Source organism: Macrosteles quadrilineatus, unplaced genomic scaffold (assembly GCF_028750875.1).
Source record: "Macrosteles quadrilineatus isolate MER2022 unplaced genomic scaffold, UCM_ALF_1.0 Scaffold_5__1_contigs__length_97177068, whole genome shotgun sequence".
In the NCBI taxonomy this organism is placed as follows: Eukaryota; Metazoa; Arthropoda; class Insecta; order Hemiptera; family Cicadellidae; genus Macrosteles; species Macrosteles quadrilineatus.
Genome location: NW_026542598.1, coordinates 14,839,508 through 14,911,596, shown reverse-complemented (window position 1 = coordinate 14,911,596; position 72,089 = coordinate 14,839,508). Strand labels below are relative to the sequence as shown.

At 34.6% G+C, this 72,089-nt stretch overlaps 5 protein-coding genes and 1 long non-coding RNA gene across 6 annotated transcripts; 1 reads left to right on the top strand and 5 right to left on the bottom strand.

The window, feature by feature from the left end:
• The first annotated feature begins 23,766 nt into the window (after positions 1-23,766).
• LOC128993773 (uncharacterized) lies at positions 23,767-29,857 on the top strand. The gene is made up of 4 exons (XR_008490822.1): positions 23,767-23,820; positions 26,263-26,339; positions 27,695-27,814; positions 29,677-29,857. It is a non-coding gene; the product is annotated as an uncharacterized LOC128993773 (long non-coding RNA).
• A 5,276-nt stretch (positions 29,858-35,133) lies between these two features.
• Positions 35,134-38,217, bottom strand: LOC128995441 (sarcoplasmic reticulum histidine-rich calcium-binding protein-like). The gene is made up of 2 exons (XM_054420460.1): positions 38,102-38,217; positions 35,134-37,621 (listed from the first exon to the last, which is right to left on the bottom strand). Exons 1-2 carry the CDS (start codon positions 38,215-38,217, stop codon positions 35,134-35,136), a joined length of 2,604 nt encoding a protein of 867 aa, XP_054276435.1.
• A 534-nt stretch (positions 38,218-38,751) lies between these two features.
• Positions 38,752-46,883, bottom strand: LOC128995440 (filaggrin-2-like). Its single transcript, XM_054420459.1, has 4 exons — positions 46,846-46,883; positions 41,631-41,714; positions 39,813-40,912; positions 38,752-39,602 (listed from the first exon to the last, which is right to left on the bottom strand). The coding sequence occupies exons 1-4, from the start codon at positions 46,881-46,883 to the stop codon at positions 38,752-38,754; spliced, it is 2,073 nt and encodes a 690-aa protein (XP_054276434.1).
• Positions 46,884-48,887: 2,004 nt separating this feature from the next.
• Positions 48,888-51,632, bottom strand: LOC128995439 (sarcoplasmic reticulum histidine-rich calcium-binding protein-like). Its single transcript, XM_054420458.1, has 3 exons — positions 51,622-51,632; positions 49,585-51,364; positions 48,888-49,520 (listed from the first exon to the last, which is right to left on the bottom strand). Exons 1-3 carry the CDS (start codon positions 51,630-51,632, stop codon positions 48,888-48,890), a joined length of 2,424 nt encoding a protein of 807 aa, XP_054276433.1.
• A 129-nt stretch (positions 51,633-51,761) lies between these two features.
• On the bottom strand, positions 51,762-56,977 carry LOC128995438 (histidine-rich glycoprotein-like). The gene is made up of 3 exons (XM_054420457.1): positions 56,921-56,977; positions 55,161-55,228; positions 51,762-52,668 (listed from the first exon to the last, which is right to left on the bottom strand). The coding sequence occupies exons 1-3, from the start codon at positions 56,975-56,977 to the stop codon at positions 51,762-51,764; spliced, it is 1,032 nt and encodes a 343-aa protein (XP_054276432.1).
• Positions 56,978-58,423: 1,446 nt separating this feature from the next.
• Positions 58,424-62,624, bottom strand: LOC128995437 (histidine-rich glycoprotein-like). The gene is made up of 3 exons (XM_054420455.1): positions 62,540-62,624; positions 60,477-60,550; positions 58,424-59,855 (listed from the first exon to the last, which is right to left on the bottom strand). The coding sequence occupies exons 1-3, from the start codon at positions 62,540-62,542 to the stop codon at positions 58,424-58,426; spliced, it is 1,509 nt and encodes a 502-aa protein (XP_054276430.1). The 5' UTR covers positions 62,543-62,624.
• Between the last annotated feature and the right edge of the window lie 9,465 nt (positions 62,625-72,089).

The window sequence follows — 72,089 nt, the reverse complement described above, 5'->3', positions numbered from 1 at the left end:
TAAAGCTTCATCAACACTAGTTTAATTCCAAAAATACTTGTTTTAGACTGTATACATAACTAAGGTTCAAAGTTAAGGTTATGTCACAGCTGATTAATTTGGCAGAAACATATTACACAAGAAATACCAGATATGAAGATGGGTATTAGTAAGATACAAACCTATAACCTCTGGGATCATAGTTCACACTACTCCCACTTCAATACTAAAACTCAAAGTATTAACCCAACCAGATCGGTGACTGATAGGATTCGAACCCACAACCTCTGAATTGAGGTAGTGCATAGATATAAAAATTCGGATGTTATGCCAGAAAGATGAAGTCATTCACTTATCAGATTTACAACACTCCACAAAAGTGATAGTATATTAGTTGGGTGTATTAAAATACATTACAAGTAATAGTAAAAAGTACAGTACTCATTTTTTAATATGTTGGTGTAATCTTTTGTAGTAAATCTTCAGTGCCGGTTCGTTAGTCTCATAGTAATAGTTAAATTAAATGTTACAGTGATACAGATAAGTCTGTAATGGTTACCATTAATAAATCATTTAAGTAAGGTTATCGTCATTAATATAGAACAAGCTTTATCAGGTATTCTGTAGATGCTTTGTTAGTCAATATATCATTAAATCAAATTACACTGGGCAAATTTCATCGAGACTAGCGCTCCAGTGTCACAAATATGAATGAATAGACTTGGTATAATACAGAAAGTGAGGTTATGTTACAGATACAATCTTGGCATGGAAATTCACAGCTGATTAATTTAGCAGGTACATGTTACAAAACCATAAGAAATACCGGTTATGAAACAATTAGATATACTAGTAGGGTTTAAGCCCTAGACTAAACCACTAAACTCTCTATACCATACTAAAACTCATTTTGACCAAGAATGAAACAATCAGTGGCTGGTAGGACTCAAACCCTCAGCCTCTGAGATTGAAGGTCTACACTACTACAGCTACAATACAACATCATACCAAAATCAACATATCACCCCGACCGGAAATAAACATTTAGTGACTAATAGGATTCGAACCCGCAAACCTCTGGGATCAAAAGCTCATACACAGACAGGAGACTACAATACAACACCGAAAATCAACATATCACCCCAACCGGAAATGAAACATTTAGTGACTAATAGGATTCGAACCCGCAAACCTCTGGGATCAAAAGCTCATACACAGACAGGAGACTACAATACAACACCGAAAATCAACATATCACCCCAACCGGAAATAAACATTTGGTGACTGGCAGGATTCAAACCAACAAACCTCTGAGACCAGAGGCTCATACACGGCCAACTACTAGATAGAAACATTATTCAGATTAAACATCATTCCAACAATACATAGCATATATGAAATGACCACGTTGGTATCACCATAGATAAAACATACTCCCTTAGTAGATTTCTCATCCTTATGGAACAGCTGAAGACAATTTTATTGTTAGTTCTGTACGGTTTATGTAGAGGTCGTCTTTTGTTTACAATTTTTTCCCGTTATTACAGCCATTTAAAACATCGTTTAACCAAATAATACGATCTAATCATAAACAATAACTTTTCCCCTAGTTATATAACCAAACAGCAAAGCACAAATCAAGAAAATAACCCTAAAATAATAGAAACAAAGTTTCGTCGACACTAGCGCCTTTGTGTCACGTACATGAACTAGACACGAAAAACGTGCTTCAAAATTTACAATGGGATGAGAAGTATACTTGTGTTAGTTAGTCTATGCCGTCTATGGTATCACTTAGCAAGAGTTGGCGGTATCACCTAATTACAGAGGTTATATAAGATGGCGGGAACCTACGTATGCAATACGTAAAGTGAGGCTTGGCGGGAAGATGAGGTTACGTTGTTTGGCGCGATAATAAAAGTGAGGTTATGTTACTTGGCGGTAAGGTGTTTTTTTTCATTTAGCGGGAAGGTAAGGTTTTTTTGTTTGACGTGAAAATAAAAGTTAGGTTATGTCACTTGGTGTGTAGATAAGGGTTTTTTTCGTTTGGCGGGAATTGGCTAGAAGGTAAGGTTTTTTTTCGTTTGGCGCGAAAATAAAAGTTAGTTATGTCACTAGGCGGGAAGGTGAAGTTTTTTTTTTCGTTTAGCGCGAAAGTGAGGCGGGAAGGTGATTTTTTCGTTTGGCGCGAAAATAAAAGTGAGGTTATGTAACTTGGCGGGAAAATAAAAGTTAGGTTAGACCACGTGGGTAAAAGTGTGGTTAGACCACGTGGGTAAAAGTATGGTTAGACCACGTGGGTAAAAGTGTGGTTAGACCACGTGGGACACCAGGGGGCATAGTTTAAGGGGAGGAGTGGGGATGAAATGCTGCTCTCTGATTGGTGCCCGCAAGAGCTGGGTATCCTACTCCCTGTATAAATGTTGAATAGATATTGTATACATTAGTTAAAAGACATAAACATTAGAAATTAGATTATAGCTTATACTACACATATTAAACAGTACAAATATAATACAGTGTCAGTATACAGTTATTAAATAAAAATTTACGCAGGTATAAAAATAGCAGTTTATTTACGTTAGATAGATATAAATCTATTCCCCATAAGAGCCCATGTTGGGCCCAAGGTATCGGCCCTAACTACTAATAGACCCTGTAGTTGGTTTGACGATGATTACACTTTGGTTTGTAGATATGTTAGGAAGGACAGTGCAATAGGCTTACATCATTGACTATCCTAATGGAAAAGAAAAAAAAATCAAAAGTTTATTTCTATGTACAGAATACAAAATAAACAAGTTAAAGTATAACAAATAATGTTATGCTGTAGTATTGGTTTGTTAAACTGCTTACTAATGCTAATGTATCTGCTCTTCTGATGTGTTAGGTAAGATATACAACTGTTTTACATGAAGCATAAAGAAAAACTACTCATTACCCTACGTTCATTTTTAAATCATTGATTTTCTTTACAAAACATTCACTAAACACATTTACAAACAGAAATAACTAATTTATACTAATATATTTATTAGTATTACGTGTACCTTCGTTCGTTCTATATAGAAGTAACATTTATCTAGATTGAAACTAAACAGCTTTCGCACTTCAGCTTGGCAATTTCATTATTTTAAAACGTTTTTATTAGCTCGCTTTCTTGTCCGGTACAAATTTTGCAATCGATTTTATACTAAGTTCCCGATGAGCTAGAGACTTGAAACTTGAAACATAGCTCACAAATGGATGACAATGCAATATTATATGATTTAATTTTCATATTTCCCTTGGGCTACGCCCCATGGGCTTGTTTTATTAGCTCGCTAGTTGCTTTCCTACAAATTTTTATATCAATCTTAAACGAAGTTCCCGATGAGCTAGAGACTTGTAATTTGAAACATAGCTCACAAATGGATGACAATGCAATATTATATCATTTGATTTTCATATTTCCCTTGGGATACGCCCCATGGGCTTCCACATTTTCATGTTTACATTTTGAAAGAATGTAAACATATCAATTAATTTAAGTCAGCTGTAAATACTTAAATTTGACAGTTCGAAGAGCAGATTTTATGAGGTACAAGTTCTGCTCCGGATATATTCTAAAAATATAAAACAAGCATTTTAAAGTCAAGATAAAACATCTGATTAGAGATAATAATCAGGTTTTGGTTATATATTAACAGGTCATATAAAATATATTTAACATATTTACACATTAAAGACTAAAAAGTTGAAAATAATTTATAAATAAAAAGTTTTCTTAAAACAAAACGTTTTTAAACGCACTAAAAAGTAGAAAATAATAGCTTTTTATTTATAAATTATTATACTTTTATACGAAAACATTGAAAGGTCAAAGCAGCATGGTCGATTTTAAGGACAGAAAAATACTTGCGTTAGCAGTTTTCATGTTCCAAGTACTGTATAACCATCGATTATAACTTTTTTGAAATTTTTGAAACCTTTTTGAAGTTTTTTTTTTAAACCACCAAGGAACAACCCGATTCATCGGCACATGGACACCCCACCTCTAGTTTTTAACACAGTATAAATAGGTCATAGTGAAATGTAACTCTGGTAATTTATAGCCCCAGATAATTACCTGAGCGTGTGCCTAGATTGTTGCAAGTGATTAGGTAATTGAAGCATCTAGGAATGCAGGTGACCGGCGCAAAGCCAATTACTTAACTATTACAACTCACGGCGTGTGAGCAGCGGACATTGTAGTGTGAGATGTTCTGCAATTACTAGGAAATCATTATTTCATTTGCAATGGGAACGGTCAGAATTATACAATTCGATTTATATCTCTGTTTGTTGGTTACTTGAGCTTATTAATTTACAGAATTTTTTAAGGTTTTTTTAACATTGATGCATCATTAAATTTGTATTATATTTGAAGTAGAATATATAAAAAATAAGAGTGAGAACACGGAGAGTGGGGCCATTGACTATATTTTGAATACCGAAACTACAACACAATTCTATACACTAAAATATAAAATATTACCGTACGGTATTCACTTAGTAAGAACTGAATGTAAATGGTGTTGGGAGACGAATTTTCTTTTTATTCGTATTCAGCACTAACCTGTCACAATACTAGGCAAAAAACTGTACAATTGTTTCAACACAACCTTTATAGTCGGTCGATATATTGCTAAGTCTAAATACTTAGCAAAATTATAAATTATAAATTATTTTATCATTACTGACTTGTACTGAATTTGAAATTTAATCAATATTTTTGTTGATTATTTGAGTAAAAGTGTTCCTAGTAACTTCCTAAAAGAGATCACATAGGCTACCCACACCAGGCATTTAGTTCAATAGACTGTATAAACGATTAGGCTATCAAAGAGTAACTAACCTACACTTCGTTTGTCACTTAAAGATTATATAAAATTAAAGACTTATATCTTAAATAGATAAGAATGTGTACAAACAAATACGATTCATGGAGATTACTAGAGCTACTAAATAGAGGGTGTTTACTGTATTAAAAAACTGTTCTATAATCCACTTATAACTCAACCGCTGGAGGTAGTCAATCCATAAATTCGTTTTCGACTTCTGGAATCGTGTGAACTGACACATAAATATGTATATGGCACATCACGCAACGTTTTACTTGAGGGCGTGCTGCGAGTGTGTGTTACGTTACTCTCATATCACACACACACTACACGCTTGTGTAACGGGCGAATTCAATTTGGAGTTGTGCTAGAGCTTTGTAGGGAATGAAATGCATTGCTAAACTTAATTTTCGCCATCACTTATTTTATACGAAAATGCGACATAAGTTGTAATTTCACCGTAAAATACTGTTGAATAGTGTCAGAGGCTAATTAATACAGCAAGTTTGTCTTCACATTGTAGGATAGGTTTCGATTCATAAAACCTATTTCTACAGTTTTTGTTTTTATTTGAAACATAATGTATATAGAAAAATGATAAGCGTTAACTCAAATACAGGTGAATTTTTAGATAGGATGTACTGTTAATTTTTAGATATATTAACATTTTCAAACTTTAAATTAAAATAAATGCAGACTATACAGGGTTACGCAAAAAACTGGAACACCCCAGTTAACTTTTTAACGCGTTGCAGTAGGAAAACCAAACTCAGCATTACAACATAAGAAATTGCACTTTTTCATCAAAGTTACAACTTTGCCCCAGCCCCCGAAATGGGGTATTTTTGGTGCATCCCCAAATTTTCAAACATAAACATCTATCATGTGACCCCTCATTTTAAACGGTTTCTCAAGACGAATTAAATGGCGCAAACTAGAGGTCACTATCACACCCCTAATCAAAATGGCAGCGATTTTAATTATTTAAGATGAGCAAGCAAGATAAAGTCTGGACACCCCCATACTTTAAAAATGATGAACCCTTTAAAATGAGGGGTCACATGATAGGTGTTTACATTCGAAAATTTGGGGCTGCCCTCAAAATACCCCATTTCGGGGGCTGGGGCAAAGTTGTAACTTAGATGAAAAAGTGCAATTTCTTATGTTGTCTATACGTGCCGAGTTTGGTTTTCCTACAGCAACGCGTTAAAAAGATAACAGAATTTTGCCTAACCACGACAAGATAAGTAGATCCCATGGCGAGGTCAATGTCAAGGTCGCGTTTTGTGATGAGTCACGTGATGAGTCTGCCAGTCATCGCAGCTGTGAACAAACGTTCTGAACCTGAACTGCACAGTCTGGCCAACCTACACCGCACATAACCGCATAAATACAAGGAAAACTAAATATACATTGATTATCTGTGATTAAATTCTCAGCCTATGTATTTTGTTGACAAATATATATGTGTGAAATCATCTTTCAAGATTCTCTACACACGTAGGGTAGTTTTACTATTTTCATTTTATTGTAGTTTGCTTGTTTATGGCCTTTTTTTAATTTGGAATTTAAATTTATAAAAATATTCCTAAAGTTTTTATTCTCACTTTAAATGAGACACTCTTGTCTAACACACTGTGTATAGACACATTTTTCAGACAAAAATAATAAGCCTAACCTCAAATAAACTGAAATGAGTTTTTACATAGGGTGTAAATTTTTAGATACTGTATATAGTAATTTTCCAATCTTTATATTAAAATAAATGCACACTGTAAACCACAGGTAAGAATATCTCATGGCCCGGTCAGTGTCAAGGTCGTGTGTAGTGATGAGTCTGCCATCATCGCAGCTGTAAAAGCAGACGTACTGAACATTACATGTATTCATTGACATTACTGAATAAACTGACCGACCTACACCTCACATAACTGATATATATAACTAATTTAGTGATTAATACTGTGCATAAAGCCATAGAAAGCTAAATATACATAACAATTAATCTGTGATAAAACACGATTACGAGTACAGCTTTGTAATTAAATTATCAGCCTGTGTATTTAGTTGAAAAATATACATGAAATCTTCTTTCTAGATTCTCTAAACACGTAGTCTTACTAATTTTATTTATTTTTTAATACGAATCTAGGGAAATTGCTTCTTTATTACTAGTTATTCTTGTATCATGAATGCATCAAACTAAATTTTTGAACTACTTTGCCAAGAAAATGTTTTTAAAAAGAAATTAATGCTGTATAAGCCTATAACTAAGATTATTATTTTTTGAGGTAATTATCAATTTAATGAGGACATATGGTTCTAGACGTAGTTTTAAAATCTAAGTGCCGAGGCCAAAGTTTATAGACTGTATCAAGGTATTGTAACTTTCACCAGCCAAAGTCCAAGTTTCCTAGAACCGATGTTGCAAGTCATTGTGTCACCTGTCCACCGCGTCCTCACAGTTACGAAATGTTTAAACCTTTTTAGCGATATTTGCTAAGAATTTCCCAGATATCTAAAAATCAGATAGTCAATAGAGAACCAGGAGCTCTCTAAAAGTGAATTTTTGATATATGCATAATTTCTTTTTTAATGTGAAGTAGTGCATTTTTTTAATTAATAAAACTACTAATGTAACCTTGTCCCATAAAAAGTTTGAAATATAATATATTTTGTTTCTGCATCAGTCCATGGGCATGTAAACAATATACCATGGTAGAGATGACTTTCAGGATATATTCTACTACTTCTCTAAACTTAATCCGTAGAGCTATTGTAAATCGTATTGTACATTTTATTCCATGATTTTATTCATAGCTAAAATTTAATCACCATCGAATTGTTTTATAAAACAAACCCATTTACTATGGCTCCTATCTCATGTAAACTATTACAGTTTCTCTCTACCAAGGTAATGAAAGTACACCACCAAATTTCTCAAGTAACAACCTTCAAGTGATGACTAATGCTCTTTCACGACGGTATCAGCTTTCAGCCTGAATCACTCAATTTTCAGGCGAGCTCATTCCGCAATACCAATCGCCCTGAGAGGGTTCCTTCAAACCGATCACGCTTCCTTGTTGCCGCAAACTGGAGAAAGTTACAACCAGATTGGTATGGTCCATGTAAGGGCACGGGAGGCGTCACCCTGTTGGATACACGTGCCCGGGGTGCTTGTACACTGCAACACTAACTTGCTGCTATCAGGTGTTGCACTCTCAAGAAGATGACAAACCACTTTGTCTGCTGGTAAAAATTAGATCACATTTGATTTATCCAATGGGTACGCCATTTATATTTTTTTGTGGTCAGACCCTCTAAATCGTCATATATTTTCCGGAGATCGGACACTTCTCTTTCGCCCCGTTATCTGTTATCTAGTATTGTTATCTCGAAAATAGGAAAAAGAACTAGCAAATCTTGCAACAGTTTATCGTCGTTAATGTCTAGTTTTGTATGGGCATTTTCTATGAAAGAATAACAATTGGTTTAGGAAAACTGGTTAAACCCCTAGATTTTGTGTATATGCCAATGATTGAACTCGTAGCTCTCTCACCAAAACCCAAGACTCTTAACACTCAGTTACTCTATGGTGTAAATGATATAAACCATATTGAGAGGTGAAGCAATGTTTTATCATATTTAAATTAAGTTATTGAGTTGTTTAAATAAGCTAGTCTCTTGACTATTGTTTGTAAAAAGAATTTTGTAACTTTATATTTACTACAGTTATTTATTTTTATTTTTGTACAATATTAGCCAATGACGTAAAACTACTGTATAGTCTTATTTTATTGGCGGTTTTTAAACATCCTATTGGTACTAATTTGAAATAACAACTTCGCCAATATTTCTGATTGATTGTATTATTGATTGATATTGTGTGGTCCGTTTCTAAGCAATTTTTTGCTATTGCTGATTTTTCAGGTCTGTTGTGTGTTATGTGAGAAGTGTGTTCTTTGAATCTAGTTTTAATATTTCTTTTTGTTTGTCCAACATACTTCATCTCACAACTGTCACACTGAATTTGATAAATGCCAATCATACTAAATTACTAAAAAATATAACAAAATCCGGTACTTCAGTATTAAACGGAGGCCACATTTTGTCAGCGCGCTGCGGCGGTTATGTTAGGTTGGGTTATCGTAAATATTATGTGTGTAGGACTTTCCTCGCTTCGTTATGAATCGAACGATACTTTCTATTATGATAACCCAACCTAACATAACCGCCGCAGCGCGCTGACAAAATGTGGCCTCCGTTTAATACTGAAGTACCCAAAATCCAATGAACTAAATGCATGGGAATCATTATTTATAAATAAAATGGACAATTTGGTAAATAATGATAACGGTCCAATTCAAAATTTTACATTACTAAATTCTAAATTTACAAAGTTATAAGTTAATTCTACTTGATATTTCATTTTTATACATATATGATTTATTTTTGTAACTTTAGCTAAATGTACTTAACAGAATAGTTTTCATTTTTAACTACCCATATGTTACATTCTTTAAAATTTATAATTGTATTTTTAAACATAAACATAACCTTCAGTTTTGTGATGTGTCTGATGATGGTCATAGCTGGCGAAAGGCCTCATAAAAATTAAAAATTCAGAAATATTGGCGAAGTTGTTATTTCAAATTAGTATTAATTCCAATATTAACAGTTCTTCTTGAAGATCCTATTGGTATTAGCAGGAATCAAATCATCGACTCGGCTCCGCACATCTTATCTAACATCGCACTTTCATTTTCAGAACCAATAAATAACCCAACTAGGGCAGAGGAAGCTCCAAGCGCTGTGACCCTTACTCAACTGCTAACTAACAGCTGATCCTCATTCTAACACAACAGCTGATCTTTCGTGAAGCCAACTGCCAATCTCAATCTATGGTTTTTGAAACTTAACAGCTTGTGTCAAATTAAAACGTCGACCATTAACCTAATCGAAACAGGGTTTTTTTTACTCTGTCTAATGATGGAACCTAACGACTAATGCTAAGCAGTTAATCAAAAAATGCTTATTCTTGCGCTTCTAATTCAAATCACAAAATCTTAGTCTAACTATTGACTATTGGATACTGAATAGAATCCATTATAGGCCTACTCGGATCAGCTTCAGCAAACTTCGAAAAGAAGAACATATGAGTAAGCCTCTCCATAAAGGGTGGTTACTCTACAATCATATTTCCCGTAGTTATTACAACTGTAATAGTTGATGTGATTTAAAGATGCTGTAGTTAACAAAAATATGACCCATAGGGGCTGATTCCCGACTTCTGATTCTCTGAACCCATAAAGGGTATTCTCAATCTCGCCTCAACATACTTGGAGTGCACATAACATTAAATTTTGTTTTCAGTCTACCCAGCAAGCAAAAGCCCAGTAACCTAACAGCTAGATACCGGGCCAATATGCTAGTTTGTTGTGCAACGCCTCGGCCGCCGGTCACGCATCTTTAATGTCGATTTTGGATCCGCCCCGCCCGTCCAGGGACCGGCCAACCATGATTTACCTCTACCTCTTAGGTAACACTGTGTGGCCTATCATGGGTATTGATGAGACCTGGAAATAGAATGGAAAAAGTAACGCAATAAGGAACTAGGATTGGAACTGTCTGGAACGCAGTTTCAGTTTCAGGTTTTTGACACAACGTTTCTGGATCTAGGGACAAACGCTGTCTGGATTATATTAGAAGGCAGTAAGACAGGCAGTGGCAGTAACAGTTAACATCTTAAAATGCATTTAACAATTTTTTGATGAGTTGAAAAACACTTTGATGTATTGTCATATTCTAGAGAATTTATGGATGTTTGATTTATTGCTTAGCTTCGCTAAATGCTAATAATAACATAAGGAGAATTGTTGATTCTTCTGAGATGCATAAGGGACTCAACCAAATGTCAACCAAATCTTGTTAGACAGCTAAGAATAAAGGAAATAGATGTCAATAAATACATCTATTAGGAAGATATTTTCGCGACCAATGTTATTGAATTATGTAAACAATCGTGATCAGTTGAAAGTACATTAACAGCGGGGAAACACAAATAAATGTGGAGTGGATTTAAAACAACCATAAGACAGTCAATAGAATTTAGACACTGTTAAAAATTAAAAAACCAAAAAAATTAACAAAGGCTATTTCCATGCCTTGTCCAATTAGTCGTGAATATGTTAGAACAAACTATAATTCACAATCTCATTGTTGAAATAATTTTACCTCATGACTTTACTAACCAAAAATGACGTAAATACACATTAAACTGTTGATTATATTATGAATTGATTACAAGCCCATAAGGGAGCATGTTAAATCGATGGTTCGCCAAGTCCATGCAACTGTTTTGCGTCAACAGCTCACATGTTGCATCCCGTCTCTCTCACATAACTCAGCCACTGAGCTGTTCATTAAGCCACTACACTGACCGTATCATTTAACATTAACAGCAGCGGACCCTTAACCTTATCTCACACCAGGCTATGGTGGTCGGTAGAAAATTGCAATTTGGCCAGCTTTCACTTACTACAAGCTTCTTGCCATACCTTAAGTTTAAAATAAGTGATGTAGTTTAGGCGTGACTTCAAAAACCGGGATTGTATTCAATTTTGGCAGAGACAGCATGAAATATCTTGAACAACTTTGTATGTTTACCCGGTACGGGTACACTCTAACTCAATGTTTTTATTTCAATGTTTTATTTAGAATTTTGGAGTTTTTGGACCCAATGGATTCTATTCTAACAACAACCCTTTTGTTGGTACACAGATATCTATCTATATAAAAGGCAAAGCCCTCACTGACTGACTGACTGACTCACTCACTCACTCACTCATCACTAATTCTCTCACTTCCCATTTACCTAGTAGGCTGAAATTTGGTACACTGATTCTTTAGGCATTAAATAGGAAAACTAAGTTGTTTTTATTCTGATCGGACTCTCGGGCTCCGCCCCAGTGGCTCTGGAATTTCCCATGTTAACCTTATGAATACTCATATTTAAATGGAATTAATGAATCTTAACAGCTGTTTCAATTAAACAAGTTGGTTCTGTTCTATGATGTGCAATAGCATTAAAGTTACAAGGATTACCAATAGGGTGCAGCACTATTTTTTTTTTAAATTTATGTCAACAGCTAATTTGTAACCAAAAGGTGAGTGAGCGTAGCGAACGAACTTCAACCTGGATGCGAGTTAGCGTAGCGAACGAGCTAACCTGAAGGCAAGTGAGCGCAGCGAACTAGCTCCAACCTTAAAGGTGAGTGAGCGTAGCGAACGAACTTCAACTAGGACGTGATTGAGCCATACAAACGAGCTCACTTATGAAGTAAAACGGGGCAAAGCCCGCGGGTATAGCTAGTAACATATAACGGTAACATGTCCTACCATATCCTAACCAGCATTTACGTTTGCTTACTTGCCCATCCTTAAACAGGATTAGGGTTACAAACATAATATTTCGTAGATATCATTATACATTATAATACTCAAGCAATAGCTTTAGTAAAGTAACTAAAGACGATAAATTGATAAGAACATATTGTACAGCGTCTTGTTCCTATCATCATACAAGTATTTCAAACTTAATCAAGACCACTACCCTCAGAATTTTTCTTTCCCGTGTCGTTCATATTTTATTCCATATCAACAGCATCTAGGGCTCTTTAGTTTAGGAGAGTGAATTTTAAAAGGGCGATTCTATAGAAAGTGGTCCTCATAAAGTGTTGCAGTAATTTAATTATTGTCCTGTCAGCAATAACATGTTGAAACCAGCGCGAACCAAACCGTCCCCCAGAGTAACGGGTCTGCGAATTAATTTAGCGATGTCCAAGAAGATGTATTGTAAATGTATGTAAATGAGAATGACTGGAGTTGCTGTAATAAAGAAAAGTCTTGAAGCTACACAATCAAAGTAGTTGTCGATACTTTTAAAATAAAAAAAAGTATTCTAAAGGTACAACATCCGTCAATTTATCACTTTACTATTTACTATTTTTTGAATTTGATATATAGTAACAACTGATGTTTTTTTTTTATTTTGTACTGTATTTGTTAGTTTTATAGTATACTGTGGGTGGATGGCTTATTATGAACACATGGTTACTTAACAACCCATAAGGCCAATGTTAAAAGGTCTTGACTTTCAATTTTATTTATTTACGTAATTAGATTTCTGTTGGAAGTTTTAACTGCATTAAATACGTTTTAGGCCAAAAACTAATTATTTTCAACCTTTGAAAGAAATTGTCGAAGCCGTTTTCGAGATCTTTGTGCAAGCAAGTATACATACAAGCAAACATTGCTCATAATATGAGTAAAGGATAGGATATGACGGACAGCTTGCTGTTTATTTTTACACCATTTATATATCTGAACATTTTGTATGTTTTAGTTTTTTTTTAACCAAGCTTCTAACGACAAACAAACACAAGCCTTATACAAATATAAACCGGAACATTTCTCAAAAATAGTACAAGATCAATCACCTTGTATTATAAAATTTGAATACCACCATACAACTAAATTGCAGATTTTAAGTAGATAACAACGTATTCATAATTTAATAATGAAGTATTTTAGCATAAGATTGAACTACAGCTTTGAATGGAAAATATATATTTTTAATATATCCATCAAGGTCATATAATTTTACAGCCTCTACTCGACCTTTATTGGACTTTGTTGCCATGAATGGCGATGATATCTCGTTTTCTATACTGTACTTTTTAACATTCAGGAGTTGTTGCAGTATGAGTATGCGAGACAGCAGCTGAAATAAACCTTTGTTTATACTGACTGGTGAACGTATAAACAATCCGTGAGGCAAGGATTATGTGAAAGTTCTCCAGATATATTACGGATTTAACACTCTTCGCCACGGTTGCAGGCTCAGCCACACCCATAGAGAAAAAAAAAACTCTGAAAACCGACGAACATTTTAGTGACAACATTTCTAAGACTAAATTCCTTATTGTCGTGTTGTGATATGTCGCATTTCATTCATGAATTTCAAATTTCTAACTTACATTAACAGTTCTAATTTTCGTAAGTTATAATAACGGTTTATAATAATAGCCGTAACAATAATAGTTAATAATAACCCGTGGCATTTCGATAAGCCGGAAAATAAAACACTGTACTGATGGGGGTTATCAGTAGGGGAAATAGAGGGTAAACACTTGTGAATTCACAACTTGTAAGACAGGAAATGCTATGAATGTGTAGGAAGGATATTTTTATCAGTCGGTTTATAAAGTAAATAAAAAGAGGGGTTTGAAAAACGTGTGAATTTTCACTCCAGTATAACCTTATTTCCATAAATTCCCCCCAAAGAAGTACAGTAGTCAACTGTATTTAAGTAGAGGCCCCAATATCTGTTTTGGCTTACGTAAACGTAGATGTATACTTATTTTGATTTCCTATCTATAACTACTATTTGCCAAAATACAAGTATACGTGTCCCACTAAATAAACACGTCTCTTAACATCTTTTCTAATACTAAGATCAGAATCGATCCTTTTTTTATAACTGTTAAACAATTACGGAGCATTATAGACATACATTTAAAACTGACGACATTTGAAATTCAAATATATTTTTTTGATATTCTAGTTTATTTCTATTTCTTGTATTAAAGTTTGATTGTAGACAATAGATAACACTATGGTTTGTTAGAAACAAATCATTGTATTCTGCACAATTGTCAAGTGGTGTACTTCACAGAGATACCATACATCAAATAGTAATGCCAAAGAAAGGAACGAAGGAAGTGATCGTTATCGGATTTATCTGTAACAAGACCGGACTACTCGCAGGTATTGACTCCATAAGGCAACTAGTGTGGGGATTCTTTAACAACCTCAACCGGACGTTGCAACCACGGGAACAGGTTGTGGGTTCAGTGACATAACACTGACAATCCTGGTTCCGTTTTGTTCTGCAATTAAAATTGACCGGTCCGACTTTCTCGTTTAAAAGATCCATTATGTCACAGGGTGAGTGAGTGTTAGGCTGATGTTCAAGTTCAATTACTAGACGTTTGAATGGAAATGTTAATTTGGGTAACTGGCTTTGGCTACTCCAAGTAATTAGTTTCATACATTACTTGTCAACCCCCTCTTAGACTGCTCTGATCTCCAAAATCCTTAATTGCTCACATCATGGGAGCTCTTCTGACAGCCCAGAGTCTCAACAAAGTATTTCAAGAACTGTCCTCTACCATTGAATTTGGATACCACGAATAGACACTTCCCAACATACCACCTCCCCAAATCCCTCTTGAACTGCCTATAGTGCAGAGAAGAAAATCCTTGGGGTACCCACCAAGACAAATTTGGGATCTCATCTAATGACCCAATATCCCAGAAAATTACATCAAAAATATTCTTCTGCCGTTGAAATTGGATACTTCGGGTCGACTAATCTTCTGTTCAGACTAGTCATATTCATCTTAATTTTGGGCACTGCAAGTAGACTTGTTATCCTATTGTAAAAATTTGAATCAAGTATTGTATGTTTCATAGCCAGTTAAGTTTTAGTTTGGCCTGCTTTGCATTTGAACAAAGTGGACCTAGGCAAGTTACAGAATCATGATATTGTCACTCAACAAATAATTATTGTTGATAAATGGAACTTATACCCTAGACTGCACTACAGAATACCATCTTCTATCGATAGGCCAACCGCACCTGCAAACTATAAGATAAAATTACCTCAAGTCTAACCTAGCCAATCCAAACGCTTTGAATTTGCAGCCATTCTTTGCAGAACGATCCAAATTAATGTATGCTTCTGGTGAACTATTCAGCCACTACCCCATGGTTCTCTTTACACTTCACTACTCAGTGATACAGAGATAACTTGTCAACAATGTTAGCGCGACATTTCACACTTCTCAGGATGCCGCAACATTCCATCCATTAGAGATGAGCCTTCCAGTTCCAAAGACGGCGGAATGCCAAGTCAGTGGGTCGGAAACTGGAGTTGCGCAACAAAAACAAAACTGACCTGTTTGGCGGCCTTTGGCGTTGTATAACAGCGCCGTGTATCGTGTGTCATGTGCCGTTGTGGACACTCGTTGGTCTTTGATATGCAACTTGGCAGTGGAAACAACTGAATGGCTGCTTGGTTAACGTAATTCCATTGTGCCGTAACTTTCTACAGCTGATTGTTATTATTAAACTGCGCATGCCTGCGGATTAGGTTAATTGCTGGGTATGTCATCAGGTACCTTCAATTTTTTGGGATTTATTACTTTTTGTAATGGTTGTATGATTTGAAATACCATATTATTAGTTGTAGATCAATCATTGTGAAATATTTATATTATGGACATGTTATAGTTTCTTACTAGACACTTTATGATTTTATGTGGGCAAATTTATTACCAGTGAAAGACGAAAATATGTTAGATATGATTTCTCTTCAATCAAAGTTAACAGGTTCAATCTACAACATTTCATTAGACCCCAAAAATAGTGAGGCAGGGAAGCGTCAAAATATTTTTAATCATTTATGTTTTTCGTCTCGATTCCAAGTGAGGTCGTTGCCGGACCCAGATGCCATTTGGACATTAATGATGCTCTCTAACAAAAGGTCAACATTGGATAGTAACAGACCAGGGTTTGGACCGTTACCTTTCGAAACGTAAAAAATACCAATGGCGTATATAGACTAAAAAATGCAATTCAATGTAAGATTGCAGTCCAGCACTAGCTGTCTGGCATCCATGCAGTCTGCCCTAACACCCAGGTATTCCTTGACCATCAAGGGGAAATTACCGACACGTAATTAATACAGTAGTTTGTAGCTCCAGACCATAGATAGATGAGTTTACCAATTCCCACTGTAGCCTAAAATATTAACATTTACCAACATACCTAAGTGAATAAGCAATCAAGCAGATTCTAGTGTTTACGTGAAAAGCTCGTTCCACCATCTGACGTCGAAAAATGGTGAACAGTTCTGCATTGGAAGAGTTCTGAAAATAACACCAATAATTATTTTAAGATAGACTAATTCATTGACCAATTCATCTGGATTACTTCAAATATCTTATAGTGATTGTGTACCCTTTATTGCTGAATGTGCTGTCTAGGGACCGGTTGTTGGTGTGCATGAATTTGCATAAATAAGCAGTAAGCACTAAGTACAGACAAAAAAGAGTAAGACCCACTACTTTACTTAGTACAAAGTGAAGTTAGTGGAGCGATTAAATTAGTTTTAAACCCTTTTTCTATCGAGGCAAAAGCGCAACTCATTAGCTTATAATTTGGTCCTCCCGTAGATGACAGATGGGTGCAACGAGTGATGATCTGGTCAGGTGGACCGTGATATCGTAGTAAATCTGAGCGGACGGCCTGCGGTAACTAATGCGGTAACGTGTGGTAAATAAGGTGGTAACGTGTGGTAACACCTCCTGCACTGCATCATGCTTCCTCGTAGCCCGGGTCAGAGGGCGGTGCAGTAAAGGAGGTCTACGATCACCCTGAGCATAAACTGCTGGATCAAAGTTGACTTTGGAGTCAACTATCTACTTGTTTACTTTTCAACTTGTGTTTCAATTATAAAAACTAGAGGTCACCCCGTGGTCGAAAGCTTGACCAAAATATGCAATATACAGACTTCTCTGACTTCACCCCACGCTTTAAATAAAACATGTGATTGGAATTTCTTCCATTTGTTTTGATTTTCTGTTTATATTTCGTTGTTATTTCGTCACCAGCATGGCAACCCATAAGGCCCGTGTTATGTTTTCAAATTTTAAATTCATTTTTTGTGATTATTTTTGAGCCAATTTTATTTTATAAAGGGATTCTGTGCATATACAGGCAGATATCTTTCTAACAGTATGCGTAGATTTTACCTGTGATGCACACGAGCTAAGAAATAAGGTTTTCAAGAAACATGTATGTCATATAGGATATATATAATATAGGATGCATTTCCAACAATTGTTATTGAGTTTTCTTAATTCGTTAGAAACAATAAAGTTATTAAAGAAAGTGTGTTCTGAATGATCCTAAACCACATAGAAAATTTAATTAAATAGACCTTCTGTTTCAGTTAACAACTGGATCATGTGTTTCTAATATTGTCATAACATTTATTTTCATAACATGACGATAACACAGAAAACAATTGAATAAGAGAAAAATATTGAAAAGAAAGTATATTCCGACGAACAATCTAGTACGTAGGCTGTACGTTAAATGATTTAAATAAAAATTAAATTTGAACTTAATTCGTTAAAGATAAAATTGTTCTATATAGACAGTGCAAAAAATATTATATGCATGTTTTACGTAGCGGAGAAAGTAAGGGGGGCAAAAACCCACGGAATAGCGGGAGGTCGGATTACACAGGGATAGGCTGATAGGCTGATGTTCGCACTGAGAACTGCCACTTTCACTCTAGGGCACCGGACAGCTGAAATTAATCGTTATTAGGAAGAACATCCCGGAACATGTTCTAAAGATTTATGCTAAAATTAGAAAGGAGAGTGTATTTTCAAAATATCACAGTCACTATAGTATGATCAACGTGCGCAGCTTAAAACGATACATTGCCTAAATGCTCTCCCAAGTGAACAAATTGTTTTCATATTTATACAACAATTAAATTAATGTAGTAAATAAAGCACAACTGAGCACCCTGAAATGATTATTATATTTTTCATAGAAGTCTTAAGAAATCAAAAACAAGAAAACAATAAAGAAATAAAGAAAAAAGAAAATTTCATTAGTATCCCATTCAATACAACTCTTAACAGGACAAAAAATAAAACTTTTCAAAAATCTGTATATAAAATTGGAGTTGAAACAAATATATCGCTTTCAATAAAAAAAATTCTACAGATAAAGAACAAAAAAAAGATATCTATGACATATCTGGCATATACAAAATTAACTGCACTGATTGTGAACATTTTTACATATGGCCAGACAGGACGTTCTTTTAAATTTAAATTCAAAGAGCACATTCAACTCTTAAAAGTGACAACAGAACATCCATGTAATCAAACTTTGCTGAACACCTTTTATAAACCCACCACAATTACAAAATTTAAAAAACAACGTGAAAATTATAAAAATTCAAACAAAGGAAAACCTATCATATCCAAATCATATTTTAAATAGCCAAATTCCTTCAAGAAACAACATTTTATAATAAAATAATAAGTGAAAAGGTTTACAAAATCCAGTCTGGTTTTATAAATCATATGAATAATCCTAATTATATTTATTCACAAACAAACAATGTAAACAAAGGTTAAGTATTTACCGTTTTTTTAAGTTTGAAAATGGACTCATGTCCAAACATGTATACTTCTACGAACAATACAATAATTTTTCAAGGTGCTCAGTTGTGCTTTATTTACTACTATAATTTAATATGTCAGCGGCCCTATTACGTGAACGCCTACTACAACAATGCATCAACAGTAATAGGTACAACATAAAAAATGTATAGATCTAATAAAATCTGACTGATATATTGGCGATTCACTATTTTATATTTATGTGACCGAAGAATCAGACATGGTATGGTGATTGATTTAGATTATTTAAAATATGTTGATATATGTCAATATCAAATAACAAAAAATATCAAGTTTAAGTCTTAAAATATGTTGAACGTCAAATGAACAATGCAACGTACAATACACACAACATGATTAAATAACCAGGTTACTAACATGCAATACAACTTGGGACATACAAAATCGTAACACTGTATCGTATACTATGATCTAGCCATAAGTAGTATTAATAAGTAGTTATAAATAAATATAAGTAGTAAACTTAAATATTCATAAGTAGTATTTAACCAAGATCACATTCATAAACGTTAAAAATTACAAACCATGTTTTGGATGTTTTGCATAGTTTTACACTCTTTCAAATTCTAAAGAAGAAGCAACGTCTTCCTTATTTTAAATAAAATACAAACTCGTAGTAACATATATTTAGACTATATGCTAAAACCTCTCTATATCAAACCACAATACTAATAGTCCAGTCAATTCGTCGTGGAAATCTACCTTACGTTACAAAAAATAACTGTTACGAGTTTTTTCCTTAACTTTATGTTTTTTGGGGCGCTGAATCCGAATCTGAAGAGATCCAACAAAAATTCCTTGTGCGTTTTGAGCTAGACGCAAAAAATATGAAAATTTTCGCACTTTTTTCAGTTTCTTGCTTATAACTCTGAAACTATACATTCTACTAAATTTTACCAATTGTGAAAATGAAAGATCATGAAATTTCCTACAAAATACATATGTATCATTCTTTATCAAACGCACAATTAGCCCGCTAGAGTGCGCTTCAAAAAGAGAAAAATATCACATTATTGTAAAAACAGGTTTATTGCCAGATTTTTACATTTATTATTGAAAGTACGCGTTTATTGAATGTGGACTATGTAAGTAAATTAAGTTTTAATACTTTACATGTAAGCCCTAATTAGGGTACAATTAAAAAATATCTAATTTATTTCAGAACATATAAGAGCAAAGACAATATTATTTTTAGTGACTTTTTTCCACTGCAGTGGAAGACCGCTGCTTGGAGTCCCTCAAATGCGGTTGGTGTTCTTCTGTACAATACGGTTCAGTAATATCTTGCTTTTCCTTGTGGTTGGTGTGCTGATAGCTGGGTAGTTATTAATGAAATTATTTTAATGAGTTTAAAGTTATCGGTGGACAATTGAAATTTAAGACACGGATTTAGTTGTTCACTGGTTATATGCTGAATTTAATATTTAAAACAAAACAGTACAAAGACAGAAATTATGTTAACAGTTTGGAATACAAAATTATTGAATTGAATTGAGAAAAAATAACAAATAAGAAAATAGCTCACTGCATAAATGAGCGATTTCAATATAAAAAAAACTGTCGGAGGACGCTTTAGGCGTCCCTGCCACGTGAGTTTTGTTTTAAACACTGATTGTCACACTTTAAGCATCCCCAAGCCCTGACGGGCAAGGGAAGGGATATTAGGAAGTTACTTTAATAATATGACGAGAGCTTCCTTGTCTTCGATCCCTAAATTACTTATTTGTTTGTTATTCTTCAATTGTTTACCTTATTAAAATTAGATGTGATTTTTAAAAAACTAAATTAGATTTAAAATTAGATGTTAAAAAACGCGTACTTTCAATAATAAATGTGAAAATCTGGCAATAAACGTGTTTTTTACAAAAATGTGATATTTTTCTCTTTTTGGAGCGCACTCTAGCGGGCTAATTGTGCGTTTGATAAAGAATGATACATATGTATTTTGTAGGAAATTTCATGATCTTTCATTTTCACAATTGGTAAAATTTAGTAGAATGTATAGTTTCCGAGTTATAAGCAAGAAACTAAAAAAAAGTGCCAAAATTTTAATATTTTTTGCGTCTAGCTCAAAACGCACAAGGAATTTTTGTTGGATCTCTTCAGATTCGGATTCAGCACCCCAAAAAACATAAAGTTAAGGAAAAATCTCGTAACAGTTATTTTTTGTAACGTTCAACTACCATTTGACTGGACTATAAGTCTGAACAGTCAGAATAACAATGAAAAGTTATAACTTTAAGCCACTCGGGGAAGTAGGAAGTGTTCTGTTATAATTATAGGTTGTCGCAACCCATAATGCTGTTCACCGGGTCCAGAGGTCTTCCGAGACCTCGGGCTCTGCCCCAGTGGCATGTAACTGGCCGGGGCTTTGCCCCACTGGCACGTAACCGCCTGGGCCTGTGCCCCGGTGGATTAGTTAACTAATTGGCAGAATTAATTGGCCATTCCGGCTTGTATAGTTTGATAATACTTGTTAGCGGGCACTAGCGATTTTGGGAGATTTATCACGTTTAAGTCAGTGGAAGCTCACAGAGGAAATAATAACATTTTATTCTCTGCTCTGTGATGGAGGGTGGAATTTTGAGTTACTTTAAATGCAGTAGACTTGAGCCCAAAGAAAAAGGTTGATGGATTGAATCGTGTTTTTGTCATATTTGTTGGGGTGGATTCACAATTATTGTCAGAGTTTATCTCTTAACTAAATTTTAAAAATATTAAAAAAAACTATGAAAATACTGCTAATTATCAATATTTTTAAGTATTGACATATTGTATTTTAACCATCTATATAAATAAAATTTACGCGGCATACTCCTAGAAAACTAGAGTACCGATCAAGGTTCTAATCATTTTTCTGTATTTACTGGATTGGTGAGAGTGTCTTTGGCTATAAAAACATGGCCTCCCTTCTTTGAAAACAAAATAACGAACCACCAAAAACTCAATTTTGTTAGATTTTTGTCAAATTTTCTCCCAATGTTTACTATTACATTTTATGAAATAACGATCAGCTGTTTGGATTAGTTCTCACTTCTAGCTGTCACTGATATGTTTACATTAAAAGTTGTTTACAAATACCGCAACCATTTCCGATCAAGTTTAGTCAGCACATCCAAACCAAGTGAGATTAAAAACGTTGTACCTTACTTAACCGGTTTAATTGGTCGCAAGTGCAACGATTGTTCTTGAGTTTTTATAACCGGGGAAAATACCGTGAATCAGTGTTGTATTAGTGCAAGGAAACTTACATTTTTTTAATCATCGTCACCAATACCGTAGCTTACAAAGGTTTCCACTCATTGACGGCGCTTCAAGGACAGTTGTGTAAAGTGCAAAGAAAAAAATCACAACTGCAGTGGGTGATCGTGGATGTTGCTGCGATCTTGGAAGATCTTTCTGATTTCGCTGTGATCGTACCGTACCGGAAATAATCTACAACTAAGGTTCTATCTTAAAGTATAATCAATTTTTCATATGGAAGATTTATACAGTAAAATGTAGGAAAACTCCTTTGACTATTAATGCAACTAGACATTCCATCCCCATGTTAAAGTTGTCGCCAGTCAATGCTAGTACCATAAGCTGAAAGTGTGGTCTTAGCCTCTATATTGTGTCTTAAGCAGTGAGGGGCTTAAATGGCTTAAAAGGCATGCAGAACGCCTTTTTGTCAAAGCACAAATGCCATTTTGGTAAAATTAGTGAAATTATCGCTACAAAGTATTGGCAATTTACAGCCTGATATTGTGTGATGGTATTAATATGTGGATTCTACCACTTAAATTGATGTTTGAATTTTAACTTTGGTCAATCGTGTGCAGAAAATTCGTACTCCTTTCCAAAATTAACAACTTTGACTATAATATATAGATAATTGATATAGGCCTACCTATAAGCTTTATGATAACTGTTAATCTGAGTTTCCACAGAAATCATTTCTCTATAATATATAGAAGGTTCATAAAATACAATCATCAGTGTTGTAGAGCTTGATAAATGAGGGTTTTTAAAGGATTTAGGTTTAGCAGCAGTATAGTTTTTATATTTAATTATTTAAATTAATTTGTATCTAACGAAAAAGATTTCAAACAAAACAATAATAAAAGAATAAAGTGAAACCAAAACCACTTTTATGTCCTTCATATTTTTTTAAGCATATTATAATATCCTTGGCTCTTTAGATATTAGTTTTGAAAACTGTTCGAGTCCTTAAGAGCGTATTATAGAAAGATTGCGCCAATTACTTCTACGTGTTTTGGTTAATCTCCATTCATACTTGGCTTAAAATACCTACTCTGTATGGTGGCCATTTCGTTGAAAAGTATTAAAGTATTTAAATTCGTGGTTCCGGTTTTAGACGGAAGCAGATTTTCGGGTCCTGGTCCGGCGATGGTCGGTAGTGGTCAGTGGATGACATTTGCCAAAGGTCGCGGGTTGGGGCGGGGTACAGGCGACATCTCAGGAAGCTCCCACCGCACCCCTAGAGTTATGTCAGCTGTGGGGGGGGGGGGAGGGGGGGCTCACCTGACAACGTATATATACGTTCTAGACCGCTTCTGTGATATCACAAGTCAGCTGTTCTGTGTGTGACCGCTCCAGCAACCATGGCGTCCCTTCACACACTTGTAAGTACAGTGGGTTGTAAAAATATAGTTTGGTATACAAAAAATATAAATGTTATTAAAATAAGTATAATTGTTAGTTTTGAATACAAAGTGCTGCAGTTTGTTCAACAATTTTGAGGGAACTAACTTGATTCTAAAAAATTAAGAGGGTGTAATAAAATAATATATTTTGAAATGAATCATAAGCATATAGTTTCACGACAATATTATTATAATTTTGTTAATGATTAAAAATAGTTTGAAATTAACCAATGACAGTAAAATAACTAAACGAGATTTTTTAAATAATAACACAAGCAATAGGTTTTGTTTTAGAATTTAAAATATGTAAATGATACATATTAATATCATTTCAACATTCCACATTACGTATTTTTCCAAATCACGTTAATTTTGTGTTTTAGCGAATTTCCCTATAGGGAAGTAGCTATTGCCATAGGTGGCACGGTAAGACCTAGACCCGGGACCGATTTACTTTTTCATTTTGATGTCCCCAGAGGCCAAAAACACCATTCGTTCAAATTTGTTTATATGTATATATATATATATATATATATATATATATAGACTTATATATATATACGTCCGTGAACGCGATAACTTGAGTAATTTTTGTCCGATTTTGATGAAATTTGGTTTAAAGGTGTAAAGCGGGATAAACTTGAATGAGTTCGCGAACCAGCACGATCGGACCATGGGAACGGGGCTTTACGGGGGTTTTATGGGGTAAATATTGGTTTTTCTCACTTTTGACCCTCAAAACACAAAACTTCCCGATTTCTCTTTAGACCTTTTTAAAGAGCTTAAAAAAACAAACAATTTAGTATAAAAGTATTTTTGTTCGATTATTAGTAACGGAGAAAATTAAAAAAATTGTAAATTTAAAATTCCCATGTTATTCTTATGGAGAATATTGTCAAATGTTGTAGTTTGCTTGTTTATGGATATATTTTGATCAAACTTGGCAAATTTATTTATTTTGTACTAACCCATCAATATTTTACTCAAAAACACACTTTATTAGTTTCCTTGTAGCAGCAAACCTAGGTAAGGTACTCGTTAAACCTAATGTTATTAAAATATATTTAACTGAAAATCAATTCAGACAAATGGAAATTCGCTTAGTCGGCAGGTTTGCTGCGGCGGGGGTATTTTGTAACTATTATTGTAAATATAACAAATAATAATATTTAACTATAAAATCCTCTAAACACTTAAAATGAAATTAGTTATTCGCTATAATATTAGTTATTGATGAATAAAACTTACTGAAAAAGTCCTTGGCTTACCATTTGATACTTAGCTTCAACATGATTTATTGGCTCTGTTGAAATAATATACAAGCAAATCGAATTATAGTGTTTTAGCACATCAGGTAACTATAAAATTAGTAAATAAACCATAAACCCAAAGTAAATAATGTTACTCAACTAAATTCTAATAAAATAATAACATTACACTACGATTACGTGAATTATCACGAACAAGAATAACCGTATAAGATAAATAGCGATAGTAATTTTATATCTCAAATGATTGTATTTTGTATTTTGAATTTTTCAATTGTTTTGTATCAATCGATCTATATAGCCTCCTATGGTGGCAAAATATATTGGCTTCTCATTTTTGTCAGTGTTTGTTAACTTGTACAATAGTTGGTTTTTAAAATTCACATCAACATTATATACAATGGCAATAGTGTTAAGCATCATAAGATTTATACACCATTTAATAATACTGTACAATTACAGAACAGGAATGTTAACAATTTATGCTTACTTATTCAATCAAACAAAATGTTTAAAATATGTTCCTTTACGTCTAAGAAATGCCTGGAGGATTTCTAATATCTCTAAATATAAGTAGCAATTATAACATAGGTTCAATACATGAAATATGTTCAGTCTTTTAAAAAAGTGAACAAAATAACTAATTTTTGTTAAATTTTCCTTTCTATCGCATATAGGTATTCTACAATAGACTGAAATTCTTCACAAGAATCCAACAAATAAATTAGCTTGCAATTGATTTGAAAACAATCGTCGTGACGTACTATATTTTCTTAACATTTCTCGAATACATTTTAGTACTTTTATCAGCATGTTTTTGCATTTAGACTACTTGAGTTGATGGAGAGGTAGTCAACCATTAATACCGTGTTTGATTTAAATCTCACTAGACAAACCAAATCTCTCATAATAAGATTAATAGATAATCGTGTAAATGATTTTGAAATAGTACACAATATAAAACTGAGAAACGTCAATATCTTGTCGTTGTTGGTAATCCTACCTGGTACCTTAAAAATATGTAATGAAAATAATTTGATAGTACCTTGTAAGCTTTTCAAGCGTGTTTGAAATCAAATAGTTTGCTTTCTATTTTAATAATATTCTGATAGTTGTGTAGGTTTGCATTTCATTTTATTTGTCTTGGTTGCAGGTTGTCTTTGTATTGGCTCTCCTGGCCGTAGTCTCCTGCATGCCAATGCCTAACCCTGGTGGCTTTGGCGGCAAACAGTAAGTCAGACTACATACTCTAGAGATAATCAAACAGTGTATTGTAAAACCACACATTTATCTCTGATATAAGTAGGGTTTGAAGCTATCTTTTTTGTACAAAACAGTTTAATAACTTGCGCCCACTTCAATTGATTATAAGTAAAAATAGTTATACCATTTTGTATTGAAAAAGTACAACGTATATAATTTTGTAATGCTGGTTAACATATTATTTCTAGACACGTATTAAATATGTTTGAATATATGTGTGTTTATTTCTCACGTAACATATGGACTTCAGATTTCACTTCGACCGGTTAAAAGTTTGCGACTTCTAAATGCACCATGTCTTTTGTTGAGCCATAGCGTAACTATTTAACGACAGATTTCATTTGTTAAATATTACCTTCTGAATCCAATAGTCAAAGATATTACTCAAAAATTTATGTATATTTCACCACAGTTTACGTCGTTGTTACCCTCCCCTCATTATAAATTAAATATTAGGGTATTTCCTTTTAATATAAGAATGGTTTGTGTAGTTTTACTTTTATTACCTGTTGTTCTCACTATGCTCTTCTTGACCCATTGCCAATCCATTTATTTCTATAATAATTCGCCAAAGATTTATCCAACCCAACTTTGCATTTTAGAATACAGGGCTAGGGACATTGTTAACTTTTAAGCGGGTTATACCAGGGCAACTAATCTCTGCACACACAAATAGGACCAAAAAAGTGGGGTTAGTGTGAATATTTTGCCCGGGACCCCAAAATAGGGTATTTTAGCGAACACTCAACGATTTTAAGCGTATAACCCCAATGAATGGCATCTCAGTTTAAGGGTAGGCCTATTAACTAATGAAAAGCATCAGTAAAAACTAGAAGTCTCTATCTCACCCCAGAACAAAACGGTAGTAATTTAAAATTTACACCAGTCCTACTTAAATGTATTTTTGATACATTTCAAATTACCACCGTGTAGTACTGGTTTGAGATAGATACCTCTGGTTTTCGCTAATATTCTTACTGTCATCGATGGGGCTTTACGTTTGAAAATCTTTAACTGCCTTAAATTCCCCCATTTTGGGGCCCAGAAAAACATTTCAAATCGAAAAAGTAATTTATTTTTATACCATATTAAGATTTGTAGAATTTAGTTTTCTGGCTTTTCCCATTGAAGAGCTTAAATACGATATCAATGCTTTTGCCTAACCCTGTAAAGATTGTTTATGTATCTTTATGTGTATTTCTGGTTGTTTCCAGTGATTACTTTATGACCCTAGAGTTTTACATACAACTTTTCTAGTCCAACTACACAGCGTTAATAGTTTCTACAGCATTGTATACACTAATCTGTGTGGTTGTTTACAGTGAACATTACGTTATCCACGTGCCGTACCACGTACACACAGTGCATCACTACCACAAGGTGCCCGTGTACATCCACAAGGAACATCACTACGTCAAGTCCCACGGATGGGACTGGGACTGGTAACTATACTTCCCTGTACTCTTATCCCTAGTAATAAACTAGTCTATTAGGAAAAATGTAAAAGATTTGCTTCATACGGTATCGTAAAAAATTAGTCTTTACCAAAGCGTAAATCCATTTTAAGTAATTTTGTTTTCAAGAAATATTTTAGTTAGGGTTGTTTGCATGCTTTTGTTAAATGAAAACTGTCTTATAAACAATAAACAAGGCCAATACGTCACGGTCCTGTGGAAACGAAAACGTGCTTAACACTAAAACGTTAGTCTTTTTATGTTACAAAAACTTTAAAAAAATACGCTGCTACCATCTTAATTCTAGATAAACTTAAGATTTGATTGAATTATCTGAAAAAGCGTCAACACTAAAATTAAGTATACAAATACTATCGCATTTTGATCCCTTTGTTCACTAAATATATTGATTGCATTAAAAAAGTATATACCTCTTTTTGGATTAACTTCAACCTTAAAACTTTCTCCCTTATAGGAAAGATATTTTTCGTAAAAAAGCTTAAGATGATTGCACTTTCACACTAATACCGGTTCAACCTCAGTATACAGAATAGTTTGCATACACTACGTATTAAAATAATAACGATTTCAACTTATCAAATTTCAGAATATCTTTTATACTAAAAGTCTAATTTGTAATCTATAGTTTGAAAATTAATTAATTACTTGTTTTTTAAACACGTGTTTTCCTTTTAAAAGAACCACATTACCCCGTTACTTGTTTTAGATATCCTTCAGATAAGCAACTAACTGCTGTAGAACTCTACTGGAAACGGCATGCTTCATAAAGAGCATATTGAATCAGATTGCATCTTGAAATGTCTGAAATAAATTGTTGCTAGTCATGGAAGTAAGTGAAAACATCAACAAAATCAATTAAGCCATAACAATTTCCGCTACGTAAACGTTACGTGGGTGCCCATGATAGACAAGTACCATAATACGTCCATTAGATTGTCATCAGCTATTAGTGTCTACGCGTGGACCAACCACTTTCTAACTGTTTTTATAGTAATCTGTGCAAATCAAACTACTTTCCATTAGCAGCCTGATTATTATAATATTAAAATTTATGTTAATGTATATAGAGTAATGTGGGGGTTTTGTTTTGGTTTTCCTTGATAAAATAGAGGCACTTTCAGAAAATGTGTTGAAACTTTGTTAAAATCATTTTCATTTGTTTAAAAATTTTTTAAGTTCCATTTTCTGTTTTTCCTTTCAAAGAAATTCAATTTAATAAACTTGAAAACCATGTCATACTTTCTGAGTGGTAAAATGATTTAGAATGCTTTCCTCGCTATTTGAAAGTCACCAATAATTAAAGATAAAAATATTTGCTATTTTGAAAGATCAGACGAGATAATCCTTAGTTGCCGTTCTTCAATGGGCCAGTTGTTAATAATAAAAACTTTACCAAATTATTGTTACAGTATAGCTAGTTAGGTTTTCAAACCATTAATTTTATTCATTGAACAATTATTGTAATTATTGTAATCTTTCCGAAATTCGATTCTATAACTTAAGTAAAATACTGTTGAAAACACATATTTTGCATTCGACTTGACATTACTTTACATTAAGCATGAACTGTGTAACATAAATTGTAAAGGCTATTAATCTTTTATTACACAAACAAATATTTTCGTACACAACTAAAATACAGCTTGAATATTAGCTGACTTTACCCAATAAAGTATTTTTTTTTCTTTCAATGAATTAAAACATTGGCAGTTGGTCCATATCGATAGGATGTTTACTTCAGTGTGCAATGGCAATAGCTATAGTCTCGTCATTTTGTAGTTATAAAATACAATCACTCTGTAACCAATTAAGATCTCTGTTTGTTCCAGATCTCGTGATTGTCTGCACTATCTCTCCCCTTGTCTCCCTCACCCAAGTACAACCCCGTGTCGTACCTGATCCCTGTGTTACCAGCTACCAGCTACCAGCTCACTTCTAGCTTTAAGTCCTGTTGTAAAGTCTGTACCATACATTTTAAGACTTGTTAAATATAGCTTTATATTTTTTGTATTTGTGGTATTGGTTTTTTACCTTGTTTTATAATGCACTAATTAGGGTTTTGTTTTTATTTGAAAGAAACTGGTCTCGTTACCGTCAAACGTTTTGGGAGAAAAGGGACTAAAATATTCATGTACATTTATAGATATTTATATTTCATAGATATTCTGGTATTATGGTCCTAATTCTTTGACACTGAAATTAAAACGTTGGGAATCGTTCATACGAATAAATATACGATTATGGATGATAACAAATTAATAACCAACCAACCGCGATACTTATAAAGCTTGATTGTATAACAAAATATGTTACTGATTAAAAAATAAACACATTATAGGGTTAAACAATTTCAGTCTAATTTATACATGATATAAGTAGGTGAATAAATTATTTAATTTGGCGTGTTTTACAGAATGTTTGCCAAGTTATGACTTATCATTAAAGTTATGGCTTATGTTAAATGTACATTTGTATAACGATTGATTGGGTGCCAAGGACTGAAAATTTGTATGAATAAGAAAAAAACTCTTTGTTTTCTCCATGTAAATATTTATTACCTCCCTAAAAGTTAGTATTACCTACGTATTTTTTACAGGATATTAATTACTTCTAATGTTACGACTAAAAACCTAATAATCCCAAACTAGTTCAGGGCCAATCTTATACGATAAATGAAGGGTTGTCTGCTATATACAAAGGCTTGCATAATTAGTCATTACATATATTTTTTAAAATTATAAATAAATTAAACTTATATTTTTTTATCATTTTAGACCAGAGTCACTATTTTACTTTATATATTAAATGCTAATAAAAAGCGTAATTAAAAGAGTCAATTCACATAGCTTTGTATTAGACGATAGTCTAAAATGTTATTCAAAAGTGTAATATGGTAGGTCAAAGATGCATCTATTATATTTCTCAATACACTATAAATAGCTCATACAGCTTTTGGAATAGCTAGGCCTAGTCTGGGTCAAAATTTTCTTTTCTGTTTGGTAAAAAAAAAACACTATGTAAATGTGTAGCAAGTTCCATGATTTTTTCATTCAAAGATACCAATGGAAGCCCAAATATTCACAAATTAATGTTGAGGACCCCTTTAACTTGATATTCGGCACTTCTAGAAAAAGTATTGACCAATATGATAAATTGGCAATTCTTTTTAAAACTTTTTCAAACTTCATAATTTAAAACCTTATACAAGTCATTCGTGTAAAGAATGAAATATATATCAGTACAGGACCCTTTTAAATGTAAGAACTCTAAGTAAATGAACATACATCGAATTAAATGGAAGTTTCTACCGCTATGATGTGCCTTTTTGTTTATTACAAAACATCCACCCTAAGGGCTGTGTATTATTAAATTTTCAAATCAATGTATTTTAATTATCTTTTTTATAATCAATTAAGTTTTTTGTTTGACTGCAAAATATTGTAACCGATCAAAATACTACAAAGAATGGCTATGTTTACTTTGTTTGTTGTGTTTACTCTAACATACGATTGTTATACGTACAGTGAGCACACAGCATTTTTGCTCAATTGGAACAGCGCCATCACCGAGCTGAAGTAGAATATACTGCATTGTTTGTGTTTATGTATATAGTTTGTTAATGATCGAGATCAGCTTTGATAAAAAAAAGCTAGAACCAGTTTTTAAACCATCATGAAGCTACTGACCTTTCTATGGGCCAAACCTACGATTTTCTCCCGCGTTTACACCAAAGCCTTCTACTCCACTTGTTGCGGCAATTAGTTGTTTTTATCTAAGAAATACAGCAACTTTTTCTGTCTTACACTAGTGTAGAGACAAGTCTTCCACTCAATTTTGGTTTCCCGTGGAGTTTCGGTAATGATAAAAGAAAGTTTAAACAGTGGAAGATTAGTTGATATGATTATGATGCGCGCTTTGCACAAGCAACTTGTAAAAAACTAGTGGAGAACTGTTTGATTTCATGTCTGATCATTGAAATAATATTCAAAGTAACTACTGGTTATTCTAGAATGTTTGTTACACTTTCGTTGCACCTCATCTCACGTTGGAGATCAGCTATCAAGTCACTGCCACTGTACCTATCCCTGTCCATCAACGAGGGTATCCCCCAATATCTTCGGGGACCTCTTGTACAGTGGCTGGCTATTATGACACTGGCAGTCACAGCACTGATAGCGTCTTCTTCGCCCAACATCCTTGTCACTACTGCTTATTTCACTCCAATTCTTTGGCAAAAAGTTGTCAACTGCTTGTTCTAAATAAAAGAAAAACTTTTGCTTCTCCACAAAAAAAAATCCACCGCTAGTTGCTCTAATGATTTGGAGCAACTTTTAGTTGTCAACTTTGTTGTAAACGCACATTAATTAATAAGCAAGTGTATTCATTTGCAGTGCATGGCAAACTATAAAAAAAATGCATCATACGTTACATAAAATAATATCATATCATTTTATGAACTTTAATCTGCCAACAACGAATCAAATTTACCAACACTTGTACACCTCTTATGGTATTATTATTATTTATGATTTTTATGATTGTTATTTGTTACTCGTACTAAATAATAAGTGTAATGTTATATCCACAACGTTTCTTCATCTTCACCGGTACCATTTATATGCTCATTTATCGAGAGGTCTTTCCTAGTGCTGATAGGTAACATCAACCACAACTCAATCACGAGTCTTACCCGCGTTTTACGACTGCCACTGCAGTTCCCATGTCCACATTCCGATTCCATTAGTCCACTTCCACTGTCTCGAATGTTCCAAGTTACACAATGTGTAGATAGCAAGTGGTACTTTCACTGACAGTAAGTGTTCAAGAGTTCCTACATGCGCTGATTGTTGTGGGCGATCGCTTGACCCGTGGAACTGGTCTTGCTGGGGAAATGCCAACAACGAGGTGCTTTAGTTACTGCAGGAGATAGAAAATGTACCACTTGTATGACCAATAATCACCCTTCTGCTGTGATCTATATGCTTTTGCTAGTGTATAAAAAGAAAATGTTCCAAGATAAAAATCAAAGCAATGATTATTAATTAATATAAATTTATTTATGTTGTGCTATGATTATCAGTTATCAATTATTGAGATGAGAACCCCACCTAGGTGCGTATTTTAGCCTTGAGATGCATGGATTATAACTGGAATCACTACTCTCTGGTTAAACATTTAATGAAAAGAGTGCCTTCAAGATGGCCGCTTTTTATTGTGTTTTGTTGGTCATCCTGTTTCGTTTTGGTCGGACTTGTGAAATTAGAGTCAAGATTGTGTCGTCCTGTGGTTGCTTATCAACAAATACACTAACTTGACAAGTGGAAAATAAGTTAGTATTAAAAACAATTGATAATGTTTCAAAATTACTTTAACGCCCAGTTTTAACGTGCAATAGTTAAATGTTGATAAATGTCCATCAAATAACCTCAACCAACATGGTTGTAAAGATTGGAATGCTTTTGACAGCTATCCAACCAATCAACCATGGCCAACATATTTAAACACATCCATTTAAACATATTTATGGCTCATCTAAATTAGAAAATCTAGATAAAATACTTAAAGAACAAAAGAAAGCGATTAGAATAATAAAAAACCTACATCCAGGTACATCATGATGGGAACATTTTAAAATGCTAAACATATTAACAGTTTATGGTCAGTTTTTTAGACACTATTATGATATTTTTAAACAATAAGAAGGATACAATTTTAGAACAAGAAACACACCATTACAACACGCGAAAAAAGAATGAAATCATACCCACTCACAAGAGACTTGAATTTTACACAAAGAAGCCGTCTTACAAAGGAGCAAGTTATTTCAGAAAATTTATCCAGTCCATATTTATCCAGTATTATATTTGTTTTCTGATTACTTCTTGTATTATTTGACAGTCTTATTTACTGTATAAGGAAACGATTTTCCTTTAGTTCTGTTGCTACCACAAACGAATTTCTTAGGACTATTAGTGTTGGCTTTGGATACAACTTATATTTCTTTAAATGTATGTGTATTCTAAACCCTTAAAACACATTTCATTTTTAGAAATGAAAATGAAAATGTTTGTATCAATAAATGGTTATAACTTAAATTAAGACATTCATTTTATTGTTATTTACCAATATTAGTTCTTTGATTGTTTGGTGTGGTAAAATGTTGTTTTATTACTTGTTTTGTTCTAAGTTAAATCAATTACTTTTAAAAAATACACTTTTTGTTAAAGTGGATTCAAGTAGTGTCATAAAAATAATAAACTTCAAAGTCAACTAAGTTAATTAAAGTTTTTACCTGTCATTATAAAATTGTATATTCGTAGAAGTACGTTTCTAGTATTTACTGTGTAAAATAGCTTTATGGTTTAATGTGAACTTAGTTAATCGAGACAAGGAAATAAATAGAATAAAAGTTTATAAAATGTATTAAAAAGTATAAAAACTATGCTACATAACAATTCTATTATACATTATACAATACACTATAGACACACTAACAGTCTTTGTTCCGTAACTTTAGCAGTTGTGTAAATGGTATCAATGATTTTTACGTGCCATTTCAATTACAGTCTAAATAAAAAAAGTCAACTAAAATATAATTTGAGATCCAAGCCTCTCTTCCATTATTAAATGTTTGAATTTTGTAAAGAGGTTTACAAGACCAGAAAATGTATCCTAGCTATATCACGATTTGCGTTATTAATAGGCTACTATTCGTTATACTGTATAACAATTTCATGTATGAATTATAAACTGATTATGTAACAATGAGGATAAAGATTTTATTTATCTAACATTAATAAACTGTTGGTAATATGTTGTTCTGTTGGAAAATTAGTTTCCGAACTAATATAAAATTACAAACTCGTATACATTTAACTTGTTTCATGACTACAACAACTTAAAACTTACGTACAGTATTAACATGAATAAAACATAGTCTATCTATGGTATTATTATGATTTGGTTTCAACCACAAATACTAGAAAAATACCAACATATGTTTTAGCCCTATTATAATTGTCCAATCAAAAGTTGGGTAGCTCAAACTGTCCCACTCAATTACATAGAATATTGCAAATTTTTTACATTTTATATAAGTAATCTAAACGCTCCGGACTATATTACTATACTTTCAAAACAAAATATGAAATTAATTTCCATCAAACATATGATTAAGACAAAATAATAATAAATCATATTGTAGAATAATCCTACGTTTTACAGAGTTAAAATCTATTATCAAAACATTCATGTGAAACTATTTTTTAAAAGCAAATATGTTACATCTAACTGAACTCAGCGGAAAAATTAATATCAGAAAAATCAAAATTAAAGTCTTCAAAGCTAGATTTTGTTTTCTCCTCGCCGCTCTCTTTTCTCGGACCCTCGGCGTAGTCTTCGCTGCTCGACCTCTCTCTGGACCGTTCCCTGGACGAGTAGTAGTCCTCCCTGGACGATGACGTGTTCTCCCTGCTCCTACTGTCCGGGTACTCTCCACTGTCCTCGGCACTTTTACTGTCCTCCTTGGAGTAAGGTCTGGCTGAACCCTCCTCATAACTGTCTTGAGGATATCCCTTCTTTGGCACCGGTGTTGTACTCTCTGAAGAGAACCCGTCAAATCCAAACGATCCAAAATTGAAGAACGCAAAATCATCTAGTTGTCTCTTGTTCTTATTACTCTCAGGAGGATTTTTCTTATCGAAGAACATCATCCGAGATTGCGCTTTCTGTTGGACGGGAACCACAACACTCTCCATTCCCTCGAACTGATCGTCGTACTCCATGAGACCGTCGTCATACATATCCATGTTCATATCGTGGCCCATGTCGTGATGATCGTCCGTGCCATGTTTGTGGCCGTGTTTGCTATGTCCGTGATGTTTGTGCTCCTGGTCGGACCCTCCCGAATGTTTGTGGTGATGATGACTAGCTCCTTTGTGCATGTGGTGTTGCTCTGTTCCTCCTTCGTGTTTGTGGTGATGCTTTTTGTGTCCGGAGTGTTTATGTCCATGTTTAGCGTGGCCCTCGTGCTTATGTAGATGATCAGCATGACCATGGTGTTTGTGCTTATGCTCAGAGTGTCCTGTATGTTTGTGGTGATGTTCTCCGTGCCCGTGGTGTTTGTGTTTGTGACCCTGCTCCCCGTGATGTTTGTGGTCGTGTGACCCGTGCCCGTGGTGTTTGTGTTCATGTTCGTTTTTCCCGTGGTGGTGGTGTGAATGCTTACCTTCACCTTTATGATCGTGATGATGTTTTCCTTCCCCGTGATGTTTGTGGCCATGCTCAGCGTGTCCATGATGCTTATGCTCGTGTTTTCCGTGCCCATCATGCTTGTGGTCGTGCCCGTAGTGACCGTGGTGTTTATGCTCGTGTTTGGAGCTTCCGTGATGTTTGTGGTCGTGTTCTGCGTGTCCGTGATGCTTATGACTGTGTTCTGCATGACCATGGTGTTTGTGTTCGTGCTCCCCATGACCGTGATGTGCGTGGCTATGTTTTCCTTCGCCGTGGTGTTTGTGGTGGTGGTCGGTAGTACCATGATGTTTGTGCTCATGTTTTGCGTGTCCATGGTGATCGTGATGGTGCTCATTATGCCCGTGGTGTTTATGTTCATGTTTACTGGATCCGTGATGTTTGTGGCCGTGATCGTGGTGACCATGGTGCTCATGCTTATTCTCAGAGTGACCATGGTGCTTGTGAGAGTGTTCGCTGTGCCCGTGGTGCTTATGGCTATGTACTCCAGAGAGATGGTGCTTGTGTCCGTGTTTTGCTTCTCCGTGGTGTTTGTGGCTATGTTCAGAATGCCCGTGGTGTTTGTGTTCGTGTGATGCATGTCCGTGATGCTTGTGGCCGTGCTCTGCGTGTCCCTCATGCTTGTGGTGATGCTGATTATGACCGTGATGTTTGTGTTCGTGTTCAGCATGTCCGTGATGCTTATGAATGTGTTTTCCCTCCCCGTGGTGCTTGTGGTCGTGCTCGCTATGGCCGTGGTGTTTGTGCTCATGCTTGCCACTGCCGTGGTGCTTATGACCGTGTTCAGCGTGTCCCTCGTGTTTATGGTGATGAGATCCATGACCGTGATGTTTGTGAGAGTGTTCGTGATGCCCGTGGTGTTTATGTCCGTGCCCATGATGGCCATGATGCTTGTGCCCATGTTGGTGGTGTCCGTGGTGTTTATGCTCGTGATGACCGTGTCCGTGATGCTCGTGTTTGTGATGACTTTCTCCGTGGTGTTTGTGTTTATGTTCCGCCTCTCCATGGTGTTTGTGTCCATGTTCATGATGGCCGTGGTGGTGATGCTTGTGCTCGCCGTGTCCGTGGTGTTTGTGGTGATGTTCCGAGTGTCCCGAATGTTTATGTTTGTGCTCGTTGTGTCCGTGGTGATGATGCGCGTGTTTACCATGACCCTCGTGTTTGTGCTCGTGTTTGTGGCCGCCATGATGTTTGTGCCCGTGATCGTGTTTCCCGTGGTGGTGATGGCTATGTTTCCCCTCTCCGTGGTGTTTGTGGCTATGTTTTGCGTGTCCGTGGTGATGGTGGTCATGTTTGTTTGATCCGTGATGGTGATGTTTGTGTCCAGCATGACCGACATGCTTGTGAATGTGATCAACTTTCCCAGAGTGTTTGTGGTGATGGTAGACTTCTCCTAAGTGCTTCGTGTCATGTATATGTGTATGTTCAATCTCTGACTCCTGCTCCTGTATCAGCGGTATTTGGTTTGCAGGTCTAATGATTGGTCGTCTTGGGACAAACCTGAGAGGAGCAAGTCTTCTATTTCTGCAAAAACACAAACATCATTGTTTTATTAGATTAAAAATAAACCATAAGCCATTTGTAATATGCAATAGCAATGATCATTAATTATACGTGATTCATAGCTATTAGTTTCACATGCATTGCAGTAAAATTATTCTCTCTGAACTATTCTGAGTGAATTTTACATCTCGAGTGTGTGTTTGTTATAAGTAAAAAGATATTGTATGTTTCTTGCCTAACGTAGTTTTGTTTTACCTAACCCCACGAAAAAGTTCTAAAGCAATACTAGGGAAAATATAAGTCCAAGATATTGGGATCTTGGTTTATGTTTTTCTTCGGTTTCCTGCATATAGCCTTACAGGTTTTAATTGCCATGAATATTCGCACAAAAATTTGTTTCATGGAGTGTAAACAACACCTATTAAATACATGAGAATTCAATAGTTTCATGTACAGTTCAATAAAGTATCAAACATAAGGCGACATTTATATTTGTATTACGCTTCAAATAAGATAGGATATTGGTCCTGCAGCTCAGTTCCTGCTAAAGCATTGATGCAGTTTTCCCGACTGTTCTGTTTTATGTTATGAGTGTAGTCGCTTGAAGGAACATTCATATCAGTGAAGTAGTGTAAATATAAAACATTGGGCAAAATAGATTTTTTTTAACAGCTATTACGTCATTTTAATTCTATTTATTCTTTTAATTTCTATCGTACCTTGCAAAAATACCGGATGCGTTCAATATGTTTATATGTAATCTAATGATACTACTGTACCTGTTACTGTATTTGTGATGCTTTACGTTTAAATGATTCAAAACTATATTTTTTATTTGGTCCTAGTTGATTGACAAATAAAGTTAATGTCCTGTTTTTATAAGGGGAAAATACATGCGTCCTTTTATTGTTTTACGTCAAAATTTTTGACATCCTTAATCATGATTAGAACTTCAATTTCCTACATCAAAATTACAAATATTGCAAATCTCATTCGCGTTCCGGACACGATAAAAAATATCAATTTGGTACGTGAAACGAAAAGGGGTGCAAACCATAAACGATTTTGTGTATTTAAAAAGTCTTATATTTCATAAAATTACATACATATACACAAATATATTTTGATTTTCTTACCTATAGTTATATATTTCAAGATTCACTGCCCATCTCCTTTTCAATTTCAGCTATTTCTTTTTCTAGGGACTTAAAATCTGCATCTTCGAAGGAAAATGAAAACTCCGACGAATCAAATTTAAAATCTTCAGAACTTAAGGGTGACCCTTTCTTGTTCTTACTTGAATATTTCTCTTGTTTCACGTTGACTTCAGGTTTTGTAATAGGCCTACTTTGCATTTTTGCATCTCTTTCAACAGATTTTTCATTGCTCGGTATCGAAGCGGATGCTTTATTGTATGCTATAGGCTTACTTGCTGAAGATGCTGTATTTTTATTTGTAGTTTTCAAAATACCAGTGTTCATGTCTACTGAGGTCACAGGCTGAACATTTGTCTCAAGAAAGTCATGATCATCGTACTCGTGTTCATCATGATCATGGTCACTGTCGTGATGTCCCTTTCCACCGACGCCGTGTTTATGTTTATGCTCACCATGTCCCTTATGTTTGTGATCGTGATGACCGTGGCCGCTGTGCTTGTGGCTGTGGTCTGAATGCCCGTGGTGCTTATGATCGTGGTGACTATGCCCGTGGTGTTTATGCTCGTGCTTGTTGTCTCCGTGGTGTTTATGTTCATGTCCGTGACTACCGTGGTGTTTGTGTTCGTGTTTGCTGTGCCCATGATGGCTGTGGTGATGATCGGAGTGTCCGTGGTGTTTGTGGCTGTGATCTGAGTGCCCGTGATGTCCATGGTGGTGCTTAGCATCTCCGTGGTGTTTATGCTCGTGTTTGGTGTCTCCGTGGTGGTGATGCTCGTGTTTCCCATGGCCGTGGTGTTTATGGGAATGTTCCGCATGTCCGTGATGTTTGTGTCCGTGAGACGCGTGTCCGTGATGCTTATGGCCGTGCTCAGCGTGTAAATGATGTTTGTGTGAATGTTTCCCATCACCATCGTGTTTGTGGTGATGGTCATTATGACCGTGGTGTTTGTGCTCGTGTTTCGCGTGGCCGTGGTGTTTATGGTGGTGGTCTCCATGTCCATGATGGGAATGGTGATGTTTACCCTCGCCATGATGCTTGTGAGAGTGTTCCGAATGACCGTGGTGTTTGTGCGAATGGTCCGAATGTCCGTGATGTTTATGGCCGTGTTCGTGATGTCCGTGGTGTTTATGGTCGTGTTCTCCGTGACCATGATGTTTATGCACGTGTTTTCCTTCTCCATGATGTTTGTGGTGGTGGTCTCCGTGGCCGTGATGTTTGTGTTCGTGTTTAGCACTACCGTGGTGGTGATGTCCATGGTCTGTATGTCCGTGATGTTTGTGTCCGTGGTCGTGATGTCCGTGATGTTTATGACTGTGCTCTCCATGACCGTGATGGGCGTGATGGTGTTTCGATTCTCCGTGATGTTTGTGGTGATGTGAAGCATGTCCGTGGTGTTTGTGCTCGTGTTCACCATGTCCGTGATGTTTATGGTGATGTTCTGCATGGCCTTGGTGTTTGTGAGAATGCTCGTTGTGACCATGATGCTTGTGGCCATGCTCTTGATGGCCATGATGCTTGTGCCCGTGTTCTTGATGGCCGTGGTGTTTATGCCCGTGTTCGTGATGTCCATGATGCTTGTGCTTGTGCTCACTATGTCCGTGATGTTTATGTTTGTGACTCGCTTCTCCATGATGTTTATGCTTATGTTCACCGTGCCCGTGGTGTTTGTGGTGGTGCTGCGAATGGCCGTGGTGTTTGTGTTGATGTTCCGAGTGTCCGTGGTGTTTGTGTCCATGTTCGTGGTGACCGTGGTGTCCGTGCTTATGTTCATGTTCACCATGGTGGTGATGAGAGTGTTTCCCATGACCATGGTGTTTATGGGAATGCTCGCTGTGTCCATGGTGTTTGTGGTGATGGTCAGTGTGTCCATGATGTTTGTGACTGTGTTTGCCTTCCCCATGGTGTTTATGGCTATGTTTAGCGTCTCCATGGTGTTTGTGAGAGTGTTTCTGCTCACCATGGTGTTTGTGACTGTGTTTTGCATGACCCTCATGTTTGTGAACGTGATCTACGTGACCTTCGTGTTTGTGGTGGTGTATGACTTTTCCCACCTTTGCTTTCTTTTTCTTCTTGAATAATTTCAGTTTAAATTTAGTAGCATGTGATACCATTGGTCTCGGCTTAGGATATCGAATCAAAGCAACTCTCCGTTTCCTGAAATCATCCAAATTTATGAAGAATGAATTGTATTAAGAGAATTTGATAGGCCTATGTAAATAAATAATAAGTGTAAAGTGTAAATATTTATTCTTCATAAAATTGACAAATATTTTCAATTTAATACTTGAAATCAAAGATTTGTGATTGTTCTTACAATATTATTTTACATTCTTGTAGGTATGCTTTTCGAATGTTTTTTCTATGATATTTTAATCATCTTCTGGCTTAGTAAATAAAATATGATTAGCTTTTTTCTAAACTATATGATTATAACAACATCAGTTTGTAAAAAAGGTGAATGATTGTAAGTGATGGTTGTAGTGTCAAATGGTTTGAAGTAAGTCTTATTTGCTATTCTCCTATTGCACAATAGTATACGGATTAAATTCACTCTGGTATAAATAATTTATGGTATTGAGAAGTTGCACTAAACCAAGATCTGTAAATATCGTTAAACTAAATTACACTCTCAAAAAAACTACTTCTAACAAAAACATTTTTTTTTATTCCCAGTTTTTAAATGTAAATAAAATAAAGCGTTATAACTCAATGCAAATTTAATACAATTGTGTACGTCCTTCTTTTGTAAAATCTTTCTAGCATGGTGCTATATGGACCTACAATCTTAGGTAGACCTTATGCCTATTAATAGCAAAAATCAATATAATTCATTTAAACTTATAATAATAAAATAATAATTTATTTCACTTACAAGGATGGCGAGGCCTGCATGTCTGACGGTGTCTGAGAAGTCTCAGCATTGTTTAGTCGTATGATCCTTGGTGCGGCATCCTCTCTGTTAGAAAATTCTACATTTAGAATTCAAGCAAAACGCTATAAGATATGTAATTACAGTTTGTTTTTTTATGTCAGAGCTAAATGTTACCCTGGTTATTTAATAGTTAACGATTTCAGAAGTATGAAACATAGATGTTCAAGGATTATTGCATGCATCTTGTTTGAAAGACACAATTCTACGTTGCCTACCAGCATTTCACGTTGCCTACCAGAATTTCACGTTACCTACCAGCATTTCACGTTGCCTACCAGCATTTCACGTTGCCTACCAGCATTTCACGTTACCTACCCGCAGTCACATTCATCTTTGACTGTATTGTCGGCTTTGTGTCACAGTACCTGGTACCGGTAGTGAATATGTTGGAAATATGTCGGTGCATCTGTAGGGTCAGTTTATACCACCAGTTGTATTACATTTATAGTACATACTTTTTGAACCGTAGATTTGAAATTAATGCATTTCGATACATATCAATGTGAGAAAAGGTGGATTGTTTTACAGTGTTGCAAAAGGTAGACTATTATGAAATGAAAGTTATTACTTGAGGCTAAATACTTAATACTTGAATACTTTTCAATGAAATGGCGACCATACAAAGTAGGTATTTTAAGCCAAGTATGAATGGAGATGTGTGTAGGATGAGTGGCGTGATCTTGTAGTCTTGTTAATGACTAAGGCCGACATATTCCTTAGACACAGCTGTTAATTAATAGCCCATGCAGCTAATGACAACTATGGGACCTACAGTTTATAGTGGAATCCGAACCACATTTTTGCCTTGGTATATACGAATTGGTCGTATTATCAGGATAGTACTACGGATAGTTGTAGTACTCACTCGTGCGGACGTTAATCCACAACAGGGAGTATCGCATCCACATTGCATGCCTATAAATATCCACAATTCATGACCTCCTATTAGCTGGGTTACAGGACTACGGTTTTTAAATGATTCAGAAAACCAACCGAATTATCAAACTACCTTTGACTATCGCACCATGCTGATGCTAGTTAAATTCGTTAGGATAAATAATAGTAAATTTCAGTTAGGACTGGTTTTTGATTTCTATTTATGTTTCACTATTGTGAAGCAGGGTGTTGGATCTCTTCTTGGATCACAAGCTGAAGCTTATGTAGTAATTTGTTGCACTTTTGAAATTCATAATAGGAATCGAATAGTTTTAGTTATTTACGTTGACCTGGCTTTCAAAATAATAACAACAACAACCACAGTTTCTTGGTAGACCAAAGTGCTCTTCTTGTAATTCTTAATGTAAATCTAGTACAAATCACCAGTTTAGTTGTAGCTTCGTACTTCTTGTAATATGCATTTTACACAATATACTATCATAAAATGGTACCATTATTATCATCAGGTTTTCAGATTGCATTTCATGTCATCTGAACATGTTAGAACTTTTTGAACTTTCTAGAATCATGTATATAACATATTGATTTGTTTAAGTCGATGTGACCTGATTGGCTGGAATGTACCAGAAATTGTAAGTTTTAGCCAATCAGAACAGATCCATATTAAAAGCATGATATCGACTAGACTCATCCTCACTCTCGGTTTGTCTGCTGTTGAAGTAGTTTGTCACTTTTTGCATGTGAGAGCAGTAAAATATTGCTATTAGTTTAAAAATCTCCTTTTGGGGAAGTTAATTTATACCATTTTGGATAAATATTTATTCTGTTTGTCTTGATGAAAATAATCTTAGTAAAATAATCTTAATTGGATGTTTTGTCATCTAGTTACTTGAATTTGTAGTAGCCTTTTGTGTCTTGAACTAACTTGTTCCTTTCTAAGGAAATGTGATTGAAGTTGATCATTATTAAGTTTTGCTCTTTTTCTAAGGGTTGATGAATTTGATGGGCTTAAGAATTCAATGAATATAAAGAGTATAAATGCATACTGATAAATTAATAATGAAAGTAAAAACTAAAATGATCAAAAGAACATATCCAAGTATAAAGATGAAATTAAATGTATAATGAAGATTTATAGGATTTAATTATATTCAAAGTATGAAAAATATATGAATTTCAATTGTTTTCATGTATAAAAATATTTATTGAAATTGTATACAAAATCCAATTCGTGTGTAAGGTTACTGGGAAGAAATCTTTAAATAAATAATTTAGTAACTTTGCAGCGTAATTAATTACTGCAAATAACAAGAACATGACTGCTGCTATCGCAACATCAGAGGACTGACAAAAGTTGTACTGGTAGTGGGATACTTAGGAATAATCTTTGGACTTCTGCTGGCATATGTAATGTTAGCATATGTACTGCAGCTGAGTTTATATACAAATTTTCTCACAATGAAAATAACCTTAAAGATTTTCTAATTTACATTTTAGTACATTTTTGGATAGTGTTGAACATTGTTCAAATGTCTATTGTACATTCTTCATAAGTTACTGTTTTCTTTAAATAATCAAATTGAGTATAATGTGCACGAAGGCAATTCCCACTCAAATTTGCCTATGGATTTCTGTACATCTCAGCCAAGTGTGTACTTTAGATCAAACTGTGGTGGACCTGGGAAAATTGATTTTTGGCTCATCCTGTCTAGCGTTGTAAAGAGTAAGCTATTATGGGCTTGCTGATTGGGCAATTTTTGATAATAGACTAGAGTGACAAGTATACAAAGAGCAGTAAAGGGGACATCAGGTTCTCGTATGATAAGGTAATGTATTGATCATTAAAAGTGTTCTTAAGTGGTTATGTTATAATACTGTACTTATTTTTTTAAATACCTAATTTTATCTAGGAAGAAGATAATTTGCCTATTTCGTCGTTCGCTCCACTAAATTGACGGGAACGGACCGTATAACTAGTTATTTCCTAGAAGCTCATTTTGTAAAGTAAAGCACACTTAATTAGTTTACCAGCAGAGCTTTGATATAAGATGCTTTAAAAGCATAAATAGTTAACTTAAAAGTCATATATTCAAGTCAAGTAAAAGATACAGCAATGGGTAAGGTTCATTTTTGGGGGATTTACTAATTAAATGTAATTTCGTTAAGGCTGCACACAATTTAGTTGCTTCAACACAGGTTAAGTATTGTTGTGGTACTAATTTTGTGATTTTATACTAAAGGGTAAATTGAACTAAATATCACAGACCACAGTAGATTTCTACATTAGTTGATCCTGCAGTTGAAAGTTCGACCCACGCTCTACAAAACTGTAGTGAAATATTGACTTGATCAGTGCAGGCGCAGTTGAATGGACCAACTAGGCAAACTAAATGAATATAAACTGGGTATTTGTGTGTCAAACTTTGCATTATCAAAACCTAAATTGATAATGTGTAAGACCACTACACTTTTGAAATTACTTGTAAATTAATATTCTATTCTATACAATATTTTCAAATCTGTTATATTCAATGTTTCAAATGTTGTTGTCCGAAAAGAATAGAGAATCGGTAAAAAAAAAATAATTTCAATATCCTATATTCTAAAACAAGCGCGTGTACGGACAACCTTATATTTTCAGTCGAGGATTTTTAATTCTTTTGGTTTACTACATGGTATTTGACAACGAGTAATCGATTGGACTAGGTCACAAGGCTGGAAAAAGCCCCGTTTTTGCCCTACAGTCCTTTTAATTGCTATACACTCAAGTGCTTTTAAGTCCTATATTTACTTCAAAAGAATTACTGTCCGAGGTAGTAAGGAAACAACATACCATTTATTTTTGGTTTTGGATTGTCTAACCAACCCATAAAATTGTGACTATGATAGGTCTTTTAGTTGTTTAACATCATTGATTCGTTTATTTAATGCACTCAGTGGTTGTTGTTTCTTAGTTACAATAGCGCTGGACACCAAAACGCACAGACTAACTATGGCAGTAGTGGTTCTAGAGGACTTGTAGCTGAGGTTCAAATATTGTCAATAGCCAATGGATTTTATACATGCAATAATACTGTAACTCACTTGTTGAGATCCCTAGGCTGTAGATTCGCCAGTATAGGAGAAAAGTATGCAGCTCTTTGGTGGGGATAACGTTTTTCTTAATCTGGGAGGTACTTCTACTTAAAAACATGTCTTATTCATATTTACCATAAATCGTGACTGTTGTGTACTGTCCTTGTAGGATAACATCACAAAATTAATTTAATACTGAAACAGGGCTTAACTAACTGTACTCAGGGATTATAAACTGTTTTGAACATAATTAGGCTAAATAAAATTGCAATAGGATCTCGAAAAACTTAACTTCATCATCCACCGCAGTTTGCATTTCTTCTTTCTCTTTAACGGTCTGTACCATTGTAATCCCCTAAAACTCAGTAGTAATGAAAATGAAAGTCTAGACCCATGTCTTTGACATTTTCATTTGATTTCATATTTTTTTATATACAGGGGTTTATAAAAGAATCATCAGGTTTTAATGACATGTACCCACGATTACTAGAAAAATACCTGTATGGATCATAAACATCAACAAATGACGTTTTTGGCCCGAAAATTAACATTATTTAACATTGGTTAAATGCAACTGCTAAAACATATGTTCAATGCTATTATAGGATTCGGGCCAATAACGTCATTGTGTTTATGTTTATGATCCATACCGGGTATTTTTCTAGTAATCGTGCATGTACCTCACCCAATTATTGTCCCACATTAATATTTGAAACATGTGCTTAAACAGCATGTTTCCAAGTTTTATAATCAGCTGTTCAATAATCAGTCTTGGATTTTACTTGGACATGTTTGTATCATTTTCAAAATGATTAATTCAAGAAAAAAACATTTTGACGATGACTTGACCCTTATCAAATGGCTCCTTACATCTCCTGATCTTACGGTGTGTAATTATTTTCTATGGGGCTATGTGAAAGACAAAGTTTATGTAACGTCAATGTCTCAAACGCTTCAAGAGCTCCGTGAACGAATTCGCAATGCCATAGAATCAATCAACCTTGCGGTGTATGGGACAATTTACAGCATATATTGGAAACATGCTCCACGGCTAATGTACGGCACATTGAGCACTCGTAGGGGTATCTATGAAACATTTAAGAGTCCTCCTTTCTGTAGATATATTTGATATCCGTATTTGTATCTGTAGATTTTTGTAGATCTCTGTATATTTCTATCTTACACTGTGTTAGATTCTATCTGCAGAATACAGAGACACATGGTAATGAAGTAATGTACCCAAACTGCATTGACGATCTTAATATCAACAAGTCATGTGTTAACAAATCGATATGAGTTTTGTTATCATTACAAGCTCAAAGGCCAAGTGGCCTATGTTTTAACCAACAGTATTAGCTACAAAAAAATACTTTTCTGTTAGAATATATTTGATTTCATTTTAATCTTTATTTTGTCATGATTGAGCTCAGGGTTTCTTAAATTGACTTGATTATTCTTCAATATCTCATAGCCAAAGCTAAAACTCATCACTTTCTGCCCAAAATCCTTATCAGTGTTAACATATTAAAAATAACAACAATATCATTTTAATGGTACAAATAACTTTATTGGTAACAATATAATTTCATATTTCATTACATTAACACACACACAAAACACACACTACATTTGTATGTGTTTGTGTTTCTTTACATTACTATTGTTTTAAACTGTAAAGGCCAAATAAATCGTTATGGCTAAAATAATCAATTACACATATCGAACACGTTGTCATCAAATACAAAACAAGTAAATGATTCTTAGTTAGAGGTGAAACGGTTTAACTTGAGTCACAAAAGAGAGGTTTTAAGCCTAAAATTCTTATTAAAACTGAACAGAGACAGCTATTTATTATTATAATGTTGTATCTAAGATTATTGAAAACACAACCTTCAAGACTTCAACTGTTCATAGCCGTGTTGTGTTTAATTAATTGAATTTTTGTAATACTTAGTTATATCAAGTGAATGTCTGATATGTTATTTAAATTTTAATTTGAAAGTTTCATAATTTTAAAATAAGTTAGAAATCCAATTTAAATTTGTTGAAGAGTTTTGATATTTGTAGTAAAAAGATTTGATCATAATTTCTATCTTAAGGACTTAAAAAGTCGGTGGGTAAATTAATAATCAATAAAATTACCAGTTAACAGAAATAAAGTATCATTCTACACCTTGAAACATAATCTTACTTTGCATTGTTCTATCAAAATATATTCTTATAGAGGAGGATTCTGAGGAGTGTTGTAGATACAAATAAATCTAAAATAACAGGGAAATCACAGTTTCAATACAGAGGAAAAAAAGAGGATTTAGCGAAGAACTTTAAGGTTCTCACGCATGAAAATTCATGCAGTGTCTCCAGATTACATCTAATTTATAAACCGATAAACCTCGCTTATAATATGCCTGAAAAAAAAATCTTCTTACTCATTAAAGAAATTTCGTATTTATTTTCTAATACGGATTGATTACTTAATGATAAACATAACTTTAATATTTTGCTATAGGATTATTTTGTAATGTGGATTTACTTTACAGGTAACATGAAGCTTTTGCCCTTAGTATTTTATTGTCGGAAAGTAAATAAAGATACGTATTATAACACTTAAAACATATATTTACGCTTATACTGTTACTCACAAGACGGTAAATATACAAAAGATGACGTCATTCACCTATTGGGTCTGATGATGATTGGAGTGTCCAATCGAAATCGATCATCACTTACCATCTTTTGTATATTTACCGTCTTGTGAGTAACAGTATAAGCGTAAATATATGTTTTAAGTGTTATAAGACGTATCTTTATTTACTTTCCGTAAATTTAATAACACGTACAATGCTGATCAAGAAGTTATTTATTTTATTGTATCATATATATTATAGATTTATGAGGTTATCGAAAGCAATGAAAAAAGACCCATTTAAAAAGAAGGATGGAATGCTTTGTCAATTGTATATTCCGATTGGTAACATTTTATTACCTTGAAGGTTATAATCTTATGTAAATTTGAAGTACAGCATTAAAGAACATGAACAGCTTGAGTAGAATATCTTGGGAAAGATCGCACAATTTTCGTTCTCTACCAAACCAAACGATTCAATCGTTTCTACAACATTAAAAATGCATGCCTATTTCAGCAAAACCTATACATCAACCATCTATAGGGCATTTAGTCGACTCATACACTGCATATTTTAAATATGTTGGATTATTAATGATTCAGGTAAATTTTTTAAATAACTCAGTCGACAGCAAAGAAAAACTATGGTCAACGATGGTCATCATCCGGTGTGGAATGTTTATGACCATGTTCAGCATGCCCATGATGTTTATGGGAATGTTGGGCATTGCCATGGTGTTTATGATCATGCTCAGCTTCTCCATGATGTTTATGGGAATGTTCAGCTTCACCGTGATGTTTATGATCATGCTCAGCGTGGCCATGATGTTTATGGCCATGTTCAGCATGTCCATGGTGTTTATGGGAATGCTTTGCTTCTCCATGATGTTTGTGAGAATGTTGAGCTTCTCCGTGATGTTTGTGGGAGTGCTCTGCATGGCCATGGTGTTTATGGGAATGCTTTGCTTCTCCATGATGTTTGTGGGAATGTTCAGCTTCTCCGTGATGTTTATGGGAGTGCTCTGCATGGCCATGATGTTTATGGGAATGCTTTGCTTCTCCATGATGTTTGTGGGAATGTTCAGCTTCTCCGTGATGTTTATGGGAGTGCTCTGCATGGCCATGATGTTTATGACCATGTTCAGCATGTCCATGGTGTTTATGGGAATGCTTTGCTTCTCCATGATGTTTGTGGGAATGTTCAGCTTCTCCGTGATGTTTGTGGGAGTGCTCTGCATGGCCATGATGTTTATGGCCATGTTCAGCATGTCCATGGTGTTTATGGGAATGCTTTGCTTCTCCATGATGTTTGTGGGAATGTTCAGCTTCTCCGTGATGTTTGTGGGAGTGCTCTGCATGGCCATGATGTTTATGGCCATGTTCAGCATGTCCATGGTGTTTATGGGAATGCTTTGCTTCTCCATGATGTTTGTGGGAATGTTCAGCTTCTCCGTGATGTTTGTGGGAGTGCTCTGCATGGCCATGATGTTTATGACCATGTTCAGCATGTCCATGGTGTTTATGGGAATGCTTTGCTTCACCATGATGTCTATGGGAATGTTCGGCATGCCCGTGGTGTTTATGCTCGTGTTTAGCATGACCATGATGTTTATGGGAATGCTCGCTATGACCGTGGTGCTTATGGCCATGCTCAGCATGGCCATGGTGTTTGTGAGAGTGTTCTGCATGTCCGTGATGCTTATGCTCATGTTCAGCATGTCCGTGATGTTTATGTTCATGTTCAGCATGTCCGTGATGTTTATGATCATGTTCGGCATGACCATCGTGTTTATGTGAATGTCTCCCTTCTCCATGGTGTTTATGTTCGTGTTCAGCGTGACCATGATGTTTGTGGGAGTGTTCTGCATGTCCGTGGTGCTTATGGCCATGTTCAGCATGTCCGTGATGCTTATGTGAGTGTTCCGCCTCTCCATGATGTTTATGGGAATGTTTACTTTCTCCATGATGTTTGTGAGAGTGCTCTGCATGTCCGTGATGCTTATGATCATGCTCAGCATGTCCGTGGTGCTTATGTGAGTGTTTAGCCTTTCCGTGATGCTTGTGTTCATGTTTTGCATGACCGTGATGCTTATGGCTATGTTCAGAATGTCCATGGTGCTTATGTGAGTGTTCTGCCTCTCCATGATGTTTATGGGAGTGTTCTGCATGACCGTGATGCTTATGGCCATGTTCAGCATGTCCGTGGTGTTTATGTGAGTGTTCTGCATGACCGTGATGCTTATGGCTATGTTCAGCATGTCCATGGTGCTTATGTGAGTGTTCTGCCTCTCCATGATGTTTATGGGAGTGTTCTGCATGACCGTGATGCTTATGGCCATGTTCAGCATGTCCGTGGTGCTTATGTGAGTGTTCTGCATGACCGTGATGCTTATGGCCATGTTCAGCATGTCCGTGGTGCTTATGTGAGTGTTCTGCATGACCGTGATGCGTATGGCCATGTTCAGCATGTCCGTGGTGCTTATGTGAATGTTCTGCATGACCGTGATGCTTATGGCCATGTTCAGCATGTCCGTGGTGCTTATGTGAATGTTCTGCATGGCCGTGATGCTTATGGCCATGTTCTGCATGTCCGTCGTGCTTATGTGAATGTTTAGCCTCTCCGTGATGCTTGTGAGAATGTTCTGCATGTCCATGGTGCTTGTGTCCATGTTCTGCATGACCGTGGTGCTTATGGCCATGCTCAGCATGTCCATGATGTTTATGTTTATGTTCTGCATGACCGTGGTGCTTATGTTTATGTTTTCCATGTCCAGAATGTTTATGGGAATGTTCTGCATGTCCACTATGTTTGTGTTTATGGGCCGCGTGACCATGATGTTTATGCTTGTGTTTCGCATGCCCGTGGTGTTTATGTTTATGCTCTGCATGGCCATGATGTTTATGTTTGTGATCAGCATGTCCTGCATGCTTGTGCACATGATCTACATAACCAAAGTGTTTGTGATGGTGAATAATTTGTCCTGGTGATGGACTTGCTTTTCTTTTGATTCTTCTTAGATGATTCACAGCAGTCTCATTGAAATTCAAGTATTTGCTGTCCCTCGGATTCCCCAGCCTGAAAAAGTCGAGATAGAATAAGTGCCCATTGTAATAGTATAATGAGTTGAATCAAGCTTTTGTTTGTTTTATTATTTACATCAAATGTATTACCTACTGTGTACTTCGTCATATATCACACATACATACACAATTACTGTTTTGTTGATTTAATCTATACTTAAATAAGTAAACATTTACCTTGCCTTTCCCTAAGTTGTAGATGTGAATTGAAATCCAGAATGTTCTAAAAACTAAATGCACGATAAAACTTACATATAAAGCATAACAGGTATACATAAAATGTACAGAACTGTGAAAAATATCTTAGAAACATTTATGTATGTTCAGATTATGTTCTTTCTTCACATGTATTCTGGATCCTCAAACTAAATAAACCAAATATATAACAGTTTTCATTTTTTGCTAATTATGTCCTCAACAGAGTCAAAAAAGCTATCATCACTGGACTTCCTTTCAATAATATCGTGGCGATTACTATATGCTGCGTCATGATCGTGATGTCCATGTCCATGTTTGTGTGAGTAATGTCCGTGGTGTTTATGTCCGTGTTCGTGGTGCCCGTGATGTTTGTGGCCGTGTTCACCGTGGCCGTGGTGTTTGTGGCCGTGATCATGATGGCCGTGGTGTTTGTGTCCATGGCCGTGTTCTCCATGATGTTTGTGTTCGTGTTTGTGACCCCCATGATGTTTGTGTCCATGTTCGTGGTGTCCGTGATGTTTGTGATCATGCCCGTGGGATCCGTGGTGTTTGTGGTGGTGAGACGCCTCTCCGTGGTGCTTGTGTCCATGTTCATGGTGCCCATGATGCTTGTGGTCGTGTCCGTGTGATCCGTGGTGGTGATGCTTGTGGTCACCATGTCCATGGTGTTTATGACCATGGTCATGATGTCCGTGGTGTTTGTGGCCGTGGTCGTGGTGTGCGTGGTGGTCGTGTTTATGACTCCCGTGTCCGTGATGCTTGTGCTTGTGTTTCCCGCTTCCCTTGTGTTTGTGGTGATGCTCGCCGTGTCCGTGGTGTTTGTGGGAATGCTTGTGACCCCCGTGGTGTTTATGCCCGTGCTCGTGATGGCCGTGGTGCTTATGAGAGTGTTCATGCCCTCCGTGATGCTTGTGGCTGTGTTTCTTGTGACCAGTATGTTTGTGTATGTGAGCTACGTGGCCTGTGTGTTTGTGGTGATGTTCCACTTTTCCGTGTAACACGTGCTCTCCATGGCTTTTCTTTACATAGGCGTACGCTGGAGCCGCCGCTGGGGCGAGGTACCTAGGAGCATGGTACAGAACGACACCCCTTCTGAATCTTCTGAAACAGAAATACCATAATTTGTGTATTTAAAACTTTACTGGGAATTAAATGTACTAAAAGTTATATAAATATCTTCTTTTTATGGAATTGTTGTTGATATGTTTTCAGAAGGAGTGTGTTCGTAAAAGGTTTTTGATCTGTTTATATATATATATATATATATATTTATTTTAATCCAAACTGTAAGTTAATTATATTTCTTTATATTTCTTTTTCACGTTTTACAGCATTACTAATCCTCCAAATATATTTTACATCATAACTAATACCTGTTGTTGGTTAAAGAAGGAATTAAATTTGTATACTAATCTCAAAACTCTACTTCCATCACTGAACTAACAATAAGTAAATATAAGATACTTACACAACATTCCAAGGGGAGAGCTGAAGCTGAAGCATTGTAAGCAATTTCAGCAGAAGCGATGATGTATATTAACAGTTAGCAGCAAAGCACACAAACATTCTGCACATGATGCTGTTGTTTAAGCATTGAAGTCATTATAAACAAAGCACAAAGCACAAAGCACAAAACAATCAAGATGGCACATCTCAATTATTCGAATTCATACAATATACATTATATATGTTAGGAAGCGGGATTGTTGTGGATAAGGATGTCCTGTGTAAGCATGAAGAAGCATTTTGTTAACATGTTGATGCATTGTAGAAGGATGGATAGTAGCTTGGATGGTTGTGTGTTGAAGCAATTTTTTTATAGTGTGTAGCTGTTACCTAATCGTAGTACGATCTAGAGTGTACATTATCATTATCATTTTAAGGTCAATAAAATGGACTCTTTTGTTCAAATTTTCACAAACCTATTATGTATATCTAATATCAAAAAATATCTTGTAAATTCTCTGATTTTGATGACATTCTCGACAAAATAATAAATATTATATTTGAACGAATTAGCAAACATTTTTTTTTTTTTACCGTGAGAAGATTTGTTTTGGTCAGATGAGGATCATTTTTAACAAATAGGTTTTAATTATTTTATGACAACCGGTTTTATAAACCGCTAAATAGATTCACTGGTCAAGTCAAAAGGTGAACAATTTAGTGAATTGCATTACCTACTTTACATCCATTAATAACTAACTCATAAAAAGTGGTAAACCACCTGTAAATATCCTATGAAGCTATGCTGTTCTCAATTATTATGTAGATAAAGAATATTGTCTATTGTCTAAACTGTGGTACAATATCCCCTTTATGAAAACATATTCAAAATGTAATTGTTTGCTGCAAATCAGTCTACATATAAGCAATATCTGAGTGGTTGATGTAGTTTCAATTTTAAATATTGAAAGTTAAGATTTCCCTTATGGATCCTGTGAAGCAAATTTATTTACTTATTATACAGGTTGTTTGTGAACTCTCTGGAAAAACTTCGCAGGATTGTTCCATGGGTTAGTACAAGAATATTTTACATTAAAAACATGGGTCGCCGGAGCCTCGTTTTCCGGATGTCCGTCTCTATGTGTTTTTTTATAAATAAACTAACTATAGTTTGAATTAAGGAACAAACTTCAAATTAGACAAATTTGTTAATCTCTCTGTGATACTCAAGCATGCAAAATTTAATTTCGTTGACTAAAGCTGTTTCAAAATGGCGACCATCTAATGTCTTTGACGTCAAATTACATTAAAAACAGTAGTTTCAAAATAAACACAAGAATAACAAAATGTGGGAAATTTAATGAAATCAAATAACACCTAGCTTTTAAATATAAAAACACATGCAGCTGAGCTATTATTTTTGTATAATTAACTGTGATATTTTGTTATTGCTGGGAAACCAATTGTTATGGTTTATTTTTATTTCTTTAAATCATCTGATTCTTTCTAAATTGTTACAACAAAGTAAAACCGTTGGTTTGCACTCCCAACAACATTTAGTTTTTGTTACTAAGAAGTTAAACGTATTAATTGCCTATTACAGAGTAATGGTACATTACGTAAACAGATTTCAATAGTTAAGTTAAAAATAGGACACATAATTTTTTTTACAAAACTAGCTGCATAGGGAAAACCTACAGTGAACGCGGTTATTCATTTTATGCACATTCCTCGGAAACTCTATTCCCTCCTGGCTGGAAGAGCCAGGTACAATCAATGCCTCTGTTCAGAACAAAATTACCACCCAGTAACAATTTAAACCAAATTAAAATATAGATATATATCCAACCATTTATGTGTCAGGTACACATAAAATGTACAGAACTGTGAAAACTATCTTAGAAACATTTATGTATGTTCAGATTATGTTCAGAATGTCTTTGCTTTGTGTCAACTAAAAATGTCAGAAAGTTCTCATCACATGTTCTCAATTGTTTTTTATTGATCCAGGCTTCTGCAATGTGTTATAGGCTAGACAAAGTCTGAGTTAGTTTTTACATAAATAAGCGAATATTACAAATTGTATGCGGATGAAACAAACCCCTACACCTCTAAAGTACCATTTTTACAAGTTTGTTTATACTTACTGTCCGCCATTGGGGGAAACAAGTTGCACGGCACCAGCTGTACACAGGCTAACCAGTGCAGCCAACACCTGAAACGATTCTTTCATTAGTAGTGTAAACACAGCTATAAATATGTAAAAAATATAAATTAGGGTTATCTCATAATATGGAAAAAATCTTACGAAGTTGCTTTACTCTTAGCTTATAATACCAGAGGGCAAAACAGTAAATGTAAAAGTATTTAGGTACGCGAGTTGCGTACACTACTTTACCTACGAAACTGTTTTAATTACTATAATCCTTTCAGTGGGTTTAGTGAAATGAAATGAAATGAAATGAAATGAAATGAAATGAAATGAAATGAAATGAAATGAAATGAAATGAAATGAAATGAAATGAAATGAAATGAAATGAAATGAAATGAAATGAAATGAAATGAAATGAAATGAAATGAAATGAAATGAAATGAAATGAAATGAAATGAAATGAAATGAAATGAAATGAAATGAAATGAAATGAAATGAAATGAAATGAAATGAAATGAAATGAAATGAAATGAAATGAAATGAAATGAAATGAAATGAAATGAAATGAAATGAAATGAAATGAAATGAAATGAAATGAAATGAAATGAAATGAAATGAAATGAAATGAAATGAAATGAAATGAAATGAAATGAAATGAAATGAAATGAAATGAAATGAAATGAAATGAAATGAAATGAAATGAAATGAAATGAAATGAATGAAATGAAAAAGTGCTTTTATTTACAAATAAGTGAACAAAAATAACTTCTTAGCACTAACAACTATCGACAAAAAGCCCGTCTGTTGCGGCTGGCGTACCTGGTTAGCACTTGTACAAAACTGATTAATAATAACAATTTAATGAAACTAATAAATAATAATAAAAAAATATTTTAAAAGTAATGACATTTGGGAAAATGATTCTCACAGATTGAATTCTTGGATTAACCCCCATCTTTTAGACCAAGCATCTTTTAAATAATTGCTTAAGTGCAGTGGGTTTAGTGTTTATAGTGTTTATGGGTTTTTTTTGTAATCCTTTCCCCCAACCATTAGTAAATGTTTTAATTACTAACAATCACTACTAATCACTTTTAAGAGAGGTCATGTGTTCTTTTATAGCCTCTGACAGTGATGCAGATACAACGAAACATGCACCAAACACTAATTGCACCAATCAACAATTAAATTGGCCTGGACAGCTGATTAGTTTAAGTTCGCATCATTACAATTTTACTTCTCTCTCAATCCTTGAATCTCATTGGTCCATTACCCGTGTTGTTATGAGTAAAACTATGCTGTTATGAAAGTAAACAATGCTGTTATATTAAACTTTTCAATTCTAAGAACTGAACTGAAACGGCTACTTTATAAAACGGTCGTAGGGAAATAGTGTTAACGACACTCGTAGAAAATGTAAGGTACGAGCCGAACTATTAAAATTGAGTTTAACTTGTCTATAACGATAACTAATCTAAGAAGTGTGTTTAAACTGTGCTTAAATTCCGATTAGGAATGCATTTTTACAATAATTATTTCTCCACCGATTGATGTGGAAGTCCTCAAAGAACTTTTTTACAATATACTCAAATCATCAATCGATAATTATTAATTTAGTCCCGAAGTTAAAGCGTTATTATTACATACTGTTGTTTATCACTGCATTCATAGTCAGTGATGCTTTCCCCAGTGACTCTGAATAAGCTTAGTTTTAATTTAAAATCATCATTTTCTTATACCAATAGTTAATCTCACAACTTGAGAGTTGAAACTACTTGGTACCACTTTACTGTCCAAGATGGACTTGAGCATTCTTGCCCCCAAGACTGAGAAATCGAAATATGTAGCCTATTTTGTTAACGTGCCTTGTTCGTTTTCAGTCCAATAGAGGTGTCAAAGGAATACTGTACCATTAAATGTTCACTGAGTTATGTGCTATGTCTGTCATGTGTGTTTGAGGACAACAAATTTGTCAGCTGACTCTCTTCAATCTGATGTTTGATATTAATTGATCAATGTTTCAACTTCTTTGGCGGACGAGGTATATATTGATAACTCTAAACCGTAGGTCATTTACCCCACATTTTGGCCCAGTTCTCGCCCATTACACAGTATTGTCTGAGGCAGACATATGTAGTTTTTGTTTCGCCGAATGTGACTCAGTCGTCATGGTCGGGGAAAGCGTGTATAAGTGAGCAGCCAACACGACACGCGGCGCAATAGCTACGGACGTAATGCATGATTGGATATGGCACCTGGCTCCCACTGCTACCAGGATAAGTCACACGCTGTTTTGTTGTTTGCTTGGACATTTTTACAAATTAGTATACAATTAATTTATCATCTGACGAGTTTATCATGGTGTTGTTTCCTGGACCAATGCAAAAGTAACTCTCGTATTTTGTATTCGTCGAATCATCTTACTTTCTTTAGTTTTCACTGAGTTTTGGGAAGATTCTAGTTGCAAAATCAAACAACTCCTTAAGACAGAGACACACACTGAGGTGAGTATTCTAAGCCGAATATGATGCACGGTAACTGTTGTGTTTATTGAGATGACTTGTTTCAATTGGTCTTAGGGAACACTTAAAAGTATAGGACGATTTTCATGTGTATTATTTTCTTCTATTAAATGGTACCCTAAAATGAATTTTGAAGTTTCAGTTGCAAAAATGTTACCGTACTCATAAGTCTAACAGTTAAATTCAAATGTTGCATTTTGCTTGTTCAGTTTTCTGAAACATAGAGTTTTCATTTATGTTGTATATTTATCTTTTTATATACCATAGTAGTCTTAATTATAGTTAATATTGAAATAAACTTAACGAAACTGTTTCATACTGGCATTATTATTTTACTTTTGTTAAATGTATAGCCTGCAACCTTAGATGGTTGGTTTTGTATGTACCGAAAATGAATCTGTGATGGTTGCTTTTTTCAATATAGATTTGACCTTAAGGATATTTATATCACAAAACACTCATATATTCCAAATGCAGTCTACATTAAAATTGTACTCTTGAGGAAGTTCAAACAGAGAAAAAAAGGCTATATAAAGTTTATAATAATTTATTAACAAATATTACAACAATGATACACACAGTAACTCAAATTACACGTATAAAAGTACAAAACATGCATCAGTCAATTTCAACAATAAATAGGTAACAAACTGGTAAACAAGGTAGCAGCGACAGGGCGCGAACAAATAAATAAGTTACTACAGCAGTGACTTGGTGGGCAGCTATGAATTGACTTCTAGGGGTGTTCTTGGACCAGCTGGACTATCGGCTGTTGTTGGAGCTCCACCAGAGGCTCGGCAGGGACCGCTACTACAGGGGTCTGAGCCTCGGCGGGGATAGCGAACACCTGGCCTGCAGCGTCGTCGATGATACGAGCGTTAGCGTAGAAAGTAACATCGTCAAAGTCGTGGCTTCCACCGTGCTCGTCGTCAGGGGTGGAGTGGTGATGTCCGTGAGCACCATGGCCAGCGTGGTGGTGGTCGTGGGAAGCGTGTCCGTGGTGCTTGTGGCCGTGACTGGCAGATCCGTGGTGTTTGTGTCCGTGACCGAAGTGCCCGTCGTGGTGGTGCCCGTGCTCAGCGTGCCCGGAATGTTTGTGACCGTGCCCAAAGCTACCCCCGTGATGATGAGCGTGGTCGGCAGAACCGTGATGTTTGTGTCCATGACCAAAGCTACCACCGTGGTGGTGCCCGTGTTCGGCGTGTCCGGAATGTTTGTGTCCGTGTCCAAATTCACCTCCGTGGTGGTGAGCGTGGTCAGCATGTCCGTGGTGCTTGTGGCCGTGGCCGAACTCTCCGTGATGCTTGTGTCCATGGGACGCGTGTCCAGAGTGCTTGTGGCCGTGACCAAAGTGTCCATCGTGATGATGCCCGTGACCGAACTCTCCGTGGTGTTTGTGTCCGTGTCCGAATTCACCTCCGTGGTGGTGAGCGTGGTCAGCATGTCCGTGATGCTTGTGGCCGTGGCCGAACTCTCCGTGATGTTTGTGCCCGTGAGATGCGTGCCCAGAGTGCTTGTGTCCATGTCCGAAGTGTCCTCCGTGATGATGAGCGTGGTCGGCGTGTCCGTGATGTTTGTGTCCATGACCAAACTCACCGTGATGCTTGTGCCCGTGTCCAAACTCACCGTGGTGTTTATGCCCGTGTCCAAACTCTCCTCCGTGATGATGCGCATGCTCGGCATGTCCGTGATGCTTGTGGTCATGAGCCGCGTGTCCGTGGTGCTTATGCCCGTGACCGAATTCTCCGTGATGCTTGTGTCCGTGTTCAGCGTGCCCGTGATGTTTGTGCCCATGACCGAACTCTCCGCCATGGTGGTGCCCGTGTTCAGCATGACCTTGATGTTTGTGTCCATGCCCGAACTCTCCGTGGTGCTTGTGTCCGTGTTCAGCGTGACCGTGGTGCTTATGCCCATGCTCGTGGTGACCGTGATGTTTATGCCCGTGCTCGGCATGCCCGTGATGTTTGTGATCATGAGCTGCATGGCCCTCATGCTTGTGCACGTGGTCAACATGCCCCGAGTGGTAATGGTGGTGGGTCACAGCTTCGCTCGCTTTCAGATCATCATCGTCCTGCCTCCTCTCCGCCTCAAGTGGCACCGCCACCACCGCGACATCTGACGAGGGTTCGCTCTTTTGATCTTCAGCTGGAACAGCATCTATCACAGGTCTGCAAGAAAAACAAATACATTTGAAAGTTTAGCCACTGATCAACTGCAATGAATATGTAATATATAGATCGAAAATAAACCAAATTGTGTTCGACAGTTAATACATATATCATTTTTGATGTTCTTAAAGTACTTAGCATATCCCCTTAAATTGTTTACTCTGTCAGTTTCAGTTCCTACCAACTCGTCTTGAGTAATTTTCTTTCACTAGATTAGTAGGCATAGAAGGAAAAAGTAGTATGGGAAACCAAAATTGAATGTAGTTTAGATTAATATAGGCTAATTGGCAACACATCATTCGGATTTACTAACAGTTCACAGAAGCTTATACGGGCAGGAACGTTTGCGATCAAATTTTAAGATGTAAAATCAAATTAAAAAGGATTTACACACTTGCACTCACTACATCAACGAGCTGTCTTAAAATTTGGGTCCGTTTACTTATAGCTCTGCATTACCTCTAATATAACCATAGATAGAACTAATTCGTTACAAAATTTCATTTTTTGTAGAAGAAAAAAAGACCATGGCGTGTATTGGTCTATCAAAAATGTTATGCAATATGTTTTTCATTTAAAGCTCAGTAGATGTTAGTAAATACAATACAAAGATATACTTACACTTCAGGTATAGGGTCTGAGGTTGCTTTGTGTAAGCATAATACTGCGACTAGAATAGCTATGGTTTTTAACGCCTGGAAAAGAGACACATATTAATAATATTTAAAATCACATAATTTCAGAATCTATTCTAGAGACTTGGAAATTACAATAAGCATAACAACAGTTGACTCATAGTTTAATGTTCTTAGGCTAAATTAGAAACATTAAGCTAACTTAAAAAATATAAATAACATAGATGCAGTCTGTATGAATGCCAGGAGTATTATTATATTGGACATGCTATGCATTGATTATATTAGACACTTAAATACTTTAAAGAGTTTTTTTAATATGAAAAGAACATTATGATCATTGGAAAATCTAGGTTTTGGATCGTTTAGTCTTTTACTTTCAATTTACATTAAATATACAACAATCTATTTTAACTACTATTTACGATTGTTAATTCTAGAGACTTTAACGCTGGTATAAAAGAAGCCTTTCTGGAAAAGTGTTTGAAGACTAGTTTGCATACTTTTGTGCCCTAGTAACAACTTTACAAAGGTTAAAAATACGTTCTTTTAGTTACTATTGGTCATTCATGTCGTACAGTTCTACATTGTAGTTTAGCAACCACTTGGCAAGAGTAGCCACTGTCCTAGAGCGGCGGAGTTAGAGGAAGTCTACAGCAAAGCATCTCAGCGGGCATTACCGTTAACGGGTATTGTTTGTGAACGGCGCTAAACGGGGGAAGCAATTTTGACACTAAAACGGCAATAATCTGCTGGATATCCGAGGCTTTCGCCGAGACACAAAAACCGTAACACTCCGAGCAGTGCTTCATGAAAAATGAAAGCATTACGTCATAATAATGGCTTCCTAGATCATGGTCTTGCAGGTGGAGAGTGGCTGGCCGAATGGTCAGGTGTACTTGGGTTGTTTGTAAACAACTACCACGGCTTAAACGGGGTTTGAGGGGTACTAAAGATTGTTTAGTAAGCTTAGTGACAATATTGTATTCAGTTTGATAGATGGACTACCGATTTGCATTTTGAAACTATATCACTGAAGGGTAAATTATCAAAAAATTTAAATGTTTTTTGAAAGGTTAATCAATATTTTATAGAAGCTCAACATTATATTCAAACTTTGGTTAAATTCGTTAAAATCATTAATCCTATTGAGCTTCTTTTTTAGGTGTCGACTAGTTTCTTCAAGTAATAATACATAGACAATGTTCTTACTGGTATGAACTATTTTAAATAACAGAAAATATGTTGCATAAACTTAAAAAAGTCAAGACAGAAATCGTATATCAAGGAGTGACGTCAAAGTTTAAGCCCGCCTACTTGGGAATGTTAGTGCTATTGTTTAAGAACCGGAATCCATACGTTTAGCACTATGCTTAGTAATTCAAGTACTGTAGCCTACTATAGAACAAATATTTTACAAAAATTAATTTTATTTTTCAAAAAAATTTTAAAAATAAATCCTAACAATAAGTTTAAAGAGACAAAATTGTATTAGTGCATATTATTTATTTAATATTGTTTAAGGAGATAATAATATTTAACACTCAACTTTTTAAAGATTTTTAAACTAATTTTTCAATTGATCAAAATTTCTATAAGATTTAAAAATCTAAAAATGTCTTTCTTAACAAACATTGTTATACTCTCTAGTCAAAGACTTTAGGGTGTCCTGAGTTTAGTCAGTTGAAGTCCGTTCGGAACGTTACTGGTAAACAGGTACTTCAATATTACTATTGAAAGGGTATACATTTTACTTATTTCATGTTACATTAATCAAAAATTGTAAAACTGTGAAAGTATTAATTTGCAATGCAAAGTAAAAAATTGTAATTATTGATAACCTATTATTTTTTAAATACTGTTTCATAAAACTACATACAGGTATGTATGTATAAGGTAGTAAATATTCTTCATTTGTACTTTCAAAATGTAACATCTCTTTTCAACAAAACAAACTTATTTTTAACAAATCTCTTTTAAAACGATTTTTAAGTTAAAATATTTTGAATTGAAAAGTAAAAATGAATAGTAAACAAACATGGTACTCACCATGGCGGTGCTGGTTGCGCCTGTATCCTGGCGCTGCTACTGAGTTGCTACTGAGCTGTAGTGAACTGAAGTGAACTGTCCACTGTCCGCCCCTCGACGGTTGACTGTGCTGAGATAAGGCTGATATCGCTATATATACAAATCACAAGAGTGATTCGGTTGCGCCTGTCGCCATCTTAATTTGAGGGCGCCAGAAAAAACGGTCCTTTCCTTTCTCTTAGCGCTGGGTGCCCTGCGCTATAGGGGAGGCGCGCATCGTGTTAGGGTGGAGTAGACAGGGGTGCGCAATGCGCATGTGGTATTGAATAATTTTACTTAATTATTTAACATTAAAACCCCCAGAATGTTTAAATCTACCTTTTTGTGGAATATTCAATTTTTTAAACGCTAACTTGAACAAATATATTGATCAAATTTTAGGATGTTCCCAAATAAAAAAACTTTCAATATAGAATTTCATGATAAAAAATTAAATATTTCAATAAAATTCTTGAGTTTTTAAAACATAATTTTCCAATTTATAGAGATCGTAATAAACCTTTGTTATGATTTCTAGATAATCATTTTAGGAAGAAAATCTAAAGATGTATGAGTCAAACTTCTCATACAAAAAATTACCCTTTTTAACTTCGTTAATTTATAACTAAAACAATTTTAAGTAAGTGTCAATAATGTAAATTCAATATCTGATTTACCTAACTAACGTTTATAGTATCATTATTAATTTTTAGTCCAGCCTGCACTCTAATGCTGAAATAAATCACAGGTTGAAATTGTTCATATTGAGTAGTACGTTTTTTACGTGATAAATAGTTGCACAAGGCCTAGTAAATTAAAAATTTTAGTAATCAACAATAATACAATTGTCTTTAATATATTTATTTCAAAAGTAAGAGATCGTATAGACACATAAATGTACAAAAATATTATGATTGAATTGTTTTCTGTTGACGTTAATTTAAAAATGATATCTATATTTCGCTGAATTAGTGTTGTTTGTGTGTGTTGTTTCAACTAAACAAGCAAATATATATTTTCGTTTGTAAAAATTCCGAAAACTATACAGTATCTTGTAATTTTTTTGTTAATTTGTAAATTGTCTGTGTTTATCAACATTGCGGTTTTTTGCAAACTTATTTCGTATGTTTTATTTATCTCATTGGGGAATAATAATAACAATTTTTTTAATTGTATCTCAAAATGATTTGCACCCCTAATTTTATAAAATGGATAAATGAAAATATAACATTTACATAAGAGATCACCGATGGTTTTTGATAAGGTTTTAGCTTTTGAGTGCAAACGTTTATTTGATACTATCAATTTCAATAGACTGCATAAATACATAGTATTTGTCAGTGTACGTTATTTAATTTTTTTGTCCATGGTTTTGCCTTTTTGCAGAATTTAAAAAGTATAGCTAAAATAATATGTATTTATTTTTTAGAATTTCATAAACGTTTTAAATTATCTATCTTAGTTTTTATAATTGCACGAAAATGATTAAGAATCGTATCTCAAATGAAAATCTTTCGATTTTTTCGCTAAAAACACAGGGTTCATTTACTGAAAGGCATCGTACGTGTACTACTTAAAAGATATTGTGGAATATATTACATGGTGAACAATTAAATCTGCTGCTACGTATTACGAATTTGTTTATGTTTTTAAAATAATTAATATGAGTTTCCGGAGGTTAAACTAATGTTTTATGCAAGTATATTTGACATTTCAATCAACCTTTTATGTTAGGTTTTAGCTTTGACTATCAATACAACTTCAGTATCCAATAGTCAAAGGTTTTAGCTATTATGTCTTTCTATGACGATTACACCCTTACTCCCTAAAACCATCTTATTGTCACAAATTTAAAAGTAAATAAGTGGCAATTCTAGCAAACATTTTATTAGCTATTTGTTTTAGCATCTCTTATAGGCTTTCAATTTACAGCAATGCGTTTGTGCTGTACAGTACCTTCATGTACCAATTACAATAGACATTGACTAAAGTACTTGCATATAAAGTTCCTCATCCGTCACATGGCAATATAGTTCCACTCATTTGCTAGCAATGGTGCTGTGCTGACTAATCGTGAATACCGTTGATTAGGCTAAAAATCAAATTATATAATATAAACTGCAAGTCATTCAAATGTCTTTATTATATCCTCATGGAAGGTTTAATGGCTATGTTTTTCCACAATAACTTTTATTATTTGATTAGTTTCTATAAATCAGTAATTGTGCTTACTTTGTTACCCATTTTAAAATGAATTTAATGTCTAATACATTGACATGATTGTATTTTAAGGTACGAAAGAAGTTAAGTTGGATTGTCCCTGGATATTTTATAAGTACATTCCATCATCCGCAAATTCTTGTATTAAGCTATTGCGAAACGTGTTTTACAGCACCCGCTAAATCTAAATAGTTGTAACCAACCATCTTTTAGTACCTTTTAAGTTATTAAAAAATGGTTTAAATTACGTTAGGGCCCCCATAAATATGAAATATACAGAGTGTCACGGAACTCCCTGGAACTTTTCGTATAGAATTATTCCTTAGGTCGAGACATACATTTCACACTATAAATATAGTTTTCCGACGAGTAGTTTTACGTATGTTGGTCTGTATGTATGTCAATTATTACATAACTCAAGATTTATTTCAGATAGAAACTTCAAATTGGATATAAAAAATGTGTACCTTGATAATAATTAGAGTAATTGTATGAAATTTAGTTACTATATCCTAACCAACTTCAAAATGGCTGTCGTTTGAAAATATTTTAATGTAAACAATACCTGTTACAGCTACAAAAAATGCAGAGAGGTGAAAATGCACAGTAGAAAGACAAATTAAACGGCACCTTATTTACTAAAGACCCCACAATAAATTACCACGAAGTAATTATATTGTTGCAAATTAATGCAATTTCAATAATACCACATTACACATATAACATCGTTTTACAGCACATATGAGATGCGGCCCATAATCAATCAGCTGTTTTATGTTTACTTCATGATAAACCTGGATCGGCCTCTTATTAGAATGTGCCACATGTTGAGAGAAAAAAAGGAAACATTAGCTGTTTGGCGTCAGCAATGTGTGTTACAACAGTATGTTGTTTTGTTATGATGTAGCAAATAATATGAGCTAGGAAATATGAATTACTATACTGTGATAAACATAAATCTTTCAATACAAAGAAACAACTGATCCAAGTTGAACATTAAATGGACATTAAACAGCTGATTAGTTATGGGCCGCATCCCAAATGTGCCATGAAACTGTTTTTTGTATGTATTGTGGTATTATGGAAATTACATTTATTTACAAAAAAATATTACTACTTACTTATTTATTGTGCAATTTTAGTATTTGGCTTTTAACTGTGCATTTTTACTTCACTTAATAATGTTTTGTAGCTGTAACGGTTTTCAATAAATTTACCAATACAATATTTAAACGGCAGCTATTTTTTAATCAGCTTGGTTATAGCAACGACATTTTATACACTTATTTTCCTATTTTTATATAACTTTTATAGAATTATTTTTACAGAACTTGTAGTTTCTATCTTAAATAAATATTGAGTTCTAAAACAATTTTTAAAAGCGGGCCGAAATACGGAAAACTAGTGACCGGAGAACCATGGTTATGATGTTAAATGTGTTTGTCTTGATTTAAGGAAACATTTTATGTGAAATATTCCAGAGTGTTCCAGGACACCCTGTATTGGATTTTCGTTTTAATTGTGAATTTATACACAAAGTGGATCCAAAGTTAAGTTAGATTGGTTAAGGTTTTACGCATTGCCAACATTACGATTGCTTTGGTTCTATATACTACAAGAACTAACTTCAGTAGGTAATAAACCAAATTTAATCAAGAGTCCTCGGAAAGTTTGTCAAAAATCCAAACACATTTTTATTAAAGATAGAATTGAGATTTAAAAACATATGTGTAGTTAATATCTTTCATATCTAATGTAAAAGTTTATGAAAGTAAATTACTAATCTCTTGTTTGGCTTAAGGTAGATGGAATATGACTATTTACAAGATTAAAAACGCCGTTCCTATTAATTAGGAACCATTCTTTTTTGGCTGTAGACTATCCTAGGACTAGTTTTAAAACCCCCCCGCATAGTCAAAAAACTTAGTACCTCCGCACTTGCTGAGCTAATTGATTTTAATCATATTTACGATTTTTTTTAAGTACAAAAAACTTACATACCTTATACATCATAGGCTACGTACAACAGTAATATAAGCGAGGAACTGTATCAAAACGAGTCATAAGTCTTCTAACTTTAGTTCGAAAACTAAAGTACTTATATTTCTAAATAAATATCATATTTGCTAAACATTGTGTGAAAAGTTAACTCCCTACATCATAGATTACGACAATTTTTTAAAGGAAAGGTTTAAAAAAAATTTACACTGTCCGATTAATTTTAAACCATCTCACGAGTGGTAATCTCATCTTCTTTTAGTTATGAGTAACCTTTATACTAAGTATTCACAAATTGACTCGCACATTCATTTAAATATTTCCAAGGAGTGATTTTTTTAGTATAATTTTAATCCAAATGGCGACCATACGAAGGTAATAATGCCATTTTAAAAATAAGCCAGATTATGTGTACCATTTAAAATTTTGGTTTGGAAATTTATACTCATGTAACGTAATGTAATGTGTGTTTATTTGGTTCGTCTCCAAATATGAAAAAAGATAATCGTAGACACCTGTTTGGTTTATCATAAAACGTTCTACCCTATCCCTAAACACGCTACTAGTCCCTCGTTGAAATTATTTATTTATATATATTTTTTTTTTATTCAATAGAGGGTTATATATCTTTACATCTTCAAGGTGGCGTGGGAATTGTTTACTATGATATTTGAAAGTTCATAAATTCATCTATGAATATCAGTATCAGAACAGACAGAAAAGACAGACCGATTTCTTGTATATATTTCATGCATTATAATTGTGTCTAAAGCTTAAGTAGGAATCTCTAACCACTAGGTCGTTGTAATGTGAAGAGAAAATTAACCTGTTTAATTGGCGGTCGTTCAATAAGGACCTCCGGGACAGAATATCCCCTACCCTGATGAAGGAATCATCTAAGACGTTGCACTCATGTTTTACTGAAGATTGACCGAGAATGTTTGCATTAATCCTTGTTAATTATCTTAACCTCATAACCTTTTTGGGTCACCTTCAAATGACTAGCGCAAAGCAGTTCACATCTTACCCCGTTGTTTATGAGTTCCCTAATCATCTAACAAAAACAATTTTCTCATAGCCTAGCTTGATTTTACAACGTGTTTCAAGATTCAAGATTATTTATTTCCAAGAATGTACAATTTTACAGTAACAATAAAGTGAAATGGGAAAAATTCTAGACTAACTGTCGCTAAACATAATATGCAATTAATTATGACCATCCGCTTGATTGATATGTGTTGTAATCCCTCAGGCTTTCCCATCAAAAGGCTTCACTTCGTCGTTTATGACTTCTCTCGACCATTGCCAAAAGTGTCTCTAGACAAAATTTGATTCAATAAGGAACTTTAAGACTAATTATTATTGTTGCTGAATATGTTTTACATATAATTACGTCTGTCTGTCTGTCTGGTGCTTTTGTCACACCCTGAAGGTCGCAGGCGACACTACGTCTGAGGCAACCCCTGATGTGGCGTGGCGCCGAAACTCGCAATCCGCCCTTCACGGGTAGACACTGTAACTGGTCGCCAGAGACAACACGTTTCCGTTCGAATTTCGCCCAGCCGGATCTACCTGCGATCTACACACCAGTTATGTCCAGGTAAGTGCTTTGACTAGCATAATGGAAGTTGGTTGTTTAATATGGCTTGATTACTGGTGTTGGTGATAAAATGTGCTGGTGCAGCATAATATGTTGTTTTTAGATTGATTGAAGTTATTTTTAGTCATAGAGTTGTAACAAAGAAATAAAGTTGTGTGGAAAAATGCTTGTATGAATAAAGGCATAATAAGATGAGACCATCAAAGATGTTTTTATAAAAATAATACAAACTTTTTGGCTCCTTGGTATAAGAAAATAAAATATTTAAAACTGACTGTGCGAAACCATCATACTAAAATTTTTAGATTCAAACATTGTTGCATCAATTTTTATTTTGTTCTGAAATCAGATTAAATTAGGAAAATAAATCCAGTACGAGGAGAATCCGCAACGAAAGAGGTCATACGGTATATTCAATAATCAAACTGAAGATACAAATTGTATTTTATTAAAAACAATTATTATTCTTGTATATGTTATTATTTATCTATGAACTGGTTAAACGAAACCCCACATTTCATTATTGTCTTACTTCCCCATAGAATATTTAGTAGTTTATAAGATCGATGGTATTACCAGAGTATAAAAATCTATGACTCAGTTTTACAACAAGTCATATTCAAACATTTTATAAATACCAGTATAGAAAAGCCCGTTGTTTCGGCCCGTAAGTAGAAAAGCATTTGAGGAAATTAATTAAAAGTTAAACATTCCCACTTTTTTCTGGAGACTTAAAAAATTTTTTTAGACGTCGCTTTTAAATTTGAAGGCTTGAGGTGTACCCCAAAATACATATTTTGATACCAGGCCTTTGTCATGTTTAACCCTATAATATATCTTTATCTATCTCTATGTCAAATTTTAATAATTTCCACTAGGCCATTTTGTTTAAGTAGCAACGTCCAAATATCCACCCTTAGGTCCATTCAAATAGTTATATTTATAATATTATAAAAATGTTATCCTGAGTCTCTAAGGTATTCTGATGTAAATTAAAATTGTACTGTACATGCTTTTCTTTCGGCAGTTTATAGGGCACGGATGTATTTTTCACTACCCTCAAACAAGTGCATTTTCTGTACACAAATTAAAACAACAAAACAAAAAAATATAGGCTTCGAACAATCACGCCGATCGTCTGAATATAAAGACGTTTTATATGTAAATATATTTTATTTTTCATCCATGTTTCACATTTATTTTACCAAATCTTAAAATCCTTATTTTCTAATTAAATTTTATGTGCAGCACTGAACAGACAAGCATTGCCCTTATTAAATTTATTCATCTCCAAAACTACTGGCCTACCCTCTCACCAAGATAGCATTAACACTCTTTTATCAATCATAGTTTTTGAAATTATAATAAACTAAAAAAAAATAACTTCATTATGAAAAACTATTATCACCATAGTTGAGATTTGGTATATTCTATTCAGAAAGTTTTCAAACCCCCTTTGACGTAAAAGTTTTTTTTTTTCAGTTCCATTGATTAGCTAAACTAAAAAGTTACCATAGTTGAAATAACTGCACCTGACAATACACTATTTGAGTTTTCTATTTTCACAACTTTGAAAAATGTCAAATCAAATCCAAATTTTATTGGGCCATTCAACATTCAAGTAATAGGTAGGCTAGGTCAGAAATAGAAAAATGTGATAAACTTAAAATATTAACCAGACTTAAGCAGTTCAACAATTTTGTTCATCCAATCTAATAAATATTACTTCTGGTTACGAAACAAGTAACTGGTCAACTTATCTCACTGATTATAAACAAAAATTTAAAAAAAATTATGTTAATTAGTTTTTACGGTGATATTCATAAAATGTTGTTTCCAGCAAAACTAATAAGGAAACCAGACTCTGTGACTTTTGCCTTTGAGATTTCATTGTTTTTCGTAAATTTGCAAAAAAAAATCTAACAACAAATATTTTACAACAGTCCACTTTTATAGCTTCAGTCTTCGAGACTATGAACTTAATGTTTCGACGCTCAGTATTAACGTTTTTTCTCCCCCTTCTCTCTCTATCTTCTCATTCTCACCGACTCGCCAACTCTTTGTCTCTTTCTGCTCGCCGCAATAGAGCTGTTAAGACCAAGACAACTAAATAGTGGAATAAATGACGTAAGGCGATAACTAAGATAATTGTTCATTTCGTCGTGGTCAGTGGCTATGGTATGTTTGCCATAATTGGTACGTTCTGGGTGTTGTAAGTCCCCCCTCCCCCTGGCAGGACCCACATGTTGACACATTGCTGGAGACACTTACAGTTCTTATTCAAATACGTCATAGAAATGTATGGAAATGTAGATATAATGTTAAAATACAACCATGGTTAATTTTTAAAATTTGATTGCAGGCCTAGCCAGAGATTTTTTGGATTCACTTAGTCACTTTTGGAGATACTAAAACTTTTTATTTCTATCTTCATCTACACTGTAAATCGGTTTGTATATTTTTAGAATGTTTTCTAACAGTTTTCATCATAAGAACCCATACATATTTAATTTGGTTTACAACTCAAACTCTGGCTCCCTAAATTATCCTTTAATTTGATTTGAAACTAAATCAGTAGGCATATCATCGTCCCATTGGCTTTTTAAAATTGCATAATGTAAAGTACATCATACACAAACAACAACAAAAGTGAAATTTTCTAATTTTAAACATGGTTATGTGAGTAGGAGACAGCCTTATTATCTTATTTTATTAGTTTGGTAATGTAGTTAAGTTTCGTGGTGATCAGCAAGTTTAACGAAAAGTAGGAACTAACCCTGGCCTTGAAACGACGAAGAAAAAATATGTTACTAACTAATTTGTTTTTTTCAAGTTGTATCTTCACCAATAAAATGGTGGTGATCGTAATTTTATGATTCAGAAATAATTCTTATCATAAACGATTTTAAAAGATTATTACTGGTATTTACTGTGAATAATATTTACTCAAAGATATTGTATCCCTTATTATCGATTTAACAGTTGAAATTAACCATGGTAACAGCCTATCTAAAATTATCCAATACAAGATACTTTTTACCCAGTCAACAGTTAAAGTAATATAAATTAGTAAATATCACTTCACAGTAGTCATTTTCATATAGGAATTTTGAAAAACTTAAAGATTCGTATTTTAACTAGAACAATTTAACTGTTCTCAACATTTTGAATTTAATTTGCTTAATCATGTTGCCGTCCTATCTTCTATACTTTGATTTAATAGATCTTTAGCCTCTCTGATATCTATTAGTTAATGTAAATGTTATGTAATGTGACATTTCTCTTTGCTAAACATTTCAAACCAGCACAGTTAGTGTCAGTAAAGTACCTCATTCTTGGGGACCTCTCGCCGCTGGTGCAGGTAGAAAATTACTTTTTCAAGGACTATTGGTCTCATAACCCTCTGAATATTACTCACGATCAATTTTTAAGAAAATTAACTTTTGGTTAAATGGAAATAAGAAGTTTTGGAAACAAAATCTTACAGCTCGTACGTTAAAGTCTCTGAGAGATTTCTTGTTGGGTAATGAAGTAAGGGAACTCATTCAGTTAGTCATAGTCAAAATTAGGAGTTTTGGAAACAAAACCTTACAGCTCAGACGTTAAAGTCTCTGAGAGATTTCTTGTTGGGTACTGAAGTAAGGAAACTCATTCAGTTAGTCATAGTCAAAATTGGAAGTTTTTGAAACAAAAGCTCGGACGTTAAAGTCTCTA

Excerpts from the sequence above, each read along its gene's own strand:
- LOC128995441 (XM_054420460.1), bottom strand. The coding sequence starts at position 38,217 with ATGAATGTTCCTTCAAGCGACTACACTCATAACATAAAACAGAACAGT. Across the intron at positions 37,622-38,101 it reads TATCCTATCTTATTTGAAGC|AAATAGAAGACTTGCTCCTC; the intron begins GTAATACAAATA and ends GTGTTTTTGCAG.
- LOC128995440 (XM_054420459.1), bottom strand. The coding sequence starts at position 46,883 with ATGTGTCTCTGTATTCTGCAGATAGAATCTAACACAGT. Across the intron at positions 40,913-41,630 it reads ATGCAGGCCTCGCCATCCTT|GAAACGGAGAGTTGCTTTGA; the intron begins GTAAGTGAAATA and ends GGATGATTTCAG. Across the intron at positions 39,603-39,812 it reads TTCGCACAAACACCACGGTC|ACGCGTCTCACGGACACAAA; the intron begins ATTCGGAACACT and ends AGCATCACGGAC.
- LOC128995438 (XM_054420457.1), bottom strand. The coding sequence starts at position 56,977 with ATGCTCAAGTCCATCTTGGACAGTAAAGTGGTACCAAGTAGTTTCAAC. Across the intron at positions 55,229-56,920 it reads GTAGTTTCAACTCTCAAGTT|GTGTTGGCTGCACTGGTTAG; the intron begins GTGAGATTAACT and ends GAATCGTTTCAG. Across the intron at positions 52,669-55,160 it reads GTTTCCCCCAATGGCGGACA|AAGATTCAGAAGGGGTGTCG; the intron begins GTAAGTATAAAC and ends TTTCTGTTTCAG.
- LOC128995439 (XM_054420458.1), bottom strand. Across the intron at positions 49,521-49,584 it reads CCCACAAACATCATGGAGAA|AGCACTCCCACAAACATCAC; the intron begins GCAAAGCATTCC and ends ATGGCCATGCAG.
- LOC128995437 (XM_054420455.1), bottom strand. Across the intron at positions 59,856-60,476 it reads TCAGACCCTATACCTGAAGT|ACCTGTGATAGATGCTGTTC; the intron begins GTAAGTATATCT and ends TTTTTCTTGCAG.